This window comes from Bos javanicus, chromosome 25 (assembly GCF_032452875.1).
Source record: "Bos javanicus breed banteng chromosome 25, ARS-OSU_banteng_1.0, whole genome shotgun sequence".
NCBI classification, from domain to species: Eukaryota; Metazoa; Chordata; class Mammalia; order Artiodactyla; family Bovidae; genus Bos; species Bos javanicus.
In genome coordinates, this window is record NC_083892.1 from 20,828,112 (window position 1) to 20,899,658 (window position 71,547).

Sequence of the window (71,547 nt, forward strand, 5' to 3'; positions counted from 1 at the left end):
TGCAATTCATAGGGTCACAAAGAGTCGGACACGACTGAGGGACTGAACTGAACTGAACTGATAGTGACATGGATCTGATGTTAAGTGTTATTCCTGATTTCAACTAGCTCCAAATCTTGTAAAAACATTTTTTATTTTTATGACACAGGTTTATATATTTATGTATATATACCTATATTTATATGGCTAAGCATTGAATAATTGATGCTTTCAAACTGTGGTGCTGGAAAAGACTCTTAAGAGTCCCTTGGACTGCAAGGAGATCAAACCAGTCAGTCCTAAAGGAAATCAAACCTGAATATTCATTGGAAGGAGTGATGCTAAAGCTGAAGTTTCAGTACTTTGGCCACCTGATGTGAAGAGCAGACTGATTGGAAAAGACCCTGATGCTGGGAAAAACTGAAGGCAAAAGAAGAGGGCAGCAGAGGATGAGATTGTTGGATAATATCACCAAGTCAATGGACATGAGCCTGAGCAAACTTAGGAAGATAATGCAGAACAGGGAAACCTTATGTCCTGCAGTTCATGGGATCACAAAGAGTTGGAAACAAATTGGTGACTGAACAACAGAATATACATACATATATATATATATATATAACAAGAAAAAACAAATGAAATTCACTTGTAAGCCTACCCCAAGAGATAACTTCTTTTTAAATATTTGGATATATATTCTCTGTATTGTTTTGTAGCCTGCTTTTTTCTCTTAACTGTCCTTTTTGTTGTGCCAATTAAACTGGGTAAATACATTGTCAGAAAAAAATACACTAATAGGATTTGACCTCCCCAAAATAATCAGAAATGAACATGATATTTTACAGAATAATTTATATTAGTAAAAAATTGGAGATGATCTTGAAATAAATAAAAAGATCAATTAAATGATGTGTGAGTGGAATACTTAGGTAAATGTAGTTATTGGCAAGGCAAGTTACATATACTATATCAGGAAGTGAAAAAAAGTGCAGACCGCTTCTCCTCTCTGCACCTGTTCCTTCTCTAGTCAATGGGGTTGTGACAGAGGTGTCCCTACGGTCCCTCCCAGTTGTAATTTTCCAAGCTCATTTATTGTAGTTTTCAGTGTGAGTTCCTAAAATAAAAAGAAAGAAAATGACAGCTGAAGAGACTGAAAGATGAGCGACCTGCCCTAACATCCCTGCTGCCCAGGTGGGCACTGAAGCGCCCTCGGACTCCATCCAGGTCAAGAGGAAGCCGGGGACAGGAGGCTACTTGGGATTTCTCTTGATGCTGGGGCCGGGAGGGTGCCCAGCTGGACCAGGATGGAAGGCGCTGGGCAGTAACAGGGCGGCAGGAGGCGCTGCGAGAACGTGAGGAACAGGATCCAGTGTGGCCTCAGGGCGGCAGCAGGCACAGCGCCGTACCGCCTGGAAGCACGGCACGGGACGGGCTGGGACGCAGAGCGCCCTCAGGATGGCAGGGGGCGCTGCAGAATCGTTGCCGACTCTGGGATGCCGCAAGTCCCCAGGCCGCTGGGGAAATACACCTAGGCAGGTGGGGGGCGGGGCCCTATGGGGGCGGGGCCCTATGGGGGCGGGGCCCAGCCCACAAGAGCCTTGGCTGCTGCGGCTGCGGGATGCTCTCGCTGTAAGAGGAGCGGAACGGAGCGTACTCGGATCGCGCACACGCTAACCGCAGACACTTCCGAACCGAGTGAGGTGAGCCCAGCCGAGTTGGGTCGGGAGTTTCAGGCCCCGGAGCGACCGCGGTGAGCTTCCGGACTTTGGTCGGGCGGTAGACGCGGAGTGTGCATCATCAGCCCGGGGTTGCCTTCGGGTACCGGGGATGCTCGGACTCTTTCCCAAATACATCCATTCGGTCTAGCACTCTGCTGTCTGCCCACACGGTGGCCGGGGAGGCAGAGCTAGAGCCGGAGGCGTTTCTGATTTATTCAGAAACTGGGTCCAGGGGTTCGGGGCTGCGCCCCGCCCAGTCTCTCCACCCAGCACTTGCTCATTCCTTTCCTGGCCTCAGTGAGACGCGTGGACCTGACCGCGGTCTTTCCTTCCACCCCCTGGAATGTTTTCTTTAGGGTGACTGTGGTTGCAGAAAACAGCAAACACTTGAAGCGAGTTGATTGGGTTCTCTGCTGCAGCTTCAGCCCTCGCTGCCCTCAAGCAGACGTGGCTTCGGGCACAGAACCGGGTCTCTCTGCGCGGGGAGGGCAGGGGCTGCAGAGTTGCTGGTGAGAAGCGCGGATCTGGCGCCCAGAGCCTGAGGTTCGGCTTCCATCACTGAGATTTTAAGGACAGTCGAGGTCGGGAATGGGCGAGAGGGGTGCAGAAGAGAATCACGAGGGACCCCGGAATTCCAGAGAATTATTTTAATCCTTCTACCTGTGTGGCACTGGACAAGTTGCCTAAACTCTGCACCTCAGTTTTCTTCTCTGTGCCTGCTCGAGCTCAGTTGTGTCTGACTCTTTGTGACCCCATGAACTGTAGCCCGCCAGGCTCCTCTGTCCATGGGATTTCCCAAGGCAAGAATACTGGAGTGGGTTGCCATTTCCTCCTCAGTGAGGATTAAATAAGGTAATGCGTGAAAAGACTCTGAGGAGAAAGCTTGAGAGTAAAGGATCAATAAATGAAAGCTGGTATTATTTTTGTTGTTCTTGCTGCTGTTGCTGTTGTTATTATTATTTGGGGAGTAGTTTGTAGTTCAAGGCTCCTGGTTTCAGTTGCAACTCCACCATTTTCTAGTGTGACCTTGGGCAAGTTGCTTAACTGCTCAGCATCTCTGTTTCATTTGTATCATGGAGAAAATTGTGCTGCCTATTGCCGAAAATAGTTGTAGAAATTAAATCAGCTAATACTTGTAAAGTGCTTAGAAGAATGAGTGCTGGGTGTCAGTTACTAACTCTACCACAAGGGCATCATGTTTAATCAAGCAATATAACCTAAATGTAGCTACATCCTTGCTCTGTAGCAAACCTTACTTTGCTCAGAAGTTGAAATATTATATTATTTGTGTGAAGATGTATATGTTTTATGATGAGCAAGGTGGGTTCCCTTCTTTCACCTGCAGTTTCACTGACATTGGTGGCTGACCCACTGGGGTCAAAGCAGTCCTGGGGAAGGGGCTGATGGGCTAGAGAGACCCTAAGAGTTGTATTTAGTGAGAGGACAAGAAGGTTTGATGACAGAAACTTCCAGAATCACAGTTTCTGTGGAACATTCACAGAGGAGAAAATCTTCCCTGGGTTGCAGTTTTATTTGATACAAAATTGTACCTGGACCTAGGTTTCTAAAACAAACTCTTGCAAATTTTTGTTTTTGAATTGTAGGGAGAGAGGAGGTCGGGATGGACAACATTTAAAATGATAAAACACAATAAATCACTTTCCTCTTGCCAAGAGGTTTATAGCATAATTTTGAAGGTCAGAGACCACAGCAAGATCATATACATCTGTGAAGGCTTAGAGTGGCTGGCTGCCTCTGCACGTCTTATCTCCCTTGCAACACTCTGTATCCTTGCTGTCATAAACCTGAAACTCACTGACACCATAAACTTGAAGGTTTACCAGCTTGGCCCAAGCTCCCAATTTTGGACAATATCCCATGGGTTTAGGGTAGAGAAAAAGTGAGTGCTTAAGTCCAGAATCCTGAAGAACAAGATGGGGTAAACTACAGTCTTTGTCCCAGGCCCAAGCCTTCTGGTGGGGCAGGGCGGGGTGGGGGTGCGGGGGAGCATGGGGATTACACTGTATATCCTACTTCAAATTATAGTATATCCTAATTTGTCTCTGTCACCTATGGTAGGCACAGGAGACAGAGTTTCCATATACCCCTCCCCAATGCCCATGTTTACTAATACCAATGTTAGGAAGCGATTGTACTAACTACCCAGAATTTGAAAAGTAGATAGCTCAGGATCCCATCCTTAGTTCCAGGAACTGCTAATTAACTCATGAGGAGTGGGCAGCACCCAGCAGAATACCAGTCCCCTCAAGGCATATACCATGATGATAAAGGTTGCAAGGTTCCAACCAAGTGCCTCCACTTACTAGCTGTGTGATTTTGCACAAGTTACTCCAACCTCTCTGAGCTCATTTTCCTCCTCAGTAACCTGGAGATAATAATAGTATGCCTACCTTATGGCATTGTTGAAACATGAACTGAAGTATATATAGATAGATTTGGATCGAGATTTATTATGTATGTTCTATATGAAGAATGAGACTGTACACATTTATGAGATGAATGAGACTATATATTATTTTAGTTCATATTTTAAAAGATTGTTATTGTACATTGTAAAGCTTCTATAATTCAGATACATCGTGTATATTGATGAATGTGGTAATTTGCTTTTCAACATTCTTCCCCAAACAAAGCTGTTATAAAATCAAAATGTATTCTCCAAATCAGTGGTATGTTAGAATAAAGGAAATCTGGCACAATGCCTGGCAAATATTAAGTGGCCAATATTTATAGGCTATTGTTGTATTATTGTATCAGGTGCTCTAGAAACACTAAGAGCTTGAGTATAAAGAGAAAAAGTGAAACAGAAGTGAAACAGAAACACTCCACTTGCAGTAAATCAGCTGAGAAAAGCTCGGGAAGCTACGGCTGGTCTGGCAAGGGACTGAACATGATCTAGTGTGGCTGCCTGGAAATTCTCTTGGCAGATTTTATCTGTTAGAATCGATTCGCAAGGCACTTGCTCTGTGCCAGACGCTGAGGTCAGCACCAGGGGGGCAGGAGGAGGTAGGAATGATGCCCTCAAGGAAGGCAGGCTAATGGAGGTGATAAAATCAGGCCTCGGCTGCTAAGATCACGATGGAGCTTGATAAGAGGGAAGTGGAGTCTGATGGGGTGGGGTTGTTCCAAGCACCCAGGAGAAAGGTCTTTCAAACTCATGGAGTCATTTTCATGTTAAGCCTTACCCAGCCCCGGCATCCACACGGCTTGGCCTGGGGGCTGCCCTGGGAAGCAGGCAGAGAGGGAGGCAGCTGTGGTGGCCCCAAAGCAAATATCCTGGAGCAAGGGCCAAGGCCTCAGAAAGCAGACTGTCTAGCCCAAAGGGAAAGAGGAAGACAGCCTTTGGGGACACATGAGCTGGTGTTTCCCAGCGCCCAGCCTCTGGGCTGTACCCACTCACTTGCCTTTTTTCTCTGCCCCTCCAGCTTGTCTGTCCCATCCTCACCATGGCTCCTGGAGAGAAGATCAAAGCCAAAATCAAGAAGAATCTGCCCGTGACGGGACCTCAGGCACCTAACATCAAAGAGCTGATGCAGTGGTACTGTCTGAACACCAACACCCATGGCTGCCGCCGCATCGTGGTGTCGCGTGGCCGCCTCCGGCGCCTGCTCTGGATTCTCTTCACGCTGACGGCCGTGGCCCTCATTTTCTGGCAGTGTGCCCTCCTCATCTCATCCTTCTACACCGTCTCTGTCTCCATCAAAGTCCACTTCCAAAAGCTGGATTTTCCTGCGGTCACCATCTGCAACATCAACCCTTACAAGTAAGAGGCAAGAGCAGGCACGTGGAGGAGGGGTCATGCCCCCTCCAGATGCCAGTGCCCCTCCCAAAGGTGACGCACTCCAGCCTGCAGACACACTGTTTAGAAACTTGAATTTCTTGCCAGTGTTGGTAAACTGCCCTCTCCCTGGTTTAAAATCTGTACCAAATTTTCAATCCATCAGCAACTTCTGAGGATGGACTGGCTCAAGGAAGGGAGGAGGGTGAGAGAGGCTGCAAGGAACTCTTCTGCTTGGCAGCTGGGTCTGGAATAGACAAGCATCCCTCCTGTCTTAGACACACACACACACACACACACACACACAGAGTCCAGCTTAGCCATTTGCCCTGAGCTCGCCAAGCTCACGCCCTCACTCTCCCCTGAGCGTGAGCTGGAGGCTGACTCAGACGTGACACCTAGATGACTTCCAGAAGCACCTCCGCTGCCCAAAACCCTCACCTGAGTCAACCCAGCCCCACTAATTGAGATCACTGGGCTCTGGGCAGGACCATCCCTTCGTCCTGCCTAATTGTCTGTTGCCTGACCTGTTCTAAATGGGTCATCGGAATCCTTCTCAGGATTATTGAAAACTGATCTGTGAGGCAGATCAGAATTTGGCAGAGCAGGGGTGGGGGCTGGGAGAAGGGAAGAGCAAGGGAAGAAGACCTTCAAAGGGAACTAACTTGTAGAGTCCTCGATGAGTTGATGGCAAAGCTCAAAATCAAAATCAGGTCTAAACTTATCCTCCCCCTCAAAGTCTTTCTTTCCTTCCTTCCTTTCTTCCTTCCTCCCCACACCCTTTCTTCCCTCCATCAATCGTTCCGTAATCTCTTACTCAGCCTCTACAAGTTGTCATTCACTATGTCTCCTTCTGGGGCTTGGAAGTGAATAACTCAGACACAGTCTTTGTCCTCGTGCAGCTGATGTTGGTAGAGGATTGAAATATTAACAAATAAAATTACACTAATAAAATTAATAATATTTATTATTTACATACATACACATAGAGATATGTGAATGGATGGATAGATAGAATAAACTGGTTAACTCTTGCCAATAATCACATTTTACAGATGGGAAAACTGAGACATGAAAAGGCTAAATGGCTTGTCCAGAGTCCCACATCCAGAACCAGGATGGGGAACTGGAACCCAGGCAGTTTGGCTCTGAAGTTTCTATGTTCAGTCACTATGCTGTGTGGTCTGTGCGTAAAGCAAGGGGGCGAGAGAGTAAGGAGAGTTAAGAGGGAGGTCAGGACCATTCAGTATTGTGAAAATGAAAAGATGGTGTTGTTATGCTTCATGTAGTCAACTCCTGAATCATTCTGTGTTCTTGGGGGTTTTCAAGGTAACAGTAATACCTCTCCCTCCCAGCACTGATTTGAGGAGAACCTGTGGGCAGGGGCAAGTATGCCAGGTAGAAACAGAGCCTGCCGCTGGGGAGACTCCTGGTTAGCAGTTATTTACTTGTCTTCACTGTGGCTGGTTTATGGGAGGCAGCTGACAGTCACCACTCCAGAAATGCTGGTTGGGGCAAACTCATCAACACACCCCGAGAGCAAGCAGACAGTGATGGCAAAGGTGAAGCCACAGGCAGTTACACAAGGGTCATACAGGAGCCTGTCCCCATTTATTTGAGCCAGTGGTCACGCTGGAAGAGGAAAATTTAAAATGGCCTGGTCTTCTTGGCCAAGGGCGCTGGGACGATGGGCACATCAATGGGAAGCAGCACGGTAAAGGGCCAGAGGGGTTTCCCCATCCCAACTCCTCCTTCCCACCTTGGCAGGTACAGTGCTGTGCGCCACCTCCTAGCCGACTTGGAACAGGAGACCAGAGCAGCCTTGAAGACCCTTTATGGCTTTTCAGAGATTACGTCTCGGAAACGCCGAGAGGCACAGTCCTGGAGTTCAGTCAGGAAGGGCACTGATCCCAAATTCCTCAACCTAGCCCCACTGATGGCCTTTGAGAAGGGTGATACGGGCAAGGCCAGGGACTTCTTCACGGGACGGAAGCGGAAAGTCAACGCAAGAATCATTCACAAGGCATCAGATGTCATGCATATCCACAATTCCAAGGAGGTGGTGGGATTCCAGCTGGTAAGATGCACATCCTCTCGGTTTCCAGGCCTGGGGATTATGGGTCCGGGGAGGTGAGGTCATGGGTCGGGGAGGCATGGTCATGGGTCCGGGGAGGTGGGGTCATGGGTCCGGGGAGGCGGGGTCACGGGTTGGGGAGGCGGGGTCATGGGTCTGGGGAGGCGGGGTCATGGGTCCGGGGAGGCGGGGTCCTGTCCAGGAAGGTTTCTTCTTTGCTGTTAGTCCTATAGTGCCTCAGAAAGAAACACATTCAGGGTGAATCGGCTGCAAGCAACTGAAACTGATCCAGGCAATCGTTATTATGTGTGCTGTGCCCAGTCATGTTCAACTCTTTGCAACCCTGTGGACTATAGCCCGCCAGGCTCCTTTCCATGGGATTTACCAGGCAAGAATACTGGAGTGGGTTGCCATTTCCTCCTTCAAGGGATATTCCTGATCCAGGGATCGAACCTGCGTCCCCTGTGTCTCCTGCATTGGCAGGCAGATTCTTTACCACTGAGCCACCTGGGAAGCCCCCAGGCGATCTTAAACAGATAAAAATGCCATTAGAACTGGTATCAGGTCGGTGGCCTGTTAGGAACCGGCCACAGAGTAGGAGGTGAGTGGTGGGTGAGCCAGCAAAGCTTCCCTGCTGCTCCCCATCACTTGAACCATCACTCCCACTGGCAACATCTGTGGAAAAACTGTCTTCCACGAAACCAGTCCCTGTGCCAAAAAGGTTGAGGACCTCTGTCTTAGAAGGTGACCAGTAGCTCATGGAGTCCTCTCAAAGGACAGAAATTAGGGAAGATTCAGGGATCCTGGTGGCAAGAAATGATGAAGAGTCATTTCAGATATTGCTGCTGGATTAAATAAGCTTCACTTGTTGATTCAAATTCCACTGGGGACTATCTGATTGACCAAGTTTGGGTCACCTGATGGCTCATGTAGGGTAGGGCATCTTGATGGACAGTCTTGGCTGACTATATCCAAAGAGGGAAAGGAAATTCTACCAAATAAAATTGGAGTGCAGATACCAGAAGGAAGAAAATAGAAAATGAGCAGCAGAAACACACAGTGTTCCCAGCAATACTTGCCTTCATGAGGTGCTATAGCCTGACTTCTTATCTCTCCTTCTTGGTCCCATTTAAGGGGCTCTGAAGAAGCAGCCACTTACCAAAAATGAATTCCATTGCCTTCATGGCCACACTCAACCATCACCCTCCTCTCTGTGCCCCAGCTGTTTCTGCAGGATGAGAGCTACTCAGTCTTCATAGTCTTGGTTGCTGATTGTGAGACCTGATGGCTCCATTTGCCAATCCTGAGGGGAAAGTGGCACTTTTTCTAAATCACTGAACCTTTGTGAAGTTTTCCTTGGTCCTTATGCAAGATAAAATTCCCCTTGATACTCAAATTCATCTTTTGGTGTCTGTCTTTTAGGAGAGTTTTCAAGCCCTGTTGATGAAATGAGAGGGGCTTCTCAGGTCATGCAGTGGTAAAGAATCTGCCTGCAATTCAGAAGAAATGGGTTCGATCCCTGGGTTGGGAAGATCCCCTGAGAATGGAATGGCAACCCACTCCAGCGTTCTTGCCTGGAGAATTCCATGGACAGAGGAGCCTGGTGGGCCACAGTCCATGGGGTCACAGAGTTGAACATGACTGAGTGACTGAGCACACACGCACATAAGTATGATGAGAACATCTGGGCCATATCACAGTTTACCTATAGAATTCCCATTATTATATAATTTGAATGCTGGTCTTCCTAACCAGCATATGAGGTAGGGAAGTATGGTATTTTGATCAACATTTTGTAGGTGAAATAAGGATAGGTACGCAGATGACACTACCCTTATATGGCAGAAAGTGGAGAAAAACTAAAGAGCCTCTTGATGAAAGTGAAAGAGGAGAGTGAAAAAGTTGGCTTAAAGCTCAACATTCAGAAAGCTAAGATCATGGCATCCAGTCCCATCACTTCATGGCAAATAGATAGGGAAACAATGGAAACAGTGACAGACTTTATTTTGGCAGGCTCCAAAATCACTGCAGGTGGTGACTGCAGCCATGAAATTAAATGATGCTTGCTCCTTGGAAGAAAAGTTATGGCCAACCTAGATGGCATATTAAAAAGCAGAGACATTACTTTGTCAAAAAAGGTCCATCTAGTCAAAGCTATGGTTTTTCCAGTAGTCATGTATGTATATAAGAGTTGGACTATAAAGAAAGCTGAGCACTGAAAAATTGATGCTTTTAAACTGTGGTGTTGGAGAAGACTCTTGAGAGTCCCTTGGACTGCAAAACAATCAAACCAGCCAATCCTAAAGGAAATCAGTCCTGAATATTCATTGGAAGAACTGATATTGAAGTTGAAACTCCCAATACTTTGGCCACCTAATGCAAAGAACTGACTCATTTGAAAAGACCCTGATGCTGGGAAAGATTGAGGTGGGGAGGAGAAGGGGACGACAGAGGATGAGATGGTTGAATGGCATCACCAACTGGACGGACATGAGTTTGAGTAAGCTCCAGGAGTTGGGATGGACAGGGAAGCCTGGTGTGCTGCTGTCCATGGGGTCGCAAAGAGTCATACACGACTGAGCGACTGAACTGAGTGCCTTGCCCAGGGTCTTGCAGAGAGGTCATGGCAATGTCTGGGCTAGAATCTCAATTTTTAGACTGTTGATCTGATAAGAAATGGTGAGGGTTGGGTGGAACTCAGTAGCCATGATTGGTAAAAGCCTGGCTATCTGGGGACTCTGAGGAAGCTGGTCTTGGTTCTCACTGAGAGACTCATGAGAGTGAGGCTCTGTGTCCTTCCTCACTTAGCCCCTTCTTGGTCCTTGAGGCTTGAGGATGTTGAGTCCCTGGTCTCAGAAGTGAGAAGAAGCCCATCCTTGCCCAGGTATCTCTCCTGTTCCCCTGAGTATCTACAGTCCAGTTCCTTAGCCTCACAGTCCTTCTAAGGGCCCCTGGCAGGGCCCGTAGCTTTATCTTGGTGTCTCCTCCTATTCACAGTGTTCTAATGACACATCGGACTGTGCGGTCTACACCTTCAGCTCAGGGGTCAATGCTATCCAGGAGTGGTACAAGCTGCACTACATGAACATCATGGCCCAGGTGTCTCAGGAGAAGAAAATCAACATGAGCTACTCTGCTGACGAGCTGCTGGTCACTTGCTTCTTTGACGGGGTGTCCTGCGATGCCAGGTCAGTAGTGGAAGGCTGCTCTCTCAGCTCCAGGGACCAGGGGCTCTAAGTGCTGGGCTCCTTGCACGCACCTGCAGCTCAGCTAGAGGTCTTGGGAGTGACAGGTGCTCTTCTCACTGACCCTGCCTTTTGGAAAATGACTTATACAGGAGCTCAGCTCTAGAGTCTGTGAGGAAGATGAAGATGACTTAGTGTCAAAACATCCTTAAACTCATTAAATTATTAAAACAGAGTAGTTGATGGTGGACATATAACCTTGTATATTACCATCATGCATACCAGTGAGAACCATCAATCTAGTCAAGAGGAAGTAAAGAAGGAGAGATGGAAGGAGGCAGGAAGAGAAGAAGGGAGGGCAGGAAGGTCTGTGGACAGACGTGAGCTTTCATACCTTTCTACCATTAAGATAACACCCAGATTCCTGGTGGACACTAGGCAGTCATGGGGCATTCTAAAGTGTTCCTGTTTATTGTAAAAGCTTTCTTCATTCTTTTAAAATACTAAACGTTTCTATATGTTAGTTGGTATATTGATCCTTGTGAAAACTGAGTGATTAGAATCATGTCTCCTGAAAGTTGGATTCTAAAGTCAGTATAAGGACATGTATGATGTGATTCCTTTTCTGGGAATCATTTGCTAGGAATCGGAATGGGAAAAAAAAGTCAAGTGTTGGCTGAGATATTCAAGCGGAGAGGAAGTGAGGACAGATATATTGGCACAAAGCATGCCAAGTCAGGATGGAGAAGGAGGTGAGTGGATTAAGAGGGTGAAGGGAAAGCAGAGGGTGGTTCTACATCAACATGTGTCAACTGGACGAGGGGCCTTGTTTGTCATCTGTCGGAGGAAAGATGGGGAACATAAGTTGTGTCTGTCATCCATTGTCCACAGAAGAGAGCTGGCCCGTTAGCACTGCCCACTGAGATGTCAGCTCAGGTGCGTGACGGGAGTTCCCAGCACAGCCCTTTCTGACCTGTATTCTTTCACCATAGGAACTTCACGCTTTTCCACCATCCAATGTATGGGAATTGCTACACATTCAACAATAGACAAAATGAGACTATCCTCAGCACCTCCATGGGAGGCAGTGAATTTGGTAAGAAAACCTGCATCAAGGGGATCCTGGGGTGCTCTAATGACAAGCTTGCTGACAGCAGGACAGTTGGGGTGCTTGAAGCCTTCCAGAGATACAGGCTCTCCCTAACCTGGCCAGAAACTGGGGATACAACTTTTTCTCATCCATGTCGGTTCTTTCCTTCTCTATCAGAATCTATTTTCTTTTTTGACATCTCCTCTTTGCTTTTGAGAGAGCAGCAGGGACAACCCTGGTGTTTCTTCACCTGGGGAAACCACTCAGGTTTAAAATTGTAGCTGGAGTGAGTAATGCCGAGCAGGCAGCTTCAGAATGGACTTAAATCCAGACGTGCTGAGCAGGAGATTAGAGAGGCCAACACACCTTTATCCTGATTAAGATGACAGATTTTGGAGCCAAAACCCACTCTGTCACTCTGTGCAGCCCAGTGAAAGTTTACTCCCCTTCATTTATAAAGTGGGAATAACAATGGTACTGATAATACAAGGTAATTGAGAAGTCAAAACATGAAAAGCAGTTAATAAGGCCTGACACACGCTGTATTCATTTGGTTGGGCTGCCTTAGCAAAATATTATAGATGGGTGGCTTAAACAATGGACATTTAGAAACTCATGGTCAAGCTGCTGGCAAATTTGGTCCTGGTGAGGACTCTCTTGCTGGCTTGCAGTTGGCCACCTGTCTCTGTCCTCACATGGCCTCTCTTTGGTGGCATGCAGAGAGAAAGCTGTGTTGTCTCTTCCTCTTCTTATGAGAACACCAATCCTATGGGATTAGGGTCCACCCTTCTGACCTCATTTAACCTTAATCACCTGCCTAAGGCTGATTCTCCAAATTCAATCACAGTGGGGATTAAGACTTCAACATATAAATAGGGTGGAGGGTGGTCTGCAGAAAGACACGCAATTCAGTCCATAACACATACTAAGCACCCAATAAATGCTAGTTGTGGTTGTCATTACTACTGTTACTGCTGTTACTACCATTGCTGCTGCTGCTACTATTACCACCAAAAATTACTACCTCTAATATTATTATTATTGCTACTCTACTATCGTGACTTTTGTAGAGAAGACAGGAACTCAACCGATTGGTCTATCTTGAAAGATTCTAAGCAAACTGAACACGATTTTATACATAGATATGCTCCTATAAGGATAGGCAAGGTCTTATGGAGGAAAACCCAGTTGGACTCCTCCTCTTTGTTACTGCACAGTCTGTGTTCTTACCACACCTGCAAGAAACCATAACTCAGAGCACATACGTCAGTGGGAAGAAGTTGTCTGGGAACTGTTGCACAATCCTGTCTCTGCTGCATTTGAGCTGTGTGACCTTGAGCAAATCACTTCCCCACTCTGGGCTTTGATTCCTTCACTTACAGATAGAGTAAAGGCAAAGGCAGAAGGGGACGGCAGAGGATGAGATGGTTAGATAGCATCACTGACTCAGTGGACAGGAATCTGAGCATACTCCAGGAGATAGTAAAGTACAGAGGAAACTGGTGAGCTACATACAGTTCATGGGATTGAAAAGAGTCAAACACAACTGCTACTGCTGCTAAGTCACTTCAGTCGTGTCCGACTCTGTGCGACCCCATAGACGGCAGCCCACCACGCTCCCCAGTCCCCAGGATTCTCCAGGCAAGAATACTGGAATGGGTTGCCATTTCCTTCTCCAATGCATGAAAGTGAAAAGTGAGAGTGAAGTCGCTCAGTCATGCCCGACTCTTAGCGACCTCATGGACTGCAGCCTACCAGGCTCCTCAGTCCATGGGATTTTCCAGGTAAGAGTACTGGAGTGGGGTGCCATTGCCTTCTCCACAAACACAACTAAACAACAACAAAAAGAAGTCAGAATAATTTTAAAAATTCTCTTCTTTCAACTCACATAGGCCCTGTTCATTTGCTCATTTGTTTACCAAATATTTTTGAGTATCTTCTATACTTCAGGCCCTCTTCCAAGTCTTAGGGACCCAGTGGTGAATAACACAGATATCATCCCTGCTTTCAAGGAGCTCGTATTTTGTTGGAGAGAAACAGATAAATGGATGAACAAGCACATAGACATTATCTGGTTATCAATCCTAGGTTTATACCTCAAGAATTACCCCGCACAAGGGCTGAGTTGAGATGGGAATTTTATTTCAGATAAGGAGGTCCAGAAAGGCCTCTGGGATGAGGGTTATTTGAAGAGGAGAAGATGTATGATACGGTCCATTGAGGAGCATTTGAGCACTAGCAGGTCCGAGGACCTCAATGAGGAAATGGATTTGGTGTGCTCTGGAAACAGAAAGATGACCAGTGTGCTTGGAGCTTCCTGATGGAGGGGGAGAGTGGGATGAGGAGGAAGGCATCACCATATGAGAGCTAGTCAGGTTTCTGGGTGGAGAAGGCAATGGCACCCCACTCCAGTACTCTTGCCTAGAAAATCCCATGGATGGAGGAGCCTCGTGGGCTGCAGTCCATGGGGTCGCTAAGAGTCGGACACGACTGAGCGACGTCACTTTCACTTTTCACTTTCATGCATTGGAGAAGGAAATGGCAACCCACTCCAGTGTTCTTGCCTGGAGAATCCCAGGGACTGGGGAGCCTGATGGGCTGCCGTCTTGTGGGGTCACACAGGGTCGGACATGACTGAAGTGACTTAGCAGCAGCAGCAGGTTTCTGGACAGTATTTTATGGTGTCCCCGTGTATGCAATGAGATGCCTCTGAAGAGTTTCAGACAAGGGAGTGACCTGATTTTAAAAGGTCCCTCTGGCTGCTCGGCTCAGATTAGACACAGGTGTAACAGTAGGATCAGGGAGAGGATTTAGGGCAGTGGTCAGATGCACTACTGGAATCTCAACCGCAGTCCTGCACATCCCTTTGGGTGCCCAGCAGAACTCCCCATCTCAAAGAGCCCCAAGGAGGTTCACGTCTTAGGCCAGGTAGCAAAACTTGTGCTTGGCAACACTGCAGTAACGATACTATTCCTGAACCCTATTTGAGCTAAGCTCTGGAAACAGAGCAGTGAAAAGTCAGGCTCCCCTCACAGAGCTTCCCATTTTGCTCCTGTCCGCTTTTCACTTGTAGGAAATGCCTGGGTCTTGGTTTTGAGGCTCCCAGAGTGGTGGGAGAGGTAAGCTATGAGCAGGGAATCTTCTCCTGGGTTTTGACCACAATGGGCTGCCTTGTCCTTCCAGGGCTGCAGGTCATCCTGTACATAAATGAAGAAGAGTACAACCCCTTCCTGGTGTCCTCCACTGGGGCTAAGGTGATTATCCATCGGCAGGACGAATACCCCTTCGTTGAGGACGTGGGAACGGAGATTGAGACGGCCATGGCCACCTCCATAGGAATGCACCTGGTAAGAGCACGCTCTGACTTCCATCTGCTTGGCAAGGAGGACAGCTTTCATTGAAGGACAATCAGTGAGGTGGGACTTACAGAAAAGGGTATTGGTTTTAAGAGGAGGCATAGTCTCATGTTTTTCAATGATTACTCAAATGGTCACTCTCTAAGTTACACTAAGGGCTGTCTTTATGTCTTCTGTATGGATGAACAATGACAGGACACCATTTAGGATAAGAATTGAAGGAACCTTCCTTGTTCCAGAGACAGACATCCACATTTATGAAACCTGTGCTGGAAGCAAGGCATCAGATACTAATGATGTATTTGTCAGTGATATAAATGGAGCGGATTTACACCTTCCTGGGCCACCTACAGGCCAATGGAGCATGTAAACCACTATTGGAAAGTCACTGGGCCTTCACAGGTCTATTTAGTCCCTCCTGCTTCCATCAGTTTCAGCTCATGTACCAAGAACCCCTCTTCTATCAAGTCTTTGACCTTCTCTGAGCTCACTGGGTGCTGAGAACACTCATACCTGTCACCAGGAGCACATCTGGGCTGCAGACTCCAATCCTTGGGTTGGCCATGCCCAGTGGAAGTAGAAGGGCAAGGTGAGGGGTGTCCAAGGACACCCCTGGTCACGTCACTGCTTGTATAGTCTCCTGTTTCTAGGCCTGGGTTTTTTTATGCCAGTCTCTCTCTCACTCTGTGACTCTGTCTCTCATTCTACCTACCACAATAACTATTAAGTACTTATTTCAAAGGAGTATATGTACAAAGTCAGTACAAGGATCCTACTGTGCAGACACACCTCTTCTATCCCTAACTGCTGGTCTCCTCCTTCCTTCACATGCAGCTATGGCTGTTGCTTCCATGACTCAGAAGGGTGTTATAGTCTTCTTCAAGCCTGTGTATGAAAGTGAAAGTGAAAGTGAAGTCGCTCAGTCATGTCCGACTCTTTGCAACCCCATGGGCTGTAGCCCACCAGGCTCCTCCATCCATGGGATTCTCCAGGCAAGAATACTGGAGTGGGTTGCCGTTTCCTTCTCCAGGGGAGCTTCCTGACCCAGGGATGGAACCCGGGTCTCCTGCATTGTAGGCAGACGCTTTACCGTCTGATCCACCAGGGAAGTCCTATAATCATTTCTTCTTTTATGCAAATGCAAAATACTGTTCTGCCCCACTTTTCACTTGATAGTATAGCTTGGAAATAGTTCCATAGCAATACACATAGATTCTGCCTCATTCTTCTTAAAGACATAATATCCCATTGTGTGGCTAAGTTATTGAAGCAATTCTCTGTTGATACACTTGAGCTTGTTTCCAGGTACGACTAAAAACAACAGTGCAGTGGGATGTGTAGTCATCCAATTACCTCCTAGAAGTATATCATTCAAGACGTAGATTAGCCAAATTGCCCTCCAATGATGTTGTACCAAAACAGATATCAAGCAACGTTTCAGTTCAGTTCAGTCACTCAGTCACGTCCGACTCTCGACCCCATGAATTGCAGCACGCCAGGCCTCCCTGTCCATCACCAACTCCTGGAGTTCACTCAAACTCACGTCCATCGAGTCGGTGATGCCATCCAGCCATCTCATCCTCTGTCGTCCCCTTCTCCTCCTGCCCCCAATCCCTCCCAGCATCAGAGTCTTTTCCAGTGAGTCAACTCTTCGCATGAGGTGGCCAAAGTACTGGAGTTTCAGCTTTAGCATCAGTCCTTCCAAAGAACACCCAGGACTGATCTCCTTTAAAATGGACTGGTTGGATCTCCCTGCAATGTTTAATCTTTGCTAATTTAAGAAAAAATGGCATCTATTATAAGTTTAATTGACAGTCATTCTTAGTGGTATTTTTTTCACCTATTTATGGAGGGGAAAAAATCTCTCCTTATGGACCCTTTGTTCATGCCTTTGTTTATAGCGAACCTTAACATTCCAAGGGCTTCCCTTGTGACTCAGCTCGTAAGGAATCTGCGTGAAATGCGGGAGACCTGGGTTCGATCCCTGGGTTGGAAAGATCCCCTGGAGAAGGGAAACATTACCCTCTCTAGTATTCTGGCCTGGAGAATTCCATGGACTGTATAGTCCATGGAGTCACAAAGAGCTGGACACGACTGAGCAACTTTCACTTCACTAACACCCCAAATTAAACCTCTTACCCTTCATCCCTCACAATTTTTTCCTCCAGAGAAGTGGTCTCCAAACTAGATTGGTCATTAGAATCAGGTCTACTGAATCAATCTCTCTGAGAGATGAGCCCAAGGATCTGTATTTTTACCGGACCCCAGCGGTCATTCCAAGAGGCAGCAAACTCAGGAACCTCAGCTTTAGAAACCTGAGTAGTTTAGAATGAAAGAAGAAGAAAAGTGTGTCTTCCTCAGAGAAAGTAGAGCTAGGATGACACCAGAGCTTTAGCACAGCCGTAAATGCTGTCTCCGAAGTGTTACAAAGTCACATCACAGGCACTGGAGTGCATATATCTATCCATTATCTATTCATCCAACAAGCATTTTCTGAGCACTTCATGTGTGCTAGATCCTGGAACTACATCAGTGTCCCCAGAACTGTCCCTGTCCTTTTAGACTTTGGGTCTAGCAGAGAGAATTTATAATAAAAAACCAAAAATCACATAGGTGATTAACTATAATCATCATAGGTGCTAAGAAGGATAAATACAGGATGCATGAGAGCATACCACAGAGATGCCTGATATAGGGCTTTTATGGGGGGGTAGTGGAGAGTTCAAGGGGCGCTTTCCTGAGGAAGTGGTATTTAAGTTGGGAAAGCAGAGTTGCTGAACTGGGATCTGTGGCTTCGATGCCTCGCCATGTCCCATTCAAGAGCAACCTTGGACAAGAGAAACCATGGGGATGGTCATCTGGGAGCCCCGGCGCTCAAAGGAGCCATGTCACTTAGGGGCTTTGTTCAATGTGGGCAGTTTGTTCCACATGAGAAGTGTTGTGTACCAACTTGGCCTGTGTGGATGCTGATGGCCCAGGAAAAAAAATCTTGAGCCCCAACTTGCTCAAACTGTGATTTGAAAGACTTTAGGTTCCTACTTAAGGAACTAGGTCTCTGATTCCTCTCTTTACCAGCAGATTACAAAACTCCCTGATCAGAACAGTGAGCATTTTGGTCCAATGTTCCCCTGGCAATTTTGTACTTGAAGAAGCACCTGGAATTTACAGCACATTCTTACAGCACGTGCTCTTCTTCCCTCCTGCCTATTACAGTGTCTGCAAACTTAGAGCTTGGGAAAGTTTGAGAACCAAGGGAATTGCCCTCTGGTTTTCTTCTCTGAGCTTAAGAATGCCCATCACATTGTTAAGCAAATGCTCCCTTTAGCAGTGATGGGTAAACAAAGACATGGGTGGGTTTTCTGCTACACCTAACTTGAGATGTACAAAATCAAAGCCACAGAGCAGGGGCAGGCAGCTCTGGTTCTGATTTATGAGCATTTAAGACAACAACAGAAAAAAACAAAGATTACTGAGAGGTCACTAGAGGGTCATTAAGAATAAATCCAAACACACTAGACTTCCTTCCTTCTTTATTTTTTAGGTAGTTATTTATTTACTTTTGAGAAGCATGTTAAACTGGTGGAATCAGTTGGTTAGGCAGCTGGTTAACAAATCTTCTTTCATTCATTGAGGGACTGTGTGTCCAAAGCACTGGCTATTCAGAGATGGGTATAACAGAGCACCTACCTTCAAAATTCACCTTTAAGAGAAGATAACACAGCTTTGCAATACAGGTCCAAGCTCTGTGGGAACAGGGACCATTTCTGTCTGTTCCCAGGCTCAGTTCTTAGAGCATAGTAGATCCTCCGTAAATATTTTTGGATGGCTGGATGAACCGGAGCCAGGACAAAAGCTGTTGGTCTAGGCTTTCTAGATGATGATTTCTTAAGGACAAATGTCAGGCAAATAGAATCAGGAAGGGCCACTCCAGACAAACGGCAGAGCAATTACAAAGGGGGTTGCAGAAAGGATTTGAAGTCTCATTTCAAAATGATTCATAATGTAGTGAATCATTTCGAAAAACCACTTTGAAGCGCACTCAAAATACTAGAGTATTCAAATCACAGTTTGAGCAAGTTGGGGCTCAAGTATTTACAGTAGCAGCCAAGTATTTACAGTAATACTAGAAAGAAATTATGACTCCCTCCCTGAGGCAATGGCTGTGGGGATGAGCAGAAGTGACTGGATTTGAGAGATCTTACAGTGTGGAAGCAACACTGCTTGACAACCAAGGTCATTGGGGAAAGGCCAGGGGAAGTTAGATCCATATTTAGGTTCTGACTTGGGTATTGTGTTGAATGGGAGTACAGGTTCTGAATTAGGGAATACAAGAAGAGTAGGGTTCAGGGAGAAAATGACCACTTCAGTTTGGCACATACCCAAGGTGTAGCTTTGGGAAATCAGGCTGAAAACGTCCAGTGATTAGATGCTCTAAGCCTGGAGCTCAGGAGAAAAATCCAGAGGCAATGGCGGGGTGTGGGCTGCATCTAACATAGTTCTAGACTTAGAAATAAATGCCATCACTCAAGACCTGAGACAGAACACAGATGTTTAAGGGCTGAGCAGAGAGGAAATGGAGAAATAGAGGCACCAAATTAGCAGCAGAAGCTGGAAAGGCTTGGTGTCAAAGAAATGAAGATCGTTTCAAGGAAGGTGTTAGCTAGAGTGCCAAACACAGTTGAGCAGTCTGGCAAGATTAAGGGTAAAAGCTGTTTTCTGGGTTTTGCAACCAAGAGGTCACTGGTTCTTTGCCAGAACAGTTTTCAGTGGAAGGAGTGGAACAGAAACCAAAGCACAATAGGTTGGATCATGAATGGGAGATGAGGAAGTGGGCAAAGACAAGTTCACCTAGGGGGCTGCGGACCAGGCCCTGAAGAGGGGCGAGACTTCACTGCCACTGCAAACCCTACTGTGCATTCCTATCTTAAAGCACCCTCTTCTTTTCACAGGCATGTTGGTAACAGGAATTAAGGGCTCAGACTCTGGAGCCAGACAACTAGGATCCAAACCCCAACTTTGCACTTTGGTCGTGTGATCTCTGTGTCTCAGTTACCTCACTGTGAAATAGGGCTGATAGTAAATTACTGTACAGGCTGGTGAGAATTCACTGAGCTGATTCATGCTGCTTGGTGTGTGTTGAGTGCTCCAAAACTATTGGCTGTTACTATACACCTTTTTTTTTTTTTTAAAGAAAAGAGATATGAAAGGATGGAAAAATAAGCATTAGGGGAGATTTTTCTTGTCCTTCCTGACACCCCCATTCTTTATGAGTGAGATATTGTTCTCTTCCATATAGTATTTAGAAGGAGTACTAATGATTTGCCGTATGTGTTACAAATATCTTTCCCAGTTTGTGCTTTCATTTTAGTTTTCATTATGCTACCTTTTTCACATGCAAAACATCAGATGTTTACATAGTCAAAGTCTTCGGTTTCTTCTTAAGTCATTATGTTTACTGAGTATTTTTCCTCCTTGAGATCAGATACTGAGCTGAATTTCCTTCCAGTTATTTCATTATTTCTTTTCTTTTTTTTTTCTTTTTACCTTGAATTTTATTGTTTTTGATACATTTATTTTTCCCTGGTACATATTTATTCAGCTAATATTTCATTATTTCATTTAAAAGTTTAACCCACTAGAATTTCTATCTCTGAAGGATTTGAAATTGAGATAGGATTTATTACTTCCTCCAAATTCTTAACAAGTAGTCCTAACTTCATATGTTGAATAGTTCTTTTTCCTCCACTGATTAGAAACACAAATTCTTATAATTTATTAGCATCTAGGAATTATTTCATAACTTATTACAATATAAAAACAGAACAAAAGAAAAGAGAGTCAAAGCACCCATAACTCCATCTAGGGTTTCCTGTTGCCCTTGGGTGTTTCTCTGACACAGTTCAGACTTTACAGGGGTGAGCTAAGGATTCCTGTCTGACTTCCCTCCTCCCCCAGAATTCTCAGAAGGAAGCAGATAGGACCTGGTTTGAGAAAAATGAGTCTGTTTCCCCATACACCCACATACAACACATGTGCACACATACGCCTAATCACACCCACACACACCTGTGTGTGCATGCATACCACACACCTATCTATCCATCTGTTTAAACTTCACACACTCTCGCTCTCTCACACACACACATATATTCATTTTCATTTTGGGGTCCCTAGGGATCAGGACAGAAGCCAAAATGTTTCCCCACCCTGCCCATGTCAGCAGTTCTGGAAAGCTGACAGGGAAAAGCGGAAATGAAACATGAGGGAGTAAGGGGGAGAGAGAGTGAGAGAAAGCCAGGGCTCTGTCCAGGTTCCTCTGACTGAGGCTCCGAGAAGCTGAAGACATCTATTCCACTCTAAAAAGGCTGCTTGCCCTACCTGCCCCAGCCCAGGTGTTTTAGGAAACAGCCTGAATAATCCAGGAGCTCTGAGTTTGATAAGCATCATTCAGAGTAAAGGGCCATTGAATACTCAAAAAGCATAAAAATCATGATGTTAATGATTTTCTCACAATCAGTTTCCTGGAAGTGGTCTTCAGGCTGGTTCTCAAAGTAGAAGGAGCCACAGCTGCCTTTGCCAACTGCATAGGGCTTACCTGTGTGGACAGACCCTCTCCTCTAGATTTCAGGGTACTGAACGCTCCCTGCAGGCAAATAGAGCCCAGGGCTGACACTCGAGGCTCTGTGGCCAGTTTAGCAGGACCTGGGGGCTCCAAGGGACACCTGATTGGGAGTGTGCAGCTTGGAGAAGCTTAGAGGGTAGCATTGGGTGAAAGTGCCCTGAGGGAAGCCACTGCTTGGCATCTTGTGCCCATTTCCCAGCCTAGCCCTGGCATGTACTAGAAGCTCCGAATCTGTTTGTTCCCCAGCTCTTAGAGGAATGAAGTAAGTCTGTTTATTCTATACTGACATGGAAAGACACACACTCTTTATTATGAATGAGAAAAGGATATCGTAGGGCAAGGGAACATGTGAATCTTTTTGTCTGGGTCTCAGGATGGAAATCTGACCTGTTGAAGTAGGTGCCCAGGGGAAGGGAGGAAATCAGATGATTACTTTCCTCTTTGCTTCTTCTGTTTAAATGTTTTAAAATGAGCTCTGTCTTTTGCCCTGGAGGTTCTTGCAGTTAATTGAGGAAGACTAATGGATCAACCGATGAATTACAATACAAACAGAAAGAGATCATAGCCCTTTGAGATGGCTATAGTTTCTATCTGCACCAAACTTCTTGATTTCTTTCCCCCTCACCCCACCCACCCCCAACTATCTTTCTCTCTATTCAGCCACTCTTCAGGAATTTTCTTCCCTCCCATAAATCTGACATCCATTTGCCCTTTACCCTCCCCATCTCAAAAAAAAAAAAAAAACTTTGTACACACACATACACACACACACCAAATCCTAGCTGTGAGTTGGTCACAATTTATATTCTATATTTGCTCCCCCTTGGGAGACATTATCCTTCTTTTCCCCTAATTGTCTTGTCTGGATTGTTCCTTTATAGTGACAAATATTAAGCTAGAATCAAATGTGTAAGCCATAATAAAAAACATAATTTAATAAGGCTTTCAAATAGTGAGTTGCAATGTTCTTACCTCCTCTGATCAGGGTATCATTCTATACTGCTGGGCATTCTTTGGTCCTCTATAAGAAAGTCCATTTTTCCAAATCACCTTCTGGGACCAAAAGGCAAGAAGGTAGGAAATGAGTCCTTCGCTGAGACAAGAATACCATGCAGCACAGTCACTGCTCATCTAATCCCTCCTGCCCCATCCCCGTGGATTCTTCAGTGGCTCACTACTCTTCAGAAAACCAAATCCAAACCCATGTTTCTCAGCAGTGTAGGAGACTGCCACAATTTGTCCTTAAATCCCTCTCGGACGTCATCTCCAGCAACAGCTCTCCCTTTTACCATGGTCCAGCCACCCTGGCCCTCTCCCGCCTCCACTCTGGCTGCTCCTTCTGCCTACTCCTCTTCCTATGTTTCTTGACAAGTCCAGCTCTTTCCTGCCATTCCATGTCCAACCAACATGTTCTTTTCTCAAAGATGTCTTTACTAATCACTTTGGAAAGGTTGTCCCCTCCTCCCAACCCTTCCAGTTTCTACCTAGTTCCATTAATCACTATAAAAAATTATTCAAAATGATTTATTTGCTTTTTGGTCATCTGTCTACTGCATTAGAATGTGAGCTCCAGGAAAGCAGGGAACTTATTTCGATCATTGTGGATTCCATAGTGCTCACAAGAGGGCTTCCCTGGTGGCTCAGTGGTAAAGAATCCAACTGCCAATGTAGGATATGTGGGAGACTCAGGTTCAATCCCTGGGTCGGGAAGATCCCCTGGAGAAGGGCCTGGCAATCCACCCCAGTATTCTTGCCTGGGAAATCCCATGGACAGAGGAGCCTGGCAGGCTAGTCCATGGGGATGCAAAGAGTTGGACATGACTAAGCAACTGAGCGACATAGTGCCTAGAAGAGCATCAAGCTCCTAGTAGGTGCTCAATAAATAAATTTGTTAAATGAATGAGTAGGTGGTTGCTCAGCTCCTAGAAGCTGCTAGCAATGCCCCTTGTCTGGGTCCTGGAGAGGTGCAGGGCTGAATATGTGCTGCTGTGATTACAGACGGAGTCCTTCAAGCTGAGTGATCCCTACAGCCAGTGCACGGAGGACTGGAGTGACGTGCAGATCACGAACATCTACAATGCCACGTATTCCCTCCAGGTACAGGCTGGAGACAGCACCCAGCCCCAGGCTGTGGTCTGGACCCAGGAGACAGAATTATATATAGGTTGGGGTGTGTCTGGGACCAGGAACTGTGGTGAGAATCCTGGGGTTCATCCAAAGATCTCAAGAACAAATGATGCCGGCTGGTTCCAGTCCTCTTCAACCCACCTGTAACCAGAGCTTAGTCGAGGTTTGCGTGGAACAGAACGTACAGCTCGGCAAACCTGCTTCCAAATCAGCCTTGGGGAATGAGAGACAGGAGGAGGAGGCAGTCTGGGAGGGGCTGGCTAAGGGATGCCTTTTATCCACTGACAGCCTTAGACAAGTTGTGTGCTCCTCAGTAGCCACCAGGGGAGTTTGCATTGGATCAGGAACTGCTAATCGGTGGTTTCCAAGGCCTCTACCAACCTGCCCACCTGGTTTTTCACCCGGTTTAAAAGTCGGGGAATTTCATAAGAAAACCCAGATTTCTAGCTTCTCTTGAAAAACAAGATCTGGTAACAATGGGCCCGTATTCCTACAGGATAAACAGTGGGTAGAGTGGCCTTATCAAATGAGACACGTTCTTTGGTTCCCTGCAATCTCCACCACCCATTAGTTATTACCTACATTGACCCTTGGGTGCGATCACCTGTTACACCTTGTCTTCTGTTTTGCGAGTCTGCCCTTTGCCTCCCACCAGGACACCTAGAGAGTCAAATGAGAATCACCCAGCAGAGCAAAAGGACCAGGCGCCCTCTGCCCTGAATCCTCTAGCTTCTATTAGAGCTGAGCTGAGAGGTGGTGGAGACACTGAATGAAAAGAGACTAGTGGTCAGACAAGGTCTGCTTGTAAGAAATAGAGATGCAATCACACTGACATTAAGACAGAAGAAAAGTCAGCTCAGTGGAAAGACACTCGGGACAATATTTAGTGAGAAGCTAGCATTTACAAACACTTTACATCTTTCGATTCATATCACAACAACCTCATGAAGTAGGTGCTGTTATACTGATTTCACAAATGAAGACAACAAAGCATCAGAGAGTTTAAGTAACTCACCTGAGGTCACACAACTGGGAGGTGGCAAAGCTGGTATATGAACTCAAGTAGCCTGACTTCCAAGCCCCCATTGTTAGCTTTTATGGCTCTAAGCTTTGTGGATATCATGGTACCTTAAGATCCCCAGGGACCCTGCGTGGAGTGCGTGCAGCTGAAAACTGGAAAGTTGGAGACTGTGTTTGTTTCTCTGTTTCTTGGCACCTGCTCCAAGTTCCCCACTAACCTCTGGGTCAGCACTCACATGGTGGCAAATGACCACCCCAGCCCCTCTCTAGCTCATCCTGGCCTCCACAGCTCAAATTCCCAATACGTTTTCTAGCTTTGTCCCTTTGACCCTATCAGCTAGGACATGAGGGGTACATTTATGCTGTCTGCCGAGGCTGTGGGAGGCTGACCCTCTCTGACTGGGGGATGTAGGGAGGGGAGATCTCTGGCAGCTGCAAGCAAGGAGGTTAAGGGAACTCCTGGGTCTTGTCTTTCAGATCTGCCTTCACTCGTGCTTCCAGGCAAAGATGGTAGAGAACTGCGGGTGTGCCCAGTACAGTCAGCCTCTACCTCGGGGAGCTGACTACTGCAACTACCAGCAGCACCCCAACTGGAGTGAGTGAGACACCAACACCCCCCACCTTGCACACCCCCCACCTTGCACACCCCACCTTGCACACCCCCACCTTGCACACTCCCCACCTTGCACACCCCACCTTGCACACCCCCACCTTGCACACTCCCCACCTTGCACACCCCGACCTTGCACACCCCAGGAGCAGCATCAGCCCCATCCTGGCAATAGCTAAGGCCCTCCCAGGACCCTGCCCTGATGGCTTTTGACCTGAGGGAGACAGAGAGATACTAACCAGTTTCACTCTTGTTGTGAAGCCTGGGTTGAATTCCACTTTCTGATTAATGACCAAATGCTACACCCCAGCTTCTGCGAAGTCCCTAACACCCTCTGTCAGCTTGAGGAGGTAGGGACTATTGATAGTGTCCTTTCACAGAACAGGTAACTGAGGCTCAGAAAGGTTAAGCAACTTGCCCAAGGTCACACAGCCAGGGTCTAACAAAGCTAGACCCAAGGCAAGGACTGCCAACCCATCCCACCTCCAGCTAATGTTCTTAACTGTGGCAATTTTCTGTCTCTCAAAATCGCAAGGTAGCAATTGTTTCCAGAGAACTAGTATTTGTAGAAAGTGGAAGGTGAAATCACTAAAAGGAGACTGTGGGGTTATCAGGCTTCCCAAGTAGCCTGGGTAAAGAATACGCCTGCAATGCAGGAGATACAGGCAGATGCAGGTTCGATCCCTGGGTCAGGAAGATCCCCTAGAGGAAGGCGTGGAAACCCACTCTAGTATTCTTGCCTGGAGAATCCCACGGACAGAGGAGCCTGGCGGGCTATGGGCCATGGGGTCGCAAAGAGGCAGACACGACTGAAGCACTAAGCATGCATGCATGGGGGCATCACTGGGAAACCCTAGAAAGGGCCCTGTGGCCCCAAAGTTCATATCTCCCTGCACCCCGTTCCTCAGTGTACTGCTACTACCAGCTGCACCAGGCCTTTGTCCGGGAAGAGCTGGGCTGCCAGTCGGTGTGCAAGGAAGCCTGCAGGTGAGTGGACCCAAAGGGGTGGGACGAACACGGCTGGGCTGGGCCAGGCCACCCACACTCACTCCATGCCCTTCTCCGCTTAGCTTTAAGGAGTGGACACTGACCACCAGCCTGGCACAGTGGCCATCGGAGGTCTCCGAGGTAAGTACTCTGCCCACTCTTCCCCCCTGGAACCTTCAGCCTGTAGCCTGAGGTCCTGGCTGAGTCCTCTGGCCTCAGAGGTGATCCACAGGGGAGGTCCATGTCAGGAGCTGGGGCTGAGAGGAGAGAGCAGACAGGCTGGCTCTGGCCTCTCCAGGCATCCCCAGGCCACTTCTTTCTCCACCACAGAAATGGTTGCTGTCTATTCTCACCTGGGACCAAAGCCAGCAAATAAAGAAGAAACTCAACAAGTAAGTTGATCTCTGCCCTGCTCCCTCTGCTCCAGCCCACCCTGGTTCCAGCCTCCTTACTTGATTCCTCTGTGCTAAACCCTCTCCTTTTCATTTGTTCATCCCTTCACTCATTCCTTTATTCAACAGTTATTTCTTGAGTCTTATCATGAGGTAGGCCCTGCTCTAGGCTAAGGGCTCTCAACTGTTGACCACAACGCACAGCATGAAAATATTGATACTTATCCTATTGTGGTGCATTGAATACACTGCCAGAATAAAACTATCATGAAACAGTACTCTTTTATGATGTACAGGGCATTCAGGCTGCTTGTCAGATGTTGCACACTTGTGTACCAAACCATCCGACTTGTGTACCAACTGTTTACAACCGTCTGACGGGTCACAGCATAGTTCCAAATGCTTAGTGCCTATATCAGTTGATAAAGATTTCGAATCTCTCTGTGCATGCAACCTGATGTTTTATATTTCACTTTGTAAAAGGTACTAGTAAGCTCAGTACATTTATTTCATGATTTCCTAATGTATCTTGACCCACTTGGAAAAATACTCTTTTAAACCTTGTAGCTTCTAATCGCACTTGATTTTCCTTATCAAAATTCACTTCCAAGAGACTTTTAGCAAAAATCAGCCAGGCCAGAGTTCAAGGATCTCAACAGATGGAGACAAAGGTGGAGAGGGTGGGTGGGGGATTGCCCTGTAAACTCACATTTCTCTGGGTCATTACTGTTTACACGGTTCCCTACCCCAGTTTGGTCTCCAGCATCTTATTTAATGTCCACTAGGCAAGGTGTGAGGTGCTGGGGGGTGCCATGATGACCAAGCAGACATGATCCTTGCCTCCAAGGTACTTCAGTTCAGTTCAGTCGCTCAGTCGTGTCCAGCTCTTTGCAACCCCATGAATCGCAGCACGCCAGGCCTCCCTGTCCATCACCAACTCCCAGAGTTCACTCAGACTCACGTCCATCGAGTCGGTGATGCCATCCAGCCATCTCATCCTCTGTCGTCCCCTTCTCCTCCTGCCCCCAATCCCTCCCAGCATCAGAGTCTTTTCCAATGAGTCAACTCTTCGCATGAGGTGGCCAAAGTATTGGAGTTTCAGCTTCAGCATCAGTCCTTCCAAAGAACACCCAGGACTGATCTCCTTTAGCATGGACTGGTTGGATCTCCTTGCAGTCCAAGGGACTCTCAAGAGTCTTCTCCAACACCACTGTTCAAAAGCATCAATTCTTCGGCGCTCAGCTTTCTTCATAGTCCAACTCTCACATCCATACATGACCACTGGAAAAACCATAGCCTTGACTAGACGGACCTTTGTTGGTAAGGTAATGTCCCTGCTTTTGAAAATGCTATCTAGGTTGGTCATAACTTTTCTTCCAAGGAGCAAGCGTCTTTTAATTTCATGGCTGCAATCACCATGTGCAGTGATTTTGGAGCCCAGAAAGATAAAGTCTGACACTGTTTCCACTGTTTCCCCATATATTTGCCATGAAGCAATGGGACCAGATGCCACAATCTTAGTTTTCTGAATGTTGAGCTTTAAGCCAACTTTTTCACTCTCCACTTTCACTGTCATCAAGAGGCTTTTTAGTTCTTCTTCACTTTCTGCCATAAGGGTGGTGTCATCTGCACATCTGAGGTTATTGATATTTCTCCCGGCAATCTTGATTCCAGCCTGTGCTTCTTCCAGCCCAGCGTTTCTGCATCTGTACTCAGTTAAATAAGCAGCCTTGTTTAAATAAGCCAAGTTAAATATATACCCTTGACGTACTCCTTTTCCTATTTGGAACCAGTCTGTTGTTTCATGTCCAGTTCTAACTGTTACTTCCTGACCTGCATACAGATTTCTCAAGAGACAGGTCAGGTGGTCTGATATTCTCATCTCTTTCAGAATTTTCCACAGTTTATTGTGATCCACACAGTCAAAGGCTTTGACAAGTCAATAAAGCAGAAATAGATGTTTTTCTGGAACTCTCTTGCTTTTTCCATGATCCAGTGGATGTTGACAATTTGATCTCTGGTTCCTCTGCCTTTTCTAAAACCAGCTTGAACATCTGGAAGTTCACAGTTCACATATTGCTGAAGCCTGGACTGGAGAATTTTTAGTGTTACTTCACTAGCATGTGAGATGAGTGCAATTGTGCGGTAGTTTGAGCATTCTTTGGCATTGCCTTTCTTTGAAAGTGGAATGAAAACTGACCTTTTCCAGTCCTGTGGCCACTGCTGAGTTTTCCAAATTTGCTGGCATATTGAGTGTAGCACTTTCACAGTATCATCTTTCAGGATTTGGAATAGCTCCACTGGAATTCCATCACCTCCACTAGCTTTGTTCGTAGTGATGCTTTCTAAGGCCCACTTGACTTCACATTCCAGGATGTCTGGCTCTAGGTGAGTGATCACACCATCGTGATTATCTTGGTCATGAAGATCTTTTTTGTACAGTTCTTCTGTGTATTCTTGCCACCTTGTCTTAATATCTTCTGCTTCTGTTAGGTCCATACCATTTCTGTCCTTTATCGAGCCCATCTTTGCCTGAAATGTTTCCTTGGTATCTCTGATTTTCTTAAAGAGATCTCTAGTCTTTCCCGTTCTGTTGTTTTCCTCTATTTCTTTGCATTGATCTCTGAGGAAGGCTTTCTTATCTCTCCTTAGAGTCTAATAATAAAGATAGACTTTGATCAAATCATTGAAAACTGTTAAACCAAGTATTGCAAAGTGATGACCCCTGAGCCAAATATGATTCCACCAATATAACCTGTTATTTCCAACTTTTCCTGAGAGATCAAAAATTCTGGCAACATTCAACTTCCATTTTTGCAAAGCACTGAAGAGTACTGAGTACTGGCTACCTTTCTGGGATAAGCATGAATTTTCTAGCTTGCCACAGTCCTAACAGGAGGGAATTTAGTACAGTGAGTGGTTAAGAGCACGAACTTTAAAGTCAGATGTAGCTAGGTTTGAATATCAACTCTACCAGTCATGAGCTGTGTAGTCTTGGGCAAGTTACTCAACCAATCTGTGTCTCAGTTTCCATGTCTGTAAAATGGAGATACCTGCCTTATAGGACTGTTGTGCGAATTAAACGAGTTAATTCACACAAGGTTCTTGGAAGAATGCTTGGCAACACAGGAAGTGGTCAATAAGTGCTAGCTGTTATTATGGTTATTATCATTTTTCCCCTCTGGTTTGTTTACATCACTTACCTGTCTTCCAGACGTGTTTTAGATTGCCATCAGACAATCACGATTGCAGGGTTTAGTTGTGGGAGGGCAGCTGTGGGGACTGACTTAGTCTAGAGCTGGAGAAATGGTTTTTGAGTGAAGGGATGGCTTGAGTGACTAGGTCCTGGCTGGAGATGTGCTCTGTGGTGCACAAGGAACCCCATAAACCAGGTTCTAAGACACCCTATGGAGCTCAGAGCCTGGGCCTTGCTGGGGGCTGGGCCGGAGATACACAGCCATGCTGAGGGGCTGGCTATTTGCTAGAGCACAAAAGCCTCCAACTCACCTTGGCCCTGCCTATTGGAATTCTTACAGGACAGACTTGGCCAAACTCTTGATATTCTACAAAGATCTGAACCAGAGATCCATCATGGAGAACCCTGCCAACAGCGTGAGTGGCTCCCTTCTGAGACTGTCCTGAGTCTGCGACTTTGCCCATCTGCCTGGCCTCAGGGAGCAGAGTCAGACTGTGGGGGGTCCAGCCCAAGCTAGTAGGGCCACCAAAGGCCAACCAGGCCTCAGATCAGAATGGGCAGGGTAGGAGGGGACAGACAGCCTGCCCTTGTCTTCCCCAAACCTGTTCAGGGCCAGGGCTAACCAGTGGCTCCCTTGGGCCTCAGGGTCTTTGCATGAAGCCAGCTTGGTGGGGATTCCCCCTTGATCGTGTGCTTTGGCCTCCCTTGCAGATCGAACAGCTTCTGTCCAACATCGGTGGCCAGCTGGGCCTGTGGATGAGCTGCTCCGTCGTCTGCGTCATTGAGATCATTGAGGTCTTCTTCATTGACTCCCTCTCCATCATTGCCCGCCACCAGTGGCACAAAGCCAAGGGGTGGTGGGCCCGGAGACGAGCACCCACCTGCCCTGAGGCTCCCCGTGCCCCGCAGGGCCGGGATAACCCCAGCCTTGACATAGACGATGACCTGCCCACTTTCACCTCTGCCTTGAGTCTGCCTCCAGCCCCAGGGTCCCAGGTGCCTGGCACACCACCCCCCAGATACAACACCCTGCGCTTGGAGAGGGCCTTCTCCAGTCAGCTCACAGACACTCAGGTGCCTGCTGAGTCCTGAGGCAGGACGGGGAAGAAAGATGGAGCCAAGACCACCAGCCACGGTTGAGAACTTAGAGTCTCCAGCACACAGGGGGTGTCCTCCCCTCACTGGGCTTTTCAGAGACATTGACTATGAGTCTGCTTTGAACAAGGTGGGCCTGGGCATGTGCAGGGGACCGTCGGACCCCTCCCAGCCGTACTCACGGCCGCCTAGGACAAGCTAGATCCTGCAGGCCAAACCCCTTAGCACACCTGCTACAGAGAGAGATGGGGCCAAGGAGATGGGGCCGGCCTGGACAAAGGCCAGGAGTGAAGCCTGACAGAGTTCTTGGCCAGATCTTGAGAGAAAGAGAGAGCAAGAGATTCCTCCAAAGCCCCAAGTTGGGGGTTTCAGCCACTCCTCCAGCCTGGGCTGGGACCCAAGGATGTGACTTTACGTGTTGAGGCCTGACATTCACTGCCTGGTGCCAAAGATAGGAGGAAGCTCTGGGCCTGGAGCTGGAGCTGTTTGTGAATAAACCATTCCTAGTCACTGACTTCGGAGAAGGCAATGGCAACCCACTCCAGTACTCTTGCCTGGAAAATCCCATGGACGGAGGAGCCTGGTAGGTTGCAGTCCATGGGGTCGCGAAGAGTCAGACAGGACTGAGCAATTTCACTTTCACTTTTCACTTTCATGCATTGGAGAAGGAAATGGCAACCCACTCCAGTATTCTTGCCTGGAGAATCCCAGGGACGGCGGAGCCTGGTGGGCTGCCGTCTATGGGGTCGCAGAGAGTCAAACACGACTGACGTGACTTAGCAGCAGCAACAGTCGCTGACATGGGGGCAAGGTCTGCTCTGAGCCCTCAGAAGGGAGCTGGCACAGGGTCCTTGGAGTGTTAGAGGGGAAGGGGGCTCTATGGGGGCACCTAGGGCTGTGACAGGAGGCCCTCACTCTGAGCTGGGGCAGGGAGGGGGACACATTCTGGGCAGCTAAGCCAATACTCTGGGCCCTTAGCAGAGAAGGGCCAGTTAAAGGACTCTGTTGGCCACTCCTGTCCGGTGGTAGCCCAAGGCATGACTTCCTGATAACCCATCTCAGCTGCTTTTTCTCCAAGGCAGACCACCTTCCCCCACTGACGGCCTGCCCCTCAGCAGCAAGTCAGCCACGTGGACAGCTGCCTCCTGCCATATCCACACCTTCCATGATGATAGAAGCTGACGTGTATTAAGCATACAGTAGGTGCCTACTATCAGCTCAAGAACCATGTGCTGGCTGCTGCACTCAGCACTTCCAAAGATTGGCATAGGGGACTGCACTCTTCAACCCACAAGCCAAATCCTGTTTTTGCCTGTGACCTAAGAGTGATTTTCGTGTTTGTTTGTTTTTTTTAATACTGTTAAAAATATCAAAAGAAGGACCGTTTGTGACATGAAAACTATATGCAATTCAAATTTCAGTGTCCATAATAAAGTTTTATTGGAACACGGTCATGCCCCTTTGTTCACTAATTGTGTATGGCTGGATTACCACAGCAGGCAGAGGTGAGTAGCTGCTGTTGCAGCCCCCCGGAAGACTACAGTATTTATTCCCTGGCCTTGTACAGAAAAAGAAATCTACCAACCCTGGGATTAGCACAGTAAGTAGGTATGGTTATCCCACTGTGTGGATGAAGAAACTGAGACAAAGAAAGGTTGAGTGACTAGCCCAGGGTGATCCAGCTAGGAAGTTGCAGAGCTGGGTTTCCAACGTAGGCAGTGTGACTCCAGAGCCCATGCACTTTATCAGTACCATTTTTGCATCCAATCAGTGTCTGTGCCTTTTAAGGATGAGGCTCCTGTCAGTCCAGGTGGGAAGAGGGAAAGGCTCCACACCCAGCTGTAGGGCAGAAGGAAGTCCCTCATCTGTGAATGTGGACAGGCCTGCATTTCAGGACTGCCTTCTGCCCAAGGATGGCTGCTAGATGGAGGCAGGAGACTCAGTGAAAGAGCAAGGGGGGACTTCCCTGGTGGCGCAGAGGATAAGAACTTCCTGCCAATGTGGGGGACATGGGTTCAATCCCTGGTCTGGGAAGATTCCACAAGCTGTGAGCCACTGATCCCAAGCACCGCAACTACTGAGACCTAGCTCTAGAGTCCACGTGCCACAATCCCTGAAGCCCGTGTGCCCTAGAGCCTGTGCTCTGCAACAAGACAAACCACCAAAATGAGAAGCCAGTGCACAGCAATAGACCCCGCTCACCACAACCAGAAAAAGCCCGCATAAAGCAGCTAAGGCCCAGCTCAGTCAAAAAAACAAAGAGGAAGACACGGGGAAACTTGCCTGGTCCAACCCCACCTCAGACTTGTGGCAGCCACAGCCATCTCTGCCTCGTGCAGTGGTTCCCCTGGTCCTTGCAGGTGGGGCACTGCTAGGAGGCATGGCAGCACACAGGGAGAAGGTCACCGTGACCTCTGGCAGGAGCTGCCTGAGGAGTGGGCTCAGAAGTCAGGGCTGATGCAGGCAAGCATCAGGTTACAGAAGGCGAGAGCCTGGCTCCTGTCCATGCTGGGCTGGGGTGGCTGCAGCCAGTGCCGACAGGGAACTTGCCACGGATGCCTGCCTGGGCATTGCACAGAGGGAGCTTCCTCCTCCTCCCCTGAAGTAGGAGGGGTGGGGGCCCGGCCTCAGATTTGTGGAACCAACCTGCCTCAGCATGATGTCACAGGCAGAACGTTTGCAGCAAGGCTCAGGATTTGCTGGATTTGTCAAAGTGAGTGTTAGTCATTCAGTCGTGTTGACTCTTTGCGACCCCATGGACTGTAGCCCACCAGGCTCCTCCGTCCATGGATTCTCCAGACAAGAATACTGGAGTGGGTCGCCATTCCCTTCTCCAGGGGATCTTCCCAACCCAGGGATTGAACCTTGGTCTCTTGCATTGCAGGCCAATTCTTTACCGTCTGAGCCACCAGGGAAGCCTGGCTTTGTCAAAGGGGAGGTCAAGAGCATCTGGAGGCATAGCCACCCACATCTCCCCCAGCACACAGGTGACACCCCATGGCTCAGTCACCTCCTTCCTGCCCGGCTCCCAGCCTTAGCCAACCTATGGTGCCAAATGCTGCCCTCTCTCCTCCTCCACTCATCCTCCTAGGTACAGATATCACCACTTCAGCAGAGTCTTCCCATCCCTTCCCTTTCTAGCTTCCTCTATAAGAGAGTCTCCAAGTGAGCATGCTAAGTCATTTCAGTCATGTCTGACTTTGCAAACCTATGGACTGTAGCCCACCAGGCTCCTCTGTCCATGGGATTCTCCAGGCAAGAATACTGGAGTGGGTTGCCATGCCCTCCTCCAGGGGATCTTCCCGACCCAGGGATCCAACCAGCATCTCCTGTGTCTCCTGTAACAGCAGGCGGGTTCTTCACTACTAGCACCACCTGGGAAGCCCTTTAGTTTCCATTCCTTCATACAATTTCTTATCCATTTGTCTGTCTCTCTCATTAAACAATTCCCTGGTGGCTCAGATGGTAAAGAGTCTGCCGCAATGTGGGAGCCCCAGATTCAATCCCCGGGTTGGGAAGATCCCCTGGAGAAGGAAATGGCATCCTACTCCAGTATTCTTGTCCAGAAAATCCCATGGACAGAGGAGCTTGGCAGGCTACAATCCATGGGGTCTCAAAGAGTCAGACACAACTGAGCGACTTCACTTTCCTTTCCTTTCTCATTAAACAGTGGATGCTTTGAGGGCAGGAATTGTGTCTTATCTCTTTGTCCCCAAACTGGGGTAAGACTGAGAATAGTGATGGTGTTTAGGAAAAGTTTATGGAGCTAATAAAAACAATAACAACCATAACAATGGCTAATATTCATTAAGCATTTATTGTTGGCCAGGGAATCTGCTGAGCACTCCACACACACCGGTTTGTGGGATTCTCACAGTACAGGTGTAGATAAGGAAACAGAGGCCCAGGACACCATCCCTGTGGGCCCCATTCTTGTGACCCCAATCCCTAGTAATGGGTGGACCCTGGCCTGTCTCAGAGCTCGTGTGTTTAACCACTGTGCACCCTGCCTTTCAAGTCTATCTGCCCCTGAGGATTTCCCCTCCGATATCCTCTGGCTTCAGGTCCAGCCTGCTCAGCTGAAGGGCCCTCCTGTGCGAAGACAGAGGTGGGGATGGGGGAGGACTGCTTCATTCCCAGACCCCTCGGATGAGCAGCCACGTACCAGGAGTTGAGCGCAGGTTGGAGCAGAATTTTCAGACACAGAGTATTGCAGAGAGGAGTGAGTTTATTAAGAACAAAGAGCAGAGCTAAAGTAGGCACTGCAAGTGCAGCAGACCGACAAATCCTGACAGACCAGGGCAAGTCGACAGTTTTCACTGAGTTAATAGACAAGTTTTATAGTGTCAAGACAAAATTCCTGCTGAAAGGTTGGCATTAGGTGATTGGTTGGGGTGCCATAGGGTGTTTATTGGAGTGGGCATCTTTGCCTAATTGGGAGTCAGGAAGCTTGTTAGTGATGATCGGGGGCTTTGGGCAATGGTTACTAAGGGGCTCAATTAGCTTCGGAGGTGACCTTGGTTCTGGGCTCCGCTGCTGTGGCCTCGGTGCAAGGCCTCACACCTATGGCCTGTGGGCAGGATGCAACATTACCAACTCCAAGGGGCAATGGCTCTACAAGCAGGTCGTGGAAATGTTTGTTCTTGATGCACCCTTGTTCTTCTCAAACTGAGCTCCTGACCTCACTGCTCTTCTGACCTCCCTTCCAGGCCCCTGAGTCCCAGCCTCAAGCATCCCGTGGCCCGTAGAATATCTCCCTGATGACAGAGCTGCCTCAGACTCAACATGTCCCCCCTAAGCCTGCACCCCATGGGGTGGTATCAGATAGACTCCAGCCTCTCCTGGGGTTGAAGACTCAGGCAAGAGGTCTGGGCCAGACAGAGACTTGTGGGGGTCAACAGGGGAGGGGATGAGGTCACCATGGAAGAAAAGCAGATCAAACAGGAAGAAAGTCAGTGATGGACTCTGAGACCTGTACACTAAAGACGCAGCTGGAGCCTGAGACGGAGCCCAGACAAAAAGGGGCACAAGGCTCCCCTCCTCACGAATCCCCCAGCTCTCCTATCTCCCATCCAGTCTCCAGGCTCTGCCCGGGGGGATGTCTCCGCAGGGCAAGCCCCTCACAGACGTCCTGCTGACATGCCCCTGGCGACTCCCCCTTACCTCAGCTACATTCCTCAAGTCAGAGGACCTACCCTAGAGTGGTGACTTGTGGTGGCCCCCAAACTTAGCTACAATGCAAAACTCTGCACTGTAGACTCTCTACAATGCAGAGAGAGAGAGACTCTCTCTCTACTCACCCTCCAAGACCAGGAACGGAGGTCACCATCTCTGTGAAGTCTGCCTTGACCTCCTCCCCTACCCCAACAAACTGGAGCATTAAGTACCATGGACAGAATGTGGAAGGCCATTTCATTCTTCAACACGCAGAGACATCAAGTCTGAGTTTGGGGCTCATTGATTTCTAACGCTTTCTGATGGGTGCTCAGGTCTTTCTTTTAACAAAGAGAAAGCCAAATCAGAACCCACAGATTTCTGGCTGTCCAGCCCAATTTAACTGCCTCATTCTGTTTACAATGCCTTTGTTTTCTCAGTTACCTTCTGCTTGTTGTACTTAATACTGGAGTTTCCTTTAGTTACTGATTGGGCAGTGTATTCATTAACAGCTGTTTACTGAGCTCTGTGTTAGTTTCCTGTGGTTGCTGTACCAAATCTCTACAAACTGAGGGGCTTACGACCACAGAAATGTATTCCCTGACAGTTCTGGAGGCCAGGGCTATGAAAAGAGTCCTACAGGGCTAAGATCAAGGCGTGGCAGGACAATGCACACCACAGGGGCTCCAGGTGGGAATCTGTCCTTTTGCCTTTTCTGGCTTCTGAAACTGCATTCCTTGATGCCTGGCCCCTTCGTCCATCTTCAGAGCCAGCAGAGTAGTGTCCTGCTTTAATTATCACTTTGTTTTCTTTTATTTTTAAAATATTCACTTATTTACTTTTGACTCTGCTGGCTCTTCATTGCAGAGCAAGGGCTTTCTCCAGTTACAGTGAGTCGGGGCTACTCTCCAGTTGCCGTGCACAGGCTTCTCATTGTGGTGGCTTCTCTTCTTGCAGAGCACAGGTTCTAGGGCACGCAGGCTTCAGCAGCTGCCGCTCCAGGGCTCCAGAGTTCAGTAGTTGTGGTGCATGGGCTTAGTTGTCTCGCAGCGGCAGGATCTTCATGGACCGGGAATGGAACGAACGCTTGTCCCCTGCATCGCAAGGTGTATTCTTAAGCACTGGATCAACAGGGAAGCCCATCACATTATCTTCTTCTGTTGCTGCCAAATCTTCCCTTGTATTTTTTTTAATAGGGATACTTGTGATTACATTTCAGATCACCTGGAGACCCCAAGATAGTCTCCCCATCTCAAGATTCCTAACTTAATCATATCTGCAAAAGCTCTGTGTGCCAAAGAGGTGACATCCACAGGTTCCAAGGAGTAGGACCTGGACCTCTTGGGGCTCTGTTACTCAGCCTCCCTCAACTGCTTACTCTGCCAAGCAGCACTGTAGGAACTGGGGACACATGTGTGGGGCAAGCAGATAAAGCTCCCTGCCCATGTGGACCTCACCCCCTCCTGAGGGAGAGCAGACCCAGAAACAATCTGTGTAAGAAGTGAGTACAGTGGATAGCGCGTCAGAGGGTGAGAAGTGCTACAGAAAGAGGAAAATGTACTGCAGGGTAGAGAGGGTCTGGGAGTCCAGGGGCAGGCAGAGGGGCCAGCCTGGGAGTTACGTGCCAGGGGAGACCTCTGGGCAAGGGTATTATCTGAACAGCTTCGGGGAGTCATTCATATCTGAGAAAACATTTCAGGCAGAGGGAAAAGCCAGAGGTGATGGAACAGTTTTCTTTTAGTTTATTTAGTTAATATCTAGATTTTGGTTTCTTTTTGGCTGTGCTGGGTCTTTGTCACAGTGCTCGGCTCTTTTCTAGTTGTAGTGCATGGGGCCTTCTCTACTTGCAGCACTTGGATTCTCCTTGTGGCATGCGGGCTTAATTGCCCTGAGACATGCGGGATTTTAGTTCCATGACCAGGGATCAAACCTATGTCTCTTGCATTGGAAGGCAGATTCTTAACCACTGGACCACCGCGGAAATCCAAGGAGGCCAGCCATGCATTGTGTAATTCCATTTACGTGAAGTACTCAGAATAAGTAAATCCATGGAGACAAAGTCGGTTGCTGGGGGGAGGTGGGGGGTGAGGGGTGATTGCTCAGTGGGTCCAGGATCTCCTTTCGGGGGTGAAGAAAATGTCTGGAGATAGACAGGAGTGAATATGTTGAGTGCTACGGAACGGTACACTTTAAAATGCTGAATGCCATGTTACGTGAATTTAACTCAAAAAAAAAAAAAGTCAAAAAAATTTAGTTGAATTAAAAGAGTGAGTTGGGGCTTCCCTGGCGGCTCAGTGGTAAAGAATCCACCTGCCAATGCAGGCGGGTTCAATCCCTGGTTCAGGAAGATCCCACAGGCCACGTGGCAACTAAGCCCATGTGCCACAAATACTGAACTGCAACTGCTGAGCCCGTGTGCCCTAGAGCCTGTCTTCTGAAACAAGAGAAGTCACTGCAATGAGAAGCCCACGCACTGCAACAAAGCGTAGTCCCTGCTCGATGCAACTAGAAAGCCCAAGCTCAGCCACAAAGACTCAGCCAAAACAAATAAAAGAGTTGACTTAAAGGAAAATAGTAAGAGAGACTATAAAGAAAAGCAGGAGGCACTGGCCACAGAAATCAGGATAACAGAAACTTCTGGGGAGGGGGTGGCAGGAGTGGAGGTGATCAGAGGTCTAAGGGCATGTGGAGAACTGGCTGGTGGTGGTCCCCTCTTCAGCGGGCGCTCAGAATTGGTGTTTGCTCTCCTATTTTTAAAAACCGCATAGGTGTTCTATGCATATTATAGTGCAGGATTCTGCACATTTTTTAAAATCTCAGAAAACAAAATAGTGAGTGGGTACGGAGAAGACAACGGCACCCCACTCCAGTACTCTTGCCTGGAAAATCCCATGGACCGAGGAGTCTGGAAGGCTGCAGTCCATGGGGTCGCTGAGGGTCGGACATGACTGAGCGACTTCACTTTCACTTTTCACTTTCATGCAGTGGAGAAGGAAATGGCAACCCACTCCAGTGTTCTTGCCTGGAGAATCCCAGGGATGGGGGAGCCTGGTGGGCTGCCGTCTATGGGGTCGCACAGAGTCGGACACGACTGAAGCGACTTAACAGCAGCAGCAGCAGCAGCTCGCAAAGGTAGTACATGGATGTTAATAGCATCCTCAATCAACTCTGAATATTCATTGGAAGGACTGATGGTGAAGCTGAAGCACCCATGTTTTGGCCACCTGATGCGAAGAGCTGACTCATTAAAAAAAGACCCCAATGCTGGGAAAGATGGAAGGGAAAAGGAGAAGAGGGTGGCAGAGGACGAGATGGTTAGATATCCTCAGCAACTCAATGAAGGTGAATTTGAGCAAACTCCGGGACACAGTGAAGGACAGAGTTGTCTGGCACGCCGCAGTCCATGGGGTCACTCAGAGTCGGACACAACTTAGCAATTGAACAATAGTAACAACGCTATGTGGTGTTCCAGGAAATGCCCCCAAGGGCAATTATCTGTCTCTGTCCCCTCCCTCCTCCACTGAGACAGCTCGGGAGATTGCCAGCGAGGCATCCCCAAGGTGCGTGTCGTGTGTGTTAAGTGACTTCAGTCTTGTACAACTCTTTGCGACCATATGGACAGTAGCCCACCCGGGGGGTTTCTCTGCCTATGGGATTCTCCAGGCAAGAATACTGGAGTGGGTTGCCATGCCCTTCTCCAGGGGATTTTCCATACCCAAGGATCAAACCAGGGTTTCTTATGTCTCCTGCATTGGCAGGCATGTTCTTTACCACTAGTGCCACCTGGGAAGCCTTCCTCCAGGGTGGGTGTGCTGAAATGGCACCCCCGCCAGGCCCAGCTCTGGCCCACGCTCTGGCCTACCTCCTACCTCCCAGGAAACAAGGAAATTGTTCCAGCTCCTTCTTTCCAGGGACAGGACCAACCCAGCGTGGAAAAAGGGTGTTATCAGCAGGATTCCTGGGTGCTCTAATTGCAGGCTGAGGGCTGAAGGAGCCTCATTCATCGCACACCCAGCTGGAGCTGGAAGGAGCCGGAGGAGGAGGTGGAATGGAAGCCAGTTGTTACTGGGCCTTCCCTTCCTCCAGGAAAACTCCCGGAACAATCTTCCCAGCCAAATCCACTCACATCTCTGGCCAGATCTGTAGGTGTTTGTTTGACAAATTCTATTTAACAGCTCTGCTTGTTGACCAACTACACATACTCAGGAATCTGACAGTTGTCGTTTGTTCCTCTAAAATAACATTAGCAAAAATACAGATTTGTATTTGTACAAAAGTAATAAAGATTGTGTAAGGAATTTGGTGCAAGTTCTAAAAACCTAACTCACATTGGGTTGAGAAAATTTTGGCTCACCTAACTGGAAATGTGTTTCTGGCTTCAGGTACAGGTGGATCCAGAAACTCAAGTGATAAGATCAGAATCCTCACTTCCTGCCTCTTTGTCCTTTCCTTCATTCTCAGACATACTCCCCCTACAGAGTGGAAACCCCAAATATATGCTCCATCTCTCACACCTGCAAAAGGAAGAAAGCTTCTTTCTTACAACTCTAAAAAAAAAAAAAAAAACCCAAATTAGTTAATGGTCTTGCATTGGACATACTTGAGCCTTGGGTCTTTTCTCAAACCAATCGCTGTAACCAAAGAGATGAAACACTATGATTGTCCAGGCCCGGATTGTGTTACTTCTATATTAGAGGAGCAGCCTCCCTTCAAAAACTGTATTGAAAGAGAGTGGAGTAAGGAGTGGGGTTGCTCAAGAACCACTAGGGTGCTGTTATCACAAGAAGGAAGAGTGTATACTGGTTCAGCACAAGCAATAAAAACCTGCTATACACTGTGGAGGGCTTCCCTGGTAGCTCAGATGGTAAAGCATCTGCCTGCAATGCAGGAGACCTGGGTTCGATCCCCGGATCAGGAAGATCCCCTGGAGAAGGAAACTGCAACCCACTCCAGTACTCTTGCCTGGAAAATTCCATGGATGGAGGAGCCTGGTAGGCTACAGTCCATGGGATCTCAAAGAGTCCGACACAACTGAGCAACTTCACTGGTTCATACACTGTGGAAAATTGGATCATTTCAGGAAAGCACAGACAGCAAGCAGAGAGCAGCCATTAACCCACCATGGGACAATCTTCCTCCATAGATCCTCCAGGTTATCACTTCATGTGAGAGGGAACTCAGTCGAGCTGAGGATGATGCCTCAACCCAGCAACATAACACTGATCCAAGTAAGAACATGAGAAAGAGAAGAATAGCGAAGGGAGCTTTGGCAAGACCATGAAGTTGGTTATCCATGGTCCTGTCAGCCTCCAATGACCAGTACATACCCAGGTCCTCACCAACCTTGGAACAAACTTCTGCCTCCTTCAATAATGCCACTCACCTATCCACCCATCACCAATTCGTTCATCCAGTTATCCATCTGCTCATATATCCATCTATTTATCGTCATCCACTTAGCTGCTAATTATCTTTCAAGCTCTGAAATCAGACTGGGCTCCTGAGAAATCACTATACTGGACCACTGGGGCACCTCCATTTAGATGCAGGTCTTGGGGCGGGGGGCAGGGGCCTGGAGAAGGAAATGGCAACCCACTCCAGTACTCTTGCCTGGAGATTCCCATGGACAGAGAAGCCCATTAGGCTGCAGTCCATGGGCTTGAAAAGAGTCAGATATGACTGAGTGACTGAGCAAGCAAACTGGGGGACCCACCCTTCATAACCCTGATGAACAGTTTTTGGAAATGCACAGACTTCCAGAGCACAACCAGAGCCAGGGGGGTGTCCTCATCACTCTTTCTCCCCATGGCAGAGATGTCAGGAAAGAGGATGACTGGGGAGATCACTAGCTGGTTCTCCAGGTGGAAAATTGGATTTGGATTTCTGGGTCAGAGTTTGAGATCTTGGAATAATCTAGTCCCTCTTGAGTGATGGGTGTAGTTCAGAGACTAAGGGGAGACTGGTTGCCCTGAGTCAGCTTGCCCCAGAGTTTTTGCACTGAGTCCAAGAAAAAGAAGAAAGAACAAGATCAGGACTTAGGATTGAGTTAACCTATGGCCCCAGAAGGGCCCAGCACACAGTCGGGATCAGGAGTCAATCTGTGCTCAGATCAGCTGAGGGCCAGGCCCAGTCCACGACTAGGTCCCTGGTCCGGCTGACCTCACTTTGCTCTCAGGCTTAAATGGAGGCGTTGCCTGCAGGCACTTCTCAAGGTGGGCTCACCTTTCCCTGAGCCCTCTCTGCCACTTCCCTAACCCTCCTTCTAGCCTTCTTCCTGTGACGCTCTTGCACCTGATATACACCATCACCCATCATCCAGAGCTCTTGTTCACATCCCCCAGGAGACTTTAGCCCCTGATGCCCTGTTTTATTCCTCTTTTTTTTTTTTTTTAAGTATTTATCTCAATGTATTTATTTAGCTGCGCTGGATCTTGGTTGAGACATGCAGGATCTTTAGTTGCTGCATATGGGATCTAGTTCCCTGACCAGGAATTGAACCTGGGCCCCCTGTGTTGGGAGCATGGAGTCTTAGCCACAGGATCACCAGGGAAGTCCTGCCTCATTTTCTTCTTGAATCTGTGCTCTCTCACTTGTGACAGATACCCCAGCTCAAAGAGCTATGTAGGCTTCCACAAAGAAGAGGGTGGGGGACTATCTTGACTCATTTAAATGAAACGTGCAGATGCATCTAGCTTTGGGCATGAACAGTCTTGGGACTTCATCCACCCCTCTCCACTTCATCCATCCCCACTTCCCTGAGCAACTTGCTGCTTGTCAAGACCACCTCTCTCCACACAGTGGGAAGATGGCCTCTGACACTCACCCTCACCACCCCAAGCCTATATTGCTTTGACAGCTCATTCATGTCAAAGAAAATGAGATCCTCCTTCCCCAGCTATACATATGCCAAACTCACCAAAGGACTCTGGTCCCACTTGGGCCACATGCCTATTACCGAGTCCAAGCTCATTCTGCTCGCCACATGAGAGGCCAATGAAACTGAGAGACGAGGGTTTGAGGCAGAGAATGCATCTTTATTCAGGGAGCTGGCTGACCAAGAAGATGTCAAGTTAGCACCTCAAAATAACCATCTTATCAGGGTCTGGATGCCAGATTCTTTTTATAGAGAGATGGATGGGGGGAGGTGAGAGAGCAAGGTAAACTGACTCTTTGTGACACCATGGACTGTAGCCCACCAGGCTCCTCTGTCCATGAGATTTCCCAAGCAAGAATACTGGAGCGGGTTGCCATTTCCTTCTCCAGGGGATCTTCCTGGCCCAGGGATAGAACCTGAGTCTCTCACATGCCCTGCAATGGGAAGCAGGTTTTTTACCACTAGCACCACCTGGGAAGCCCTGAAGCAAAGTAAAAAGGCCATTAATCTTGCAAACATCTCCTAGAATGGCAAGCCTCAGGCAAGGGATGTGTTAATAATCTCTTCCTTCCTGCTATCTACAGGTGGACAGGGTTCTGAACAAAGGCATTTTAACAGTCCGATAGAGGGGCAGGATTCTCTAAGGCCGGCCATTCTGTATGATTATAATAACAAAAGCAATGAAAAGCAAGTCAAAGAAACGGTCCCAACATGGAGCCAGAATTGGCTTTTTTTGGTCAACATTCCCACCTCTGAACCAGTCACTGTGGCTACAGGATGGTACACTCCAGTTGGCCACATTTGTGCACATAACCCACCCCCAGAAAGCATGAGTTCCATCAAACTCACATGGATCCCCAAAGGATGGTGTCTGAGCGAACAAGCACCTTGAGCAAAGTTGATGTGAAGAACTGACTCATTGGAAAAGACCCCGATGCTGGGAAATATTGAAGGCAGGAGGGGACGACAGAGGATGAGATGGTTGGATGGCATCACTGACTCAATGGACATGAGTTTGAGTAAGCTCTGGGAGTTGGTGATGGACAGGGAAGCCTGATGTGCTGCAGTCCATGGGGTTGCAGAGTCGGGCACGACTGAGCCACTGAACTGAACTGAACAGATGGTAACAGTGGTTACTTAACACAATGCTTCTCAAATTCTGACATGCCAATGATTCACTTGGGGATCAAATTTAAAATGCAGATGCTAATTTCTTAGGTCTGGAGTGAGGTGTGCTGTACTAACCAGCTCCCAGTTGAGGCTGATGCTGCCAGTCATCACAGCATATTTTAAGCAGCCAGAGCTTAGTCATCTTTTACTTCGATGTTCCTCCAACTTCCCTTCAGGGAAGAGCCACCTGGGGTCACTTGTTAAACGAAAAGGTTTTCAAGTCTCTTTCCTGGTTTGGGTTGGAGGCACAGAGACTTGGATTCTAGCACGTTCCAAGTGACCCTTATCTCCCAGGATGCTTGGGAAATACTGCTATCTCATGGTTGCTTGGTCGCATGACGCACTTTGGCTTCCAGACCTTCTCTGTCATCCTCAAGCTTCACATTTTCCCCACCCCTCCTCAGGTGAGCTGGCCCCTGCCTCCCAAAGAAACCCACTTTAGCATTCTTGGGCTGCCCTTGTGACTCAGCTGGTAAAGAATCCGCCTGCAATACGGGAGACCTGGGTTCGATCCCTGGGTTGGGAAGATCCCCTGGATAAAGGAAAGGCTACCCGTACCAGTACTCTGGCCTGGAGAATTCCATGGACTGTATAGCCCACGGGTTCGCAGAGTCGGACACAACTGAGTGACTTTCACTTCACTTCACTTCAGTCTTGGAGAAAGAGGCACCCCGTCCTAAGGTCCCACCTGCCTTCCTCAGACCCCCTTGTTCAATTACAGCTCTCTTCACACTCATCTTCAACCTCTGCAGTCTCCTGGGCCCTCCTCTGCCTGTGAAAACTCTCCTATCCTAAAATTCCACTCCTGTAATACTCTACCTTTCTCCTCCCTTCATCACCAAGCTTTGTTTTTTGGTCATGTCTACATTCTACAATGTGATCATAGTAGAAAAAATAATATTTTAATTTTTTAATATATTTATTTTTTTTTGACTGCCTTGGGTCTCTGTTGCTATTCCCAGGCTTTCTCTAGGTGTGGAGAGCAGGGGCTTCTCTCTAGTTGTGGTGTACGGGCTGCTCATTGCACTGGCTTCTTTCGTTGCAGAGCACAGGCCCTGGGCATATAGAATCTTCCCAGACCAGGGATTGAACCCATGTCCCCTGCGTTGGCAGGTGATTCTTAACCACTGACCATAAGGGAAGTCCTGAAAAAGTGACATTTTTAGATAACTAAACTTATGCCAGCAAATTTGGAAAACTCAGCAGTGGCCACAGGACTGGAAAAGGTCAGTTTTCATTCCAATCCCAAAGAAAGGCAATGCCAAAGAATGCTCAAACTACCACACAGTTGCACTCATCTCACATGCTAGTAAAGTAATGCTCAAAATTCTCCAAGCCAGGTTTCAGCAATACATGAACCGTGAACTTCCTGATGTTCAAGCTGGTTTTAGAAAAGGCAGAGGAACCAGAGATCAAATTGCCAACATCCGCTGGATCATGGAAAAAGCAAGAGAGTTCCAGAAAAACATCTATTTCTGCTTTATTGACTATGCCAAAGCCTTTGACTGTGTGGATCACAATAAACTGTGGAAAATTCTGAAAGAGATGGGAATACCAGACTTCCTGACCTGCTTCTTGAGAAATCTGTATACAGATCAGGAAGTAACAGTTAGAACTGGACATGAAACAACAGACTGGTTCCAAATAGGAAAAGGAGTTCGTCAAGGTTGTATATTGTCACCCTGCTTATTTAACTTATATGCAGAGTACATCATGAGAAACGCTGGACTGGAAGAAACACAAGCTGGAATCAAGATTTCCGGGAGAAATATCAATAACCTCAGATATGCAGATGACAACACCCCTATGGCAGAAAGTGAAGAGGAACTAAAAAGCCTCTTGATGAAAGTGAAAGTGAAGAGTGAAAAAGTTGGCTTAAAGCTCAACATTCAGAAAACGAAGATCATGGCATCCGGTCCCATCACTTCATGGGAAATAGGTGGGGAAACAGTGGAAACAGTGTCAGAATTTATTTTTTTGGGCTCCAAAATCACTGCAGATGGTGACTGCAGCCATGAAATTAAAAGACGCTTACTCCTTGGAAGGAAAGTTATGACCAACCTAGATAGCATATTCAAAAGCAGATACATAAGTGTAATAATGTACACTTAATCCACTGATTTACATTATAAAGATACTTTGATTTAACAGCTTTTGCTACCTCCCTTGTCCAGCTATCCAATTATCCCCTTTGGGTGAATTGTTAGTGGAGTGGCCAGGTCAATGAGTTGACACTTGTGGGGAGAGAGGAAGGGCCTTTTGATTTCAAATGGCCTTTTAGAAAGATTATGCACCACTTCCTACACCTACGCTCACACAGGCTATCAGACTACACCAATCAGATGCGCCATAGTGATGCTGGTTTAATCTGTATCTCTTTTGTAAATAGAAAGGTTGAGTCATGTTTATTTGGTATCTGTGTACAGATGAATTTCTTGGAAGATGTCCTCAGATAGCTAACACTCCCACTTCTTCCTTCCCCATTGACTCCTGCCAATCTGGGGTCCAACTTCATCCCCCCACCCACCAAGATTCTCCAGCACAGCATGGCACATAAGCATCCAATCAGTCCCTTCCCATCCTCATCCCATTTACTTTCCCTCTGTTACTGAACATTACAGAAGAGGCTATCTTAAAAAAAAAAAAAAAATCAGGGCTGTTAGACTGAGTCTTTTTTTTTAATCCAGCTTTGTTTATAGAAGTCACAATCTTATGTATCTAATTTGAGCTTCTAAAGTTTTGTTTATTTATTTTTGACTGTACTAGGTCTTCACTGCGGCACGGGCTTTTCTCTAGTTGCGGCAAGCAAGGGCTACTCTAGTTGTAAGTGGGCTTCTCATCGCAGTGGCTTCTCTTGCTGTGGAGCACGGGCTCTCTAGTGCAGGCTCAATGGTTATGGTGCACAGGCTTAGTTGCTCCGAGGCATGTGGGATTGTTCCAGATTTGGGGTTGAACCCATGTCTCCTGCATTGTCAGGCAGATTCTTAACCACTGAGCCCCAGGGAAACCCTCTAGTTTGAGTTTTGACAAACATACAGTCATGTAAACACCACCAAGAACATACCATAGAATGTTTCCATCAGGTCAAAAAATTCCTCTCTGCTTCTTTATAGTTAACCCCTCTCCAACCCCAATCCCTGGCATCCACTGATCTGCTTTTCATCCCTGTAGTTTTGCCTTTCCTTGAATCTTAAATAAACCGAATCATACGGTATTGGAGGTTTTGTTTCTGGATTCTTTTACTTAGCACAGTGCCATTAAGATTCACCAGTACTTCTGCAAGTATTAGTTCTTTCCTTTTTACTTCGCTGTATGGATAAACCACAGTTTGTTTATTCATTCCCAAGTTGATAGACTTTTGGGGTGTTTCCAGTTTGGGGCTATTTTGATTCAAGTTGCTAAGATTATTCAAGTACAAATCTTTCTGTGAACATAAAGTTTCTTCGGTAAATCCCTGAGTGGAATTCGGAGTTACTGTGAGACGTATTTTAATCTTTATAAGAAACTGCCCTGCTGTTTTCCCAGTGGCTATCCCATTCTACATTCCCACCAGCAGCATAAGAAAACTTCAGTTGGACACATCTTTACCAGCACTTAGGGCGATTCACAGCCCCACAGTGATTGGTTCAGAGCTGAACATGTGACCCAGGCAGGATCAATTAGAATCCCTCAGTGAGTTTGGTATAGGGAGGATCTCATTTTCTTTGACATAAATGAGACACCAAAGCAATGTGGGCTTGGGGCGGTATGCTTGGTATTTTCAGTCTTTATAATTCTAGCTGTATGCATAGACTCAAGGTCGTATCTCATTATGGTTTAAATTGTATTTCCCTAATGAATGGAGCCTCTTTTCCACCTGCTCATTTGCTACTCATGTACTTTCTTAAATTTTTTTAATTAAATGAAAATTAGGGTAACAAATACCCATGGTTTTAAAATAATTCAAAAAGTGCAAAAGGGAAAAGTCAATTCCCTTTACATTTCTGATAATGCTGTGGAGACAGGTGAGGAAACAAGCGCAGGTCGCCTTCCCTCAGGTACATAGCTAGACAAGGGTGGGGCTGGGAATTATACCAAGGTCGTCTGGCTCCAAAGCCACCCTTACCCACTTTTACATAAATGATATCACATCCTGTTCTACTCTGCTTCTGACCTTTGCACATCAAATATCTTAGATATTGTTCCAAATGAGTACTTATTAATCTTCCGTGTTTAATAACCCCATATATTCCACTGAAATGCATATATTCCACTAAACGATGTGTCCTTATTAATTTTGCAAGTCCTCTATTGATGGATATTGAGGTTGTTTGCAAGCCTTTGCTACAACAAATCATGCTGCAGTGAATATCCTTGTACAAACCTCTCTGTACATATAAATAAGCATATCCATCCAGTGGATTCCTAGAAATGGAATTACTGGGCCAAAATGTGTATGTCTTTACTATTTTAGAGTGTCTATATCCCCACGTCCTCTCCAATATGTTGTTAAACTTTTCCATTCTTGCCAGTCTGGTAGATTTTTTTTTTTTTTTTAGTGCTACCTCTTCATTGTTTTATTTAGTTTTTATATTTATTTATTTATTTTTGGCTGTACCAGGTCTTCATTGCAGCATGCAGCTTCTTTGTTGCAGCATATGTGATCTTTCATTGTGGCACGTGGACCGCTCTCCAGCTGAGGCTCGTGGGCTCAGCAGTTGGGCTTGGTGGTTGTGGCATGCCAGCTTAGTTGCCCTGCAGCACATGGTATCTTATTTCCCCAACCAGGGATTGAAGTTTCGTCCCCTGCTTTGGAAGGTGGATTCTTAACCACAGGACCACCAGGGAAGTCCACTCTCCACTGTTTTATGGTGCACTTTTTCATTATGAGTGAAGATGAGTGTGTTTTCATGCCTTTAAAATTCAACTTCATTTCCTGTGATTCTAAAGTCTCCTTAAAATGTGTGGTGGTCTCACATCTGGGCCCTGAGTTCAGTTCAGTTCAGTTCAGTCGCTTAGTCATGTCCAACTCTTTGCGACCCCATGAATCGCAGCACGCCAGGCCTCCCTGTCCATCACCAACTCCCGGAGTTCACTTAGACTCACGTCCATCGAGTCAGTGATGCCATCCAGCCATCTCATCCTCTGTTGTCCCCTTCTCCTCCTGCCCCCAATCCCTCCCAGCATCAGAGTCTTTTCCAATGAGTCAACTCTTCGCATAAGGTGGCCAAAGTACTGGAGTTTCAGCTTTAGCATCATTCCTTCCAAAGAAATCCCAGGGCTGATCTCCTTTAGAATGGACTGGTTGGATCTCCTTGCAGTCCAAGGGACTCTCAAGAGTCTTCTCCAACACCACAGTTCAAAAGCATCAATTTTTCGGCACTCAGCCTTCTTCACAGTCCAACTCTCACATCCATACATGACCACAGGAAAAACCATAGCCTTGACTAGACGGACCTTTGTTGGCACAGTAATGTCTCTGCTTTTGAATATGCTATCTAGGTTGGTCATAACTTTCCTTCCAAGGAGTAAGCGTCTTTTAATTTCATGGCTGCAGTCATCATCTGCAGTGATTTTGGAGCCCCCCCAAAAATAAATTCTGACACTGTTTCCACTGTTTCCCCATCTATTTCCCATGAAGTATGGGATTGGATGCCATGATCTTCGTTTTCTGAATGTTGAGCTTTAAGCCAACTTGTTCACTCTCCACTTTCACTTTCATCAAGAGGCTTTTGAGTTCCTCTTCACTTTCTGCCATAAGGGTGGTGTCATCTGCACATCTGAGGTTATTGATATTTCTCCTGGCAATCTTGATTCCAGCTTGTGCTTCCAGTACAGCATTTCTCATGATGTACTCTGCATATAAGTTAAATAAGCAGGGTGACAATATACAGTCTTGACCTACTCCTTTTCCTATTTGGAACCAGTCTGCTGTTCCATGTCCAGTTCTAACTGTTGCTTCCTGACCTGCATACAGATTTCTCAAGAGGCAGGTCAGGTGGTCTGGTATTCCCATCTCTTTCAGAATTTTCCACAGTTTATTGTGATCCACATAGTCAAAGGCTTTGACATAGTCAATAAACCTCTCCTCTTACTCTCCAATTTCTTTTTCCTTCTCCATTTTCTCTGATGGCCTTCTTTCCTCCATTTTTCCTGTCCAAATGGCAATTCTCTATGGTGTTCTCCTTAGTCCTTTTCTTGGTCTACTTTATACTCTGGGATATCTTGTTCTTGCCCACAGTGGACATTATCTCCTTATTTACAATTCTTATTTTCCATCTTTCTTTTTTTTTTGGTTGTCCCATGTGGCTTGTGGAATCTTAGTTCCCTGACCAAGGACTGAACTTGGGCCCTCAGCAGTGAAATCATGGTGTCTTAATCAGTGGACCACTAGGGAATTCCTTCATTTTCCATCTTTATATAACTCTCTGTGACCTCCAGAGCCACATTTTCAATTGCCTTCTAGACGTATCTACCTCATTACCCTTCAAACACCTCCAGAGTCTCTCTGTTCAAAACTGGACTTGGCCCCTTCCCTCTCCAAATATGTTCATCTTCTCCAAATGTCAACTAGTGGTATCTCCATCTATGCAGTTAGTCAGGCAATAAAGTTGGAAGTTATTTTGCCTTCACCATCAATCCAACTAGCCCTAGATGTTGGACAGGCTTAAAAAGAGAGTTGCTCCGATACATTGAACTAGAGCCATAATTTAAACATCTACATTTTGAAACAGAGGACTTTATCTATGTACGGCCTTTTCAAACTGCCTTTGGCCTACATTCTTCTCCGCTTGATCCGTGATAGCTGTTTTATTGCTAAATCTAGATTTTTCAATGATATCAAAGTAACTCCTTTTATCGTTGGACTTTTCCCCATGGTTAGGTACGGTTAATGCATGTTGAGACTTTTTACCTTGTTGAGCTGGCCTTAGGCCTCATCTGCAGGTTCAGCATGTAGGGGAAGACCCAGCTGTTCTGTGCTATATCTCAGGCACAGGGAAGTCTGGGGAGGCACCGGTCCATGCAGAGGCCTTTCATCTGCTGTGGCTGCTATATACCCATGGCTCTAAGATACAGCTAAAAATATACTTTCAAACTGGGACAAAAGTTCTGCTCCTCCTATTTCCCCACTAGACATACTGCAAATTTAAAAAGTAAGCCTACAGTGTTATGTGACAGCTTGGATGGGAGGGCAGTTTGGGGGAGACTGTATAATACATATATATGTAAGCCAAGTCTCCTTTCTGTTCACCTGAAACTATCACAACATTGTTAATCAGATATACCCCAATATTGGAGAAGGCAATGGCACCCCACTCCAGTACTCTTGCCTGGGAAATCCCATGGACGGACGAGCCTGGTAGGCTGCAGTCCATGGGGTCGCTAAGAGTCGGACACGACTGAGCGACTTCACTTTCATTTTTCACTTTCATGCATTGGAGAAGGAAATGGCAACCCACTCCAGTGTTCTTGCCTGGGGAATCCCAGGGACGGGGGAGCCTGGTGGGCAGCCGTCTATGGGGTCGCACAGAGTTGGACACGACTGAAGTGACTTAGCAGCATACCCCAATACAAAATTAAGTTTTTAAAAATAAAATTTAAAAAGGAAGCCTAGACGACAATGCATTGTAACATTGATTATAACTGTAATACTGGTTACATGTTTTAATATTTGCCAGACCCTAGCCTGATGTGTTATACACATGATCTCATTTAATCCTTGCAAGGGCCTACAAAATAGATACCAGTCTTATTCCCATTTTACAGAAAAGGAAACAGGCTCTGAGAGCTTAAGTAACTTTCTCTGATGCAAAGACCCTAGATTTACAGACTTCACTAGGCTCCAGCATAGTAGCTTGTTGGCACAGAACTCTAGCCAAGGAGGAATTAGCCACAGACACTAATGATGGCTTAGCACAACATTGGAGGGCCTGCCCGATTCCCAGCCCCACTGACTCCTCACCTGAGCCCTGTAGAATAAATTCCTGTTGGCTGCCGTCAGGTGGTTTGTGCTTCAGGCTGACCTCAGGGCATCAGCCCAGGTTAGGAGAGCTCCATTCCCTCTACCCTGGACTTATCTTGCTCCCTGGAGCTGTGGCAAGACTCCACCCACCAACCTGCCAACATTCTTTCTGATCACCAGCTACCATCTCAGGCCCAGTTCCTGGAATATATAATTTGTGGCAGGCACTGTGCTAGAGAAGACTCTTGGGAGTCCGTTGGACAGGAAGGAGATCAAATCAGTCAATCCTAAAGGAAATCAACCCTGACTACTCATTGGAAACACTGATGTTGAAGCTTTAATACTCTGGCCACCTGATGCAAGCAGCTGACTCTTTGAGAAAGACCTTGATGCTGGGAAAGATTGAGGGCAAGAAGAGAAGGAAGTGACAGGATGAGTGTTTGGATAGCATCACCAATTCAACAGACATGAGTCTGCACAAACTATGAGAGATAGTGAAGGACAGGGAAGCCTGGCATGCTGCAGTCCATGGGGTCACAAATAGTCAGACATGACTGAGCAACTGAACAAGAACAGCTGAGCAGGAGACAAAAATAGTGCCTAGCACATTTCCACTTGACACAATGATTAAAAAAAATGTTTTTTTAATGATTTAAAAATTTTTTTATTGGAGTATAGTTGATTTACAATGTTTGTTCATTTCCATAAATGATTTTTAAATGAATGAATAGGCACTTCCCAGTGCTCTGTGGCCTACAGTCTACAGGGGAAGACAGATCAGTAAATATAACAGAAGTAGAATTCTAGGTGTGGGTTCTATGACAGGCAGAATATGAGAATTTCTAAGAGCACAGCATAGGGCATCTCCTTGAGACAACTTCCAGATGCATTTCCTACAGGAAGTAGGGCTTAAGCTGAGGCTGGAGGCATGGTTTGGTTAGCCAAGTGAAGGAGGACAAGCCAAAGGGAGAATAAGAGGAAAATCTCTACCCACAGAAGGAAAAACAGGGAAGGGTGTACCTTACAGCTGAAACATCAGGGATTTCTGCAAAATACACCGGGCTTAAGTGCCAGATTGAGGCACCAGGCAAAAGAAAAGCCCATTCAAGGGGGGAAGTTAGAAGGGACAAAAAAGCCCATGACCCTTGCTGGCTCTGAGCACACAGGGACTTGGGACAACAGTAGACAGGGTGCAGCTAAGGGGATGGAGAGGAGCAAAACCTGGTTCTTCTGAGCTGTCTGCCAATGTCTCCCAAACCAGGAGATATGCTCAATTAAAGAGGGGCACCCCCAACAGAGGCAAAACCCCCTCGGGCTTCTGCTCTGGGCTGAAGCTGCCTCTGTATCTTCACAGATTGCTGACTCTTTAGTAGGACAAAGTAAAAGTGAAAAGCGTGAGGTAGTTCAGTCATGTCCAACTCTTTGAGACACCCTGGACTGTAGCCCACCAGGCTCCTCTGTCCATGGAACTCTTCAGCTCAGAATACTGGAGTGGGTAGCTGTTCCCTTCTCCAGGGGGTCTTCCCAACTCCAGGATCAAACCCAGGTCTTCTGCACTGCAGGCAGATAGATTCTTTACTGTCTGAGCCACCAGGGAAGACAGGGAAGCCCAGGAAATCTCCACAGATTGCTAACTCTTTAACAGGACAAAGAAAAGGTACAGTCAACATAAACTTTTCCCTCCTCTCTTTGAATGGACCAAAAATATTTAAACAGACTGTTTAATTCATGTTAATGGTCAGTGTTGAACAAACACAGGCATCCTTCTGTAAGAATGAGAAAACACAGAATGGTGACTGGACATATACAAAGATTTAGCAGGTCAAAAGGATACTGAGATGAGGAATTAGAACAAATGTTGATGCATAAATCACCTTTATGGCCCTAAGGGCAAAACTTAAGGGGAAAAGTTGCTAATTTGTAGGCTTACCAATCTTAGAGGCTACTGAATTTCTAAAACAATTCTTGCTAAGAAAATAATCATAGAATGTAAATCTATTCTGAAGATGAAAACTGTATTACTGACTTTTGAAAAGTCACAGAGGCAGTTAACAGAAGATTATATGTTGCAGCTGATCAAGTCAGTGAATCTGAAGAATAGATTAAAAGGTTCTAAAAACTCAGAGAGAAAGGACTGAGCAAGAAAGAGATAAGCCAATTGGAGAAAAGATTCAAGGAATAAACATGAATGTAATCAGATTCCCAGAAGAAAAGAACAAAGGAATAACAAAAGATAAGAAAGGTTCCAAGGAATAACAGAAGAAATTATCCCTGAACAGAAGTAAAACAATTTCATGAAGTAAAACAATTCCCTGATAACCTGGCAAAAATTAATATGAAAACTCAAAACTCCCTGACATTTTAAAATGTCAAACATCCAGGAAAAGTCCTACAAAAACCCAGGCAGAAAAACTAGTTATGGCAGCAGATTTCTAAGATTTAGATAATATAGTAACACTAGAGAATCAAGTATGATTTTTAGTGGGAAAGATTGTGCTCTACTTACATGCAAGTGAAACAGAAAAAAGTCTGGCATGCAAGAGTTCAGAAAAGATACCACCTATATAATTTTCCAAAACAAAGTTCAAAGAATTTCTCTCGCCTAGGAAACAATTTCAGGTAAAGATCCCAGGGACAGGAATGGCAAAAAACAAAAGCCCTAGTAAAAGACAGGTAAGCAATTTGGATCTAAACATCTCAGTTCACTTTGAGAATACCAATAATGATTCTAAGCTTTATTAATTATCTATTGCCACTTAACAAATTACCTTAAAACGAGTGGCTTGCTAGTATTTGAATCACTAGACTGAGTAAAGCAGAGTGACCTCCCCAGTGTGGGTGGGCCTCATCTAATCCAGTGAGGACCTGCAAAGAACAAAGGGTGGAGGAAGGGAAAATTTGTTCTCTCTGCCTGACTGAGCTGAGACATTGTCCCTCTCTCACTGTTGGACTGGGACATACATCACTGACTCTCTGGTCCTTGGGCCTTTGGACTTGAACTAGAACCTACATCATCAGTTCTGCCCAGTTCTCAGACCTTTGAACTCAAATGGGAACTACCCTACTAATTTTCCTAGGTCACTGGCTTGCAGACAGCAGATGGTGGGACATTTCAGCCTCCAAAGTCACATGAGCCAATTCTTATAGGCTATATATGTGCTTAGTCACTCAGTCATGTCCAGCTCTTTGCAACTCTTGGAATGGTAGCCCACCAGGATCCTCTGTTCATGGGGCTTTTCCAAGCAAGAATACTGGAGTGTGTTGCCATTTCCTTCTCCAGGGGATCTTCCTGACCCAGGGATCAAGCCTACATCTCTCAAATCTCCTACATGGCAAGCAGATTCTTTACCCGCTGAGCCATCAGGGAGCCATAAATATATATTCATGCATTCTGTTTCTCTGGAGAACTCTGACTAGTTACAGAAACACCATAGCTACTATATTCATCAAAGTGTGGTGGTGGCAAGGAACAGAAACCCATTCAAGTCAGCATAAGCGAAAGGGGGAATTTATTGTTTTACATAAGTGAAAAGACAGAGATAATCATGAAGGCTTCAGGCATGTCTTGATCCAGGGACTCAAATGATCTCATTTGGACCTCTCTCTCTCTCTCTCACTCTCAGTTCTTTAGAAAGACTCTCTCAATTCTGGTGGACAAAGTGGGATCAAGCAGCCCAAGACTCATATCCTAAAAGTTTAGCAACTCCAGAAGAGAGATTTTTAGTACACAAGTGCTGGGGAAAATCCTGATTGGCCTACATTGTGTCACATACTCATCCAGGAAGCAATCATTATAGCCAGAGTAGTAGGGAGCTCCAAATGGCCAGGACTATTTGAGTAATATATCAGTGTAAACTAAGTAAATGATGTCAATCATATGTAAGCTAATCTTAAAATATATTCACAAGTTATTTGACATTCCTTCCTTTGAAAGCGGCAATTTAATTCTTCCCTTAAATGTGGACCAAACTTAGTGACTTTTTCTTAATGAATAGAATGTGGCAGAAGTGATGATATGTGACTGCCAAGCCTAGATTATGAAAGACACTGCTCCTTTCACCTTGCACTCTCTTGGGCTGCTTGCTCTGGAGGAGGTCAGTCATGTTGTAAGGATCCTCAAGCAGTCCTGTCGAGACATCCAAATGGAGGAGGACCTCAGACCTCTCACAAACAAGCAGCACAAATTTGACAGCCATATGAGTGAGTCGCCTTCGAAATGAATCCTCCAGGTCCTAACCAAGTCTTCAGATGACTGTTGTCCCAGCTGACATCTTGACCATTAACATCATGAGAAACTCTAGAACCTTCCAGCTAAACCACACTTGAATTCATGACTCGCACAAACTCTGAAGATAATAAGCATGTGTTGCTGTTTAAAGCCAGTGAGCTTGGGAATAACTTGTTCTATGACAATAGAGAGCTAACATTCATATCATAGCATGCATTCATTCAATATTGTGTTTTTAGCTCTAGAGGCATGGATGCATGTAGATTATTTAGTTTGGTTGCTGCAACCACATTGCATCCATCCATTTCCCTACTGCTAAGCTTTTTAAGTTGTTTCTGGTTTGTTTGTTGCTTTTGGTTTTGGGATATTTTCTGGCCTTTCCACGGCTTGTGGTATCTCAGTTCTCCAACCAGGGATTGAACATATGTCCCCTGCCATGGAAGCCCAAAGTCCTAACCACTGGGTCCCAGGGAATTCCCTGTTTTCTGTTGTTGTTTTCTTACAAACCGTACTGTGATGAGTATGGTCTTGTACTTGTACATGCTTCCTTGTAGAAAGACAACCAACTCTAAAATTCTTCTGGAGAGTGCCAATTTGTTCTCCAGAGTAAATATCCCTCGATGATCTTCCACTTGCAGAGTTTGAGGACCACTTCCCCTCCTACCCCCAAGTGCCCAGTGTCATTAATGCTGTCACTCTGAGAAGTGACAAGACTCTCATTGTTCTAATCTTCACTTCCCTGATGACGTATGACCACGCCCACTCAGAGCCTCCTGCTATCTGGCCACCCTCTTCCGGAACTCAGGAAATATACCTGGGGCCAGAGTCCTTGGGGACACTGAACACACTGCTCGTCTGAATACTCCAGTGGACGTTCATTTCCCAAGGAATTTCCCATGGTCATCCATCCCCTGCCTGATGAAATACCTAAAAATACTTCAGCCAGCCAGCCATTTCTAGGGAGGATGCAGGCTGCAGACTGGGGTCAGGACTTACCCCGTTCCAGGCCTGGGAGCCAACTCTACCCACTACCTTCCCCTACGGGAAGGGGCAGCAGCCAACCAGGCTGTGAGCCAGGGTATAGAGTCTTCCATAAAAAACACCCAAGAATTCTGCCCTCTGGAGGGTGGCCCAATGGAGCAAAGGGGAAGATGGGGGAAGCAGACATCAGTAAGTTACCTGCTGGAGCTTCAGGCACCATGCTGAGTCTACACAGCCCTGCTTATCCCTGAGGACCTAGCCAGTGGGGGCCCAGGAACAGGGCCATGGCCCGGATTTGGCTCATAACCGGGCTGTTCTCATAGGCCTTGAGGACCAGCCCAGGCCTCAAGCAGTGTTTATCTTTCCTCATCCTGAATCATCCTACTCTAGCTACCAAGACAGAGGAACCAGAGATCAAATTGCTAACATCAACTGGGTCATAGAAAAAGCAAGGGAATTCCAGAAAAACATCTTCTGCCTCAATGACTATACTAAAGCCTTTGACTGTGTGGAGCACAACAAACTGTGGAAAATTCTTAAAGAGATGGGAATACCAGACCACCTTACCTGCTTCCTGAGAAACCTATATGCAGGTCAAGAAGCAACAGTTAGAACCAGACATGGAAAAACTGGATCAAAATTGAGAAAGTAGTGCATCAAGGCTGTATATTGTCACTCTGCTTATTTACCTTATATGCAGAGTACATCATGCAAAATGCTGGGCTGGATGAATCACAAGCTGGAATCAAGATTGCTAGGAGAAATATCAATAACCTCAGATATGTAGATGACACCACCCAAAAGGCAGAAAGTGAAGTGGAACTAAAGAGCCTTTTGATGAAGGTGAAAAATGAGAGTGAATAAACTGGCTTAAAACTCAACATTCAAAAAACAAAGATCATGGCATCTGGTCCCATCACTTCATGGCAAATGGATGGGGAAAAAAATGGAAACAGTGACAGATTTTCTTTTCTTGGGCTCCAAAATCACTGTGAACAGTGACTGCAGCCATGAAATTAAAAGAAGCTTGCTCCTAGGAAGAAAAGCTATGACAAACCTAGACAGCATATTAAAAAGCAAGAGACATCACTTTGCTGACAAAGGTCCATATAGTCAAAGCTATGGTTTTCCCATGAGTCATGTACGAATGTGAGAGTTGGGCAATAAAGAAGAATGAGCACCAGAGAATTGATGCTTTCTAATTGTGCTAGAAAAGACTCTTGAGAGTCCCTTGGACAGCAGGGAAATCAAATTAGTCAATCCTAAAGGAAATCAATCCTGCAATTTCATTGGAAGGACTGATGCTAAAGCTGAAGCTCCAATACTTCGGTCACCTGATGCGAAGAGCCAACTCATTGGAAAAGACCCTGCTGCAGGGAAAGATTGAAGGCAAAAGGAGAAGGGGATGGCAGAGGATTAGATGGTTGGATGGCACACCAACTCTATGGTCATGAGTTTGAACAAGCTCTGGGAGATGGTGAAGGACAGGGAAGCCTGGCATGCTGCAGTCCATGGGGTTACAAAGAGGTGGACATGACTTAACAACTGAACAACAACAAGACTGCAGGGGCCTTGTCTGTGTTCTTTCTCCTCCCAGTTCACTGAACTAGTCACCATGGGGAGGACTGCATGCAAGAGTACCAAAGGGGAAGTGCGCTCGGCGGCCCCGCGGATCTGTCTCTTGCTTCAACAGTGCTTGGACGGAACAGACCCAGGGACGCCCCTTGCTCCAGCCTCCGACCACCCTCCAGCCTTTTTTCCAGTCGCAGCCTTCGCAGTCAGCCACTCAGCTGTCCGCGATCACCGGGACCAGCCACCATTTTTTAACTCCTTATTATTACCGACCAATCATGAGCTCCCAGATTCGTCAGAATTATTCTACCGAGGTGGAGGCCGCTGTCAACCGCCTGGTTAACATGCAACTGCGGGCCTCCTACACCTACCTCTCTCTGGGCTTCTATTTCGACCGCGACGATGTGGCCCTGGAGGGTGTGGGTCACTTTTTTTGCGAATTGGCCAAGGAGAAGCGCGAGGGCGCGGAGCGTCTCTTGAAACTGCAAAACCAGCGTGGCGGCCGCGCCCTCTTCCTGGACGTGCAGAAGCCATCTCAAGATGAGTGGGGTAAAACCCAGGAGGCTATGGAGGCCGCCCTGCTCGTAGAGAAGAACCTGAATAAAGCCCTGTTGGATCTGCATGGCCTGGCTTCTGCCCGCGGAGACCCCCACATCTGTGACTTCCTGGAGAACCACTTCCTAGATGAGGAAGTGAAACTCATCAAGAAGATGGGTGACCACCTGACCAACCTCCGCAGGCTGGCTGGTCCCCAGGCTGGGTTGGGCGAGTATCTCTTCGAAAGGCTCACCCTCAAGCACGACTAGGAGCTTCTGGAGACCAGTGGCCATTGAAGAACCCACCTAACATCAGGGCTGCCTGAAGCCCCTCTCTGCAGCTACTAGGCAGCTTTTTTAACACCCTGGAGCCCTCTCTCAAGCCTTGGACCATATGGAAACAATAAAGCTTTTTGCAGCAAAAAAAAAAAAAAAAAGAGTACCAAAGGCTATTAAATGAGTCAGGAATGCAATTTTTAAATATTTATTTTTATTTCCTTTATTATTAATTTGGCTGTGCCTGGTCTTAGTTGCATCACACGGAATATTTTAGTTGCAGTATGTGAACTCTTAGTTGCAATGTATGGGATCTCGTTCCCCAATCAGGGCTCAAACCCAGCTCCCCTGAATTGGGAGCCTGGAGTCTTAGCCACCAGGACCACCAGGGAAGTCCCATGAAATGCATTTTTATTTCATGAATGCATAACATGTTTGGGCATTTGTTGCAGCCACTTAGACTATTGTAACACTCCCCCAAACCTACAACTTTTGCTCTTACTGACACTTATTCCACAAAAGGAAGCAATGTATGGCAATGAACAGGGATATGGTGTTGGACGTGAAATAAATCTAGATTTAAATTCTGGCCCTGCCGCTTACTAGACGCATAAACTTGGGACAGTTAGTTAATCTCACTGAGCCTCATACTGTGGGTAACAACCACACACACCACATAAAGTTTTTGTAAGAATAAAATGAGAAAATGTCTCATATTCACTCATTTTTCAAGCATACTTTTGTTTTACATTGCAATGTTTCTGAAATCTAGGTGTGTCTTTTAATATGTTTAATATGGTACTGTTTCCTTTTTATGTTTTTTTTTTTTAATTCTTCATTTCATGGAAAGCTGTTGCTATATAATTGGTGTGTGAGGCATCTTAGAAGCAAGGAAATGTGTTGGGAGGTAAATGTCCCATTAAGTTCCCAATAAAGAGTAGATACTGTTTGTATTATTGTAGCTCTGCTAGACTTCCAGAGTGATTCATTCAACCAACCATTAAACCAGAGGTTGCAAATAGGATGTCCATTGGCCAAATCTGGCCCCAGGGTATGTTTTGATGCGCCCATTTCATTTGAAAGAATTACCAAAATCTGAAAACTGAGAGGCTTCATGGAGTAAACTGGATTCTCATCTTCTTTTTCAAAATTTTGGAAACTTCACTGGCCTGCGTTCTCTGACATTCTCCAGCATTCATTAGCTGGAGCTACAGACAACACAGCTTTCATTTATGTCTTTTTTATTTTATGTATTTATTTTCAGCTGCACTGTGTTTTCCTTGCTGTGTGTGGGCTTTCTGGTTGCAGCAAGTGGGGGTACTCTCTAGTTGCAGTGCGCAGGCTTTTCAAAACGGTGACTTCTCTTGTTGCAAAGCACGAGCTCACAGGCATTCCCAGGCTCCAGAGCACAGGCTCAGTAGTTGTGGCACAGGAGCTTAATTGCTCCGCTGCATGTGGGATCTCCCGTACTGCTGGAACACATGTCTCCTGCATTGGCAGACAGATTCTTTACCACTGAGCCACTGGGGAAGCCCCCCATCATTCTTACTGTGATAACCCAGCGTCTCATTCATGTACCCACCGGGCTCCTGGAGGCATTTGACTGCGGGACCTCAGCAAGAAATAGTAATTATTGGGTAACTGCCATGTACATCTGTTCTTTCAGTTGATCTAGGAGCCAGTTTGGTGACTTGGGGTGAGTGGTTCTGCTGTGTCCTTCAGCTGAACCATATACCTGAATAGTCCCTGTATAGTGGGCAGAGCCTCTCACAGTTATCTCATATCTGGTGTGGCAGTCACTTTTGAAAAATTGTAGTTTTCCTCACTGAGGTGCAACCTACAGACAAAGAAAAAGCACACAAAACATAAATACATAGCGTGACAGCTTGCCAAAGGCCACACACAACTGTGTGACCTCCAAGAAAGAGAATGTCAATCATATGACATCGCTGATTGTGAAATCTAAAAAAAAAAAAAGGTACAAGTAAACTTATTTACAAAACAGGAAGAGACTCACAGACGTAGAAAACAAATTTATGGTTACCAAAGGGGAAAAAGAGGTAAGGGGAGAGACTAATTAGGAGCTTGGGATTAGCAGTTACACACCACTACATATAAACTAGATAACCAACAAGACCTACTGCATAGCACAGGCAACTAAACTCAGTGTTTTGTATCACACACCTTTATTTAGAATTTAAACTTTACAATGACTATTGTATTCTACGTAATCATGAGACATTAAGTAATAAATGTAAAGAAATAATAAAAAAGAAAGGGAACACAACCAGTGCTCCCCAGATGTCTGCTTCATGTCCCCATTCAGCCAGGAACACGGCCTCCTCCTCACACTTCCCCCACAAAGAGCAACCACTATCCTGGCTTTTAACAACATAGACTGGTTTCTCCCATTTCTGTATTTTATTTAAATGTAAACATGCAGTGTATGCCGCATGGTTTCTTTTGCTCAACATTAGGTTTAAAATTTATATACATTCTTGCATATATTTTTAGGGAGTTCATTATCATTGTTGACAGGGTTCTCGTGGATGAATATACCACAATTTATTTGTCCATTTTACTGTTGATAGGAACTTGGTAGCTTTCAGTTGGAGTTATGACAAATAATGCTGCTGTGAATATTCTAGTACATGCTCTGTGCTGTGCTGTGCTTAGTCACTCAGTCATGTCGACTCTTTTTGATCCCGCCTGGCTCCTCTGTCCATGGGGATTCTCCAGGCCAGAACACTGGAGTGGGTTGCCATGCCCTCCTCCAGAGAATCTTCCCAACCCAGGGATAGAACCCAGGTCTCCCACATTGCAGGAGATTCTTTGCTGTTTGAGCCACCAGGGAAGCCATGAATACTGGAATGGGTAGCCTATCTCTTCTCCAGGGGATCTTCTCCCTAGGAATTGAACCGGGATCTCCTGCACTGTAGGAGGATTCTTAACCAGCTGAGCTACAAGGGAAGCCTCATTCTAGTACATATCCTTGTTAAATAAATAAGTAACCACACACAAGTATATTTATATGTATATTTTTCCTTTATTGGGTATTTCTTCTGAGTATGGAATTGCTAGCTTCCCCAGTGGTTCAGCAGTAAGGAATCTGCCTACAATGCAGGAGCCACAGGAGGCACGGGTTTGATCCCTGGGTTGGGAAGATCCCGTGGAGGAGGACATGGCAACCCACTCCAGTATTCTTACCTGAAGAATCCCCATGGACAGAGGATCCCGGCGGGTTACAGTCCATAAGGTCACAACGTGTCAGACATGACTGAAGCGACTTAGCACGAGTGCATGCAGAGTATGATAATTCCAGCTTTAGGAAGCTAAAGTGTTTTCCAAAGTGACTGTACCAATTCTTCACTCCTACCAGTAGAGTATGAGTGTTCCAGTTGCTCCATATCCTCAACACTTGCCCATTTTTCCATCCTCCATTTTAGCCATCTGTTAATAGGTCGATGTGTGTGATAACTCATTGTGGTTTTAATGTATATTCCACTGATGATGGTGAGTACACTTTTAAGTGTTTATAGACCATTTGGATACTCTCTTTTGTGAAGCCACTATTTTTCTATTGTCTTTTCCTTCTTTAATGGCTTGTCTGTCTTTTTCTTATTGATTTGTACATCTTTGTGTCAGTTCAGTTCAGTTGCTCAGTCATGTCCGACTCTTTGTGACCCCATGGACTGCAGCACACCAGGCTTCCACGTCCATCACCAACTCCCAGAGCTTGCTCAAATTTACGTGTATTGAGTCGGTGACGCCATCCAATCAGCTCATCCTCTGCCGTCCCCTTCTCCTCCCGCCTTCCATCTTTCCCAGCATCAGGGTCTTTTCCAATGAGTCAGCTCTTCACATCAGGTGGCCAAAGTATTGGAGCTTCAGCTTCAGTTTCAGCATCAGTCCCTCCAATGAATACTCAGAATCGATTTCCTTTAGAATTGACTGGTTTGATCGCCTTGCAGTCCAAGGGACTCTCAAGAGTCTTCTACAACACCACAGTTAGAAAGCATCAATTCTTCGGTGCTCGTCTTCAGAATACATTTTTGTGTATTCTGCACTTATTTCCTTTTCGCATCTTCCCCCTGCCCCGCCCCAGTGCTGTTTGTCTTTTTGCTCTCTTTATGGAGTTAATTTGACGAACAGACAGACCTTCTTCATTTCAATATGTCCAGTTTATCTTTTGTGTATTGTGTGCAGTGGAGGTGGTCGTACTTTTGGTGTTCTGGCAGACATTTTCAGTCGTCTGTAAATGTAGATTCCCTACTTTTTCCTTGAAATGTGCTTAGCTGAATAATTTGCCTTCCCAGCCTCCCTTGCAGACGAGATGGCCATTTTGAAACCATGCCCCATAGGGTTAACAGAAGCTGGAACCTTAACAGAAATGCTTGAGTGTGTCTTACAGAACAGTAGATAAGGAAACAACTTGTTAGAAACCCCTCTGTTTGTAACCTGCCTTTACTGATTAAGCCTGCTTTAGGGTTTTGTTTTTTTTCTTCCGTTCTCTAACCGCATACTCTCCCAGCTCCAAGTTTCACGTAGCTTGGGTAATATATCACCAGGCTTATTAACCACCCCTATAGACTATGCCTCTGACATATGGGTCACTATAGTAACAGGGGTTTAAATTATTTTCCAGAAATTTGGAGTAGGCTTCTGTCCAATTCAGGCTGGCTAAGATTGGAGAGGACCATGGACTCTAAAACTGGGCCTGCTCAGAACATCGATTACCTCACCATGTCCCTGCTTCCAAACTCCTTTCCCCACACCTTAAGACCACTTTACAGGATGAACCTGGAGCCTATTATACAGAGTGAAGTAAGTCAGAAAGAGAAAGACAAATACAGTATGTTAATACATATATATTAAATTTAGAAAGATGGTACCAACGATCCTACATGCAGGGCAGCACAGGAGACACAGATGTATAAAGAACAGACCTTTGGATTCAGTGGAAGAAAGCGAGGGTGGGATGATTTGAGAGTGAGTGAGTGATAGTTACGTGAACCGTGAACTGCCTGATGTTCAAGCTGGTTTTAGAAAAGGCAGAGGAACCAGAGATCAAATTGCTAACATCCGCTGGATCATGGAAAAAGCAAGAGAGTTCCAGAAAAACATCTATTTCTGCATTATTGACTATGCCAAAGCCTTTGACTGTGTGCATCACAATAAACTGTGGAAAATTCTGAAAGAGATGGGAATACCAGACCACCTGACCTGCCTCTTGAGAAACCTGTATGCAGGTCAGGATGCAACAGTTAGAACTGGACATGAAACAACAGACTGGTTCCAAATAGGAAAAGGAGTACGTCAAGGCTGTATATTGTCACCCTGCTTATTTAACTTATATGCAGAGTACATCATGAGAAACGCTGAGCTGAAAGAAACACAAGCTGGAATCAAGATTGCCGGGAGAAATATCAATAACCTCAGACATGCAGATGACACCACCCTTATGACAGGAAGTGAAGAGGAGCTAAAGAGCCTCTTGATGAAAGTGAAAGTGGAGAGTGAAAAAGTTGGCTTAAAGCTCAACATTCAGAAAATGAAGATCATGGCATCCGGTCCCATCACTTCATGGGAAATAGATGGGGAAACAGTGGAAACAGTGTCAGCCTTTATTTTTGGGGGCTCCAGAATCACTGCAGATGGTGACTGCAGCCACGAAATTAAAAGACGCTTACTCCTTGGAAGGAAAGTTATGACCAACCTAGATAGCATATTCAAAAGTAGAGACATTACTTTGCCAACAAAGGTCGGTCTAGTCAAGGCTATGGTTTTTCCAGTGGTCATATATGGATGTGAGAGTTGGACTGTGAAGAAGGCTGAGTGCCGAAAAATTGATGCTTTTGAACTGTGGTGTTGGAGAAGACTCTTGAGAGTCCCTTGGACTGCAAGGAGATCCAACCAGTCCATTCTGAAGGAGATCAGCCCTGGGATTTCTTTGGAAGGAATGATGCTAAAGCTGAAACTCCAGTACTTTGGCCACCTCATGGGAAGAGTTGACTCACTGGAAAAGACTCTGATACTAGGAGGGATTGGGGGCAGGAGGAGAAGGGGACGACAGAAGATGAGATGGCTGGATGGCATCACTGACTTGATGAATGTGGGTCTGAGTGAACTCTGGGAGTTGGTGATGAACAGGGAGGCCTGGCATGCTACGATTCATGGGGTCACAAAGAGTCGGACACAACTGAGCGACTGAACTGAACTGAGTGATAGTTGCTCAGTCATGTCAGACTCTTTGCAATCCCATGGGCTGTAGCCTGCCAAGCTCCTCTGTCCATGGAATTCTCCAGGCAAGAATACTGGAGTGGGTTGCCATTTCTTTCTTCAAGAATATCACTGAAACATGTATATTACCATATGTAAAATAGATGGCCAGTGCAAGTTCCATGCATGAAGCAGAGGACCCAAAGTCGGTTCATCTGGACAATCCAGATGAACAGGGTGGAAAGGGAGGTGGGATGGGGGTTCAGGATGGTGTGGACACATGTATGCCTGTGGCCAATTCATGTTGATGTATGGCAAAAACCATCACAAAAGTGTAAAGTAATTATTCTCCAATTAAAATAAATTAACAAACAAAAATAGACCACCTTACTTCTTTTTCTATAAGTAGCTCAAGCCTGTTACATTCTGGGAGGCAGATCTGAGATTTGCTCTCCCATTTCCTCACTTGGCTCCCTTGTGAATAAACTCTTTCTCTGCTGCAGACCTGCAGGGGTTTAGCTTGCTGCATGTTTGGCAAACAAATCTGGTTCAGTAACGATATGATACAGCTCTGGTCAATTAGATAGAGAGAAAGAGAACTCTGCTGGGAAGTGGAAAGTTCTGGAGAGTTTTTGCTTTCCTAATAAAATGAGTCAACTCTGACTGTATTTCCATTACCCTCCATCTTGTGCCTGGAATACAAATACGATGTTTGGAGCTGCAGTAGCCATTCTGTAACTATGAAGGAAAAGTCAAGAGAACTGAAATGACTTTAGCCCAATATCAATGAGCAGCTAAACCAAGATAAAAAATAAACACACAAAAAGACACAAACACACGCATATTCCTTTGCTCTCTGGACTTTTTGTATATGATATAAGTGAATCTTTATTCATTGTTTTCTGTGACTTGTAGCCAACTTCATTTCTAACATAACAAAACCGTCCTCCCTCTCCCCCTCTTGTTCTTCCCATTGTATTTGTCAGGCTAATTCTCCTAAAATCCAGCTGTTTGCATATCCTCCCTCTGATTTGATACCTTCAATGCCCTGTATCCTGGCTTTCAAGGGCCTCCAAGATCACAGCTTCTGTCTTCAAATCTGTCTTCCATTCATTTCTGATTCACACAATTCCTACCTGGAATGCCAAGAGCAATGTCAACAGAGTGCTGAGTTTTATATTCAGTTGGGATGTTGTTCATGTGTAAAGAGAATCTAAAGACATTCTCAGATATAAAAGAACTCAAATATTAGAGCACTATTTACTCATTCTGGGAAAATAATTTGAGGATACAATGCAACCAAAGGAAAAATGAACCAAAGTCAAAAACAAATGCATGGAGAAGGTCTAGGAAGAAAGCCCTGGTGGTGAGTACTACACCCCCATGATCAAAGAACTCAATCTAGAGAGAATTAAGGTCAGGACCTAATAACTATAGCTACAAGAAATGAAGTGCAATAGTTGTTATGAACATTGAAAGAAACATCCTTATGATAATTTTTTAAATTACATTCAACTGAGAATGGTACTTACAGGATAAGTTAAACAAAATAGATAATGTTGTCTGTATTCAAACAGTTCTTACAAACCAATGAAAAATGTATAAACAAATGAGACCATTCCAGAAGGAGTAAAAATGACTAAAAAAAATCAAAGAGGCTCAACCTTAAGTACTAATGATTAAATATATGCAAGTTAAACAACATTTTTTACTCAATTTCACCTTATCAGTTGTCAAAGGATAAAATTTGGTAATAAGAGTTTTGACAGGATGGAAAGGAACAAACACTCTGTCTACTGGGTCTGTAAATAGGCACAGTCTTGTGGACGGCTCCTCACGTTCTCTATTAAAATACAAAATACACGAAGCAAGAAGCTTCCCAGACATCACCAGCACATGCCTACCAAACAAGGCTGCATTTTTTAAATGTTTATCCTGTGATGACTACAATTCCCCACTTTCCCAGATAGCAGAAAGTGCAAGCTTCCCCACCCCCATTTTTGGCTCTCCAAGGAAGGCTTAGAAGTTCCATTCCGTGACATTTCCACCAGCTCACCTTGTTTTGAACTGCGGCCACTCAGGACTTTGTAGCTCATCTTGAAGTCTCTATTTTGTGGGCCCCGTTCCATTCCAATCCGAGACACAGATTTAAACTTAACCCTGACTTTAATCTCCCCTCAAAGGATGAGAGTTGAGCCAGATGTAACTGAGTGATTGAGGAAAATCAGAAATTGCCTGACACTGCTCCTCCAAGTAATTGTTCCTGGGAATCACAAGCTCTACCCGACCCCTGGGGATTTTCTAATTCCTACAGCCCAATCCTCATTCAAGATTTACAGCCTTCATGTTGATGTATAGCAAAACCAATACAATATTGTAAAGTAATTAGCCTCCAATTAAAATAAATAAACTTATATTAAAAAAAAAAAAAAAGATTTCCAGTCTTCTCTGTTGACTAGAAGACATTACTTTTCCTACCGTGCACAGTTCTCCAAATGTTTGAATTTTTATGAGGATAATATTTCACTTTATGATCAGAAAAACATATACACACATGATAAAACTACATAAGAAAAATATATATATATCCAGGAATTATAGGTGGATCCAAATAACACATATAGTCAAATTCTGGTGGCCAGAACAAGCAGTTAAGTTAAGGAACACCCCTCCTAGAGTACATCTTGTTCCTGTCTGGGTGTGCCACACATTACAGGCACTCAATAAATGTTTGTTGAATGAATAAATTAATGTTGACCACCCCCCTCTTCATTACCTTATGAGATAAAGTCCAGACTCATTTGAATGGATTCCAAGTCTTCATGTCCTGGCCTTAAACTTGCATGGTTTTACTCTAGTCACACTGCTGCACTCACTGGGCCTTGGCCTGCTTCATCTCATCCTCACTTCAAGGCTCATTTCCACCTTGACAACCCTGTGTTCACAGTCATCCCTCCTTCCTTGAGCTTTAAATCAGCTTACTCTTCATCACATTTCATTTCACATATTAGTTCTTTTCCTACACTTGTAAACCTTGTCTCCTTAAGAAGATACATCCCAGGAGGAAGGTCCTCTCTTGCTCCTGTTTCTTCCCTGTAATTAGTGACCAACAAATATTAATAGTTGTTGATTTCTGAATCCATTATTCTTCTTCTGTTCACTGAATCATCAACTCTGTCTTAGGCTGGGTTCCCCAGAAGCCAATCTGAGGACCTGAGACCAGGATTTTGGAGAAAGTCTTCCAGAAAAATGGGTAAGAAAATGAGGCAGTAGGGTGGGGAGGAGAAGGAGGTCAAGTAAGGATGGGCTATCAACACAAGTCACAGAGAGTAATGGTAACCTAACTCTCTGGGGAGCTTTGGGGGCAGTGCAGGTCATGCAATATTTGACCACCTAATGTGAAGAGCCGACTCTTTGGAAAAGACTCTGATGCTGGGAAAGATCGAAGGCCAAAGGAGAAGGGGACGACAGAGGATGAGATGATTGGATGGCATCACCAACTCAATGGGCATGAATTTGAGCAAATCTGGGAGATAGTGAAGGACAGCAGAGTCTGGTGTGCTGTAGTCCATGGAGTCCCAAAGAGTCGGACACCACTTAGCAACTGAACAATAAAAACAGCAGGTTTTTATTGTCTAGGTAATGGACACCTAGAGTTGTTCCATTAAGGCAAAGGCACTGGAGCACTCACCCTTCACCTGTGCTGTTAGTCATTGATTAGGGCTGTCCCCAGGGCATAATCTTTCAGGTATCCGGGCTCTATAGTCTAGGATAGGGTGGGCGTGGTAGAAGCAGGTTCTGGCCAGAAGGTACAGGCTGCTGGACTGAAAACCCACAGCAGCCTGTAGTACACAAAAACAGTCAAACAACCAGTGTGTGGACAGCTGACCCCATCTGCACTTTCTTTCCACTGACATTTACTTAATATCTATTACACGGCAGACACCGCAGGGAAATCATTGCAGCCTTAGCCCATAGGGTCCAGTCCTGATGTCTTGCAGGAGAGACAGTAACACCAGATTCAGTCTTGTCCAGGTCCAGAAGGAACAGAGCGAGAGCAGAGGTAGAGGGGAGCCCAGGGAGGAGATGGCCAAACTGCCCAAGGGATTTCCGGGCATGACCTAGGCTCTTAAAGAATGAATGAGGAAAGAGGGAATTCTAGCAAAGGGAACAGAATGTCCAAAGGTAGAGAAAGAAAAGTACATGTTTGTTTGGAAATGGGGAGTAGTTTGCCAAGGCTGGAACACAGGGCGTGGGAGTAAGGAAGCGAGCTGGGAGCTGTAAAGAGAGCAGGTTGAGGTGGGGAAGAGTTTTTCTGGCCTGCAAAGGAAACAGTAAAATTTTAAGAGAAGTCTGGCCTTGATTAGAGAGGTATTTCAGGAAGAGGGCGCCATATAAGCCGTATACTGTATAGCAGGTGTTCTGCCAGCCCAGCATCGGTGACCTCTGCCAGATGATCTAGCTCTCTAGTCACAGTGACTGGCCAGGGAGAGGCTCACACCAAGCAGATGAGTGAGTCTGGTCTGGAGCTGCACGTGGGGCGGAGCGAGGCCCGGGGCAGGTGGAGACCAACACAGAAAAGAGCCGGGAGATGGAGAAGGGGAGGAGGGTTTCTGAGGACATCTGCTCAGCACCTGATCCAGCAGGACGTGTGAATACCAATAGTTTCTGTGAACGTGGTATCAACCAGTTTCCATAAATCCCCTTTTCCTAAAAGCCAGTTTGAATCAGGTTTTTGTCACATCAAGAAGCCCCATTCATACAGAAAGTGTTTCAAAACCCAAACCCTTCTGGATATGCCGCAAAAAAAAAAAAAAAAAAACTTTACATAATAGAGTAAAAATACTTTATTATAGAAGGGAAAAAAACTATGACATCATAACACAAAACTCTGGACAGTTTTGACCAAGTTGAAAGGAATGCCAAGTACAGCCTGTACGTCCTGATCCCAAGCTCCATCAGTTCAGTTGCTCAGTTGTGTCCTACTCTTTGTGACCCCATGGACTGCAGCATGCCAGGCCTCCCTGTCCATCCCAAGCTCCATATAAGCCGAAATAATTCCCAAAGGGCCCATTACTTCCCTAGGCTTATTGGGAAGAAGATGGACATACAGAGAGGCTTGGGAAAGACAGGAAACGTACCACCTGATATCTGCTCCTTACGACATTCATCAGTGGTATTTGGATTAGAAGTTCTAGCAAAGCTGTTTTGAGGCTCCGTACCCCACGTGTCCCTGGAGGAGGTACGGTCCAACACAGTGGGAAGTTTAGGGGAATGACTCAGCCTCCAGGGCCCTAGTTTCCCCAGAATTCATGTAGCACAGATGGTTTCCTATGTGAAGGAGA

At 46.2% G+C, this 71,547-nt stretch overlaps 2 protein-coding genes across 3 annotated transcripts; both read left to right on the plus strand.

The window, feature by feature from the left end:
* The first annotated feature begins 1,499 nt into the window (after positions 1–1,499).
* SCNN1G (sodium channel epithelial 1 subunit gamma) lies at positions 1,500–32,700 on the plus strand. 2 transcript variants are annotated; one of them, XM_061401413.1, is made up of 13 exons: positions 1,500–1,679; positions 5,144–5,481; positions 7,264–7,573; positions 10,568–10,758; positions 11,748–11,851; positions 15,029–15,192; positions 23,822–23,920; positions 25,448–25,565; positions 26,489–26,567; positions 26,651–26,708; positions 26,898–26,959; positions 30,496–30,571; positions 30,867–32,700. In XM_061401413.1, exons 1-13 carry the CDS (start codon positions 1,533–1,535, stop codon positions 31,245–31,247), a joined length of 2,127 nt encoding a protein of 708 aa, XP_061257397.1. In that variant the 5' UTR covers positions 1,500–1,532; the 3' UTR covers positions 31,248–32,700. The 2 variants fall into 2 exon arrangements, with proteins under 2 accessions (XP_061257397.1, XP_061257398.1); XM_061401414.1 differs by having other exon boundaries at positions 1,642–1,729.
* Positions 32,701–59,243: 26,543 nt separating this feature from the next.
* Positions 59,244–60,144, plus strand: LOC133238386 (ferritin light chain-like). The gene has a single exon (XM_061401415.1). The coding sequence runs from the start codon at positions 59,450–59,452 to the stop codon at positions 59,975–59,977; it is 528 nt and encodes a 175-aa protein (XP_061257399.1). The 5' UTR covers positions 59,244–59,449; the 3' UTR covers positions 59,978–60,144.
* The last annotated feature ends 11,403 nt before the right edge of the window (positions 60,145–71,547 follow it).

What these genes read in the sequence shown, in the direction of transcription:
- SCNN1G (XM_061401413.1), top strand. Translation starts at nt 1,533, where the DNA reads ATGGGGGCGGGGCCCTATGGGGGCGGGGCCCAGCCCACAAGAGCCTTG. An exon ending in ACACTTCCGAACCGAGTGAG is followed by an intron (nt 1,680 to 5,143) that starts GTGAGCCCAGCC and finishes CTGCCCCTCCAG; the next exon opens with CTTGTCTGTCCCATCCTCAC. An exon ending in TGCAACATCAACCCTTACAA is followed by an intron (nt 5,482 to 7,263) that starts GTAAGAGGCAAG and finishes CCACCTTGGCAG; the next exon opens with GTACAGTGCTGTGCGCCACC.
- LOC133238386 (XM_061401415.1), top strand. Translation starts at nt 59,450, where the DNA reads ATGAGCTCCCAGATTCGTCAGAATTATTCTACCGAGGTGGAGGCCGCT.